Source organism: Lactuca virosa, unplaced genomic scaffold (assembly GCF_052849685.1).
Source record: "Lactuca virosa cultivar CGN04683 unplaced genomic scaffold, Lactuca_virosa_CGN04683_v6 scaffold_103, whole genome shotgun sequence".
NCBI classification, from domain to species: Eukaryota; Viridiplantae; Streptophyta; class Magnoliopsida; order Asterales; family Asteraceae; genus Lactuca; species Lactuca virosa.
In genome coordinates, this window is record NW_027629957.1 from 2,665 (window position 1) to 74,753 (window position 72,089).

General features: G+C 33.3%; 3 protein-coding genes, 2 long non-coding RNA genes and 1 pseudogene across 12 annotated transcripts; 3 read left to right on the plus strand and 3 right to left on the minus strand.

Annotated features, from left to right (window-relative positions):
* The first annotated feature begins 11,818 nt into the window (after window positions 1–11,818).
* LOC145141904 (TMV resistance protein N-like) lies at window positions 11,819–17,411 on the plus strand. The gene is made up of 6 exons (XM_079074751.1): window positions 11,819–12,456; window positions 12,661–13,768; window positions 13,866–14,159; window positions 14,270–15,958; window positions 16,159–16,197; window positions 16,970–17,411. The coding sequence occupies exons 1-4, from the start codon at window positions 11,978–11,980 to the stop codon at window positions 15,953–15,955; spliced, it is 3,567 nt and encodes a 1,188-aa protein (XP_078930877.1). The 5' UTR covers window positions 11,819–11,977; the 3' UTR covers window positions 15,956–15,958; window positions 16,159–16,197; window positions 16,970–17,411.
* A 2,802-nt stretch (window positions 17,412–20,213) lies between these two features.
* Window positions 20,214–20,960, minus strand: LOC145141907 (secreted RxLR effector protein 161 pseudogene; annotated as a pseudogene).
* Window positions 20,961–26,447: 5,487 nt separating this feature from the next.
* Window positions 26,448–30,389, minus strand: LOC145141905 (uncharacterized). 7 transcript variants are annotated; one of them, XR_013723001.1, is made up of 7 exons: window positions 30,013–30,389; window positions 29,260–29,570; window positions 28,731–28,788; window positions 28,525–28,639; window positions 28,224–28,293; window positions 27,432–27,737; window positions 26,448–26,724 (listed from the first exon to the last, which is right to left on the minus strand). It is a non-coding gene; the product is annotated as an uncharacterized LOC145141905 (long non-coding RNA). The 7 variants fall into 7 exon arrangements; XR_013722998.1 differs by having other exon boundaries at window positions 29,260–29,582; XR_013723000.1 differs by having other exon boundaries at window positions 29,998–30,389.
* A 678-nt stretch (window positions 30,390–31,067) lies between these two features.
* Window positions 31,068–32,214, minus strand: LOC145141906 (uncharacterized). Its single transcript, XR_013723002.1, has 2 exons — window positions 32,052–32,214; window positions 31,068–31,344 (listed from the first exon to the last, which is right to left on the minus strand). It is a non-coding gene; the product is annotated as an uncharacterized LOC145141906 (long non-coding RNA).
* Window positions 32,215–38,871: 6,657 nt separating this feature from the next.
* Window positions 38,872–41,174, plus strand: LOC145141909 (protein FAR1-RELATED SEQUENCE 5-like). The gene is made up of 5 exons (XM_079074752.1): window positions 38,872–38,981; window positions 39,685–39,830; window positions 39,920–40,647; window positions 40,739–41,008; window positions 41,091–41,174. Exons 1-5 carry the CDS (start codon window positions 38,872–38,874, stop codon window positions 41,172–41,174), a joined length of 1,338 nt encoding a protein of 445 aa, XP_078930878.1.
* A 23,901-nt stretch (window positions 41,175–65,075) lies between these two features.
* On the plus strand, window positions 65,076–70,670 carry LOC145141903 (disease resistance protein RPV1-like). Of its 2 annotated transcripts, XM_079074749.1 has the most exons (6): window positions 65,080–65,715; window positions 65,920–67,027; window positions 67,125–67,418; window positions 67,529–69,217; window positions 69,418–69,456; window positions 70,229–70,670. In XM_079074749.1, the coding sequence occupies exons 1-4, from the start codon at window positions 65,237–65,239 to the stop codon at window positions 69,212–69,214; spliced, it is 3,567 nt and encodes a 1,188-aa protein (XP_078930875.1). In that variant the 5' UTR covers window positions 65,080–65,236; the 3' UTR covers window positions 69,215–69,217; window positions 69,418–69,456; window positions 70,229–70,670. The 2 variants fall into 2 exon arrangements, with proteins under 2 accessions (XP_078930876.1, XP_078930875.1); XM_079074750.1 differs by lacking the exons at window positions 69,418–69,456; window positions 70,229–70,670 and having other exon boundaries at window positions 65,076–65,715; window positions 67,529–68,924; window positions 69,006–69,217.
* Window positions 70,671–72,089: the final 1,419 nt, after the last annotated feature.

Consider the following 72,089-nt stretch of genomic DNA (forward strand, 5'->3'; position numbering starts at 1 on the left):
TAAATCAAGGATGAGTTTTATGGCCCATTAGGGCTAATTAGATTTGTTATGGCCCAATAAGGCCCATTAAAGATAACCTAGTTCATTTTAGGCTTATAAGGCCCAAAATATTAAGTTTTCATGTATATGGGTCCAATTAGGGCCCAATTTAAGAGTTCTAAGTCCAAAATAGTCAAATTGGAAGCTTATTGGTCCATTAGGCCCAATAAGAAAATCCTAGTCCAAAATGGACTTAAACCGGGATTTCTAGGGTTTCCAATTCTTTGTTGACTATTTGCAGTGCTTGTATAAAGTGTTTGATGGAAGTTTTGTTGTTATTGAATAAGCATCATACATGCTTTCATATTTTTTTGTTCACAAATGTTATCATTGTTGTTGTTACAAGGTGTCAAAATTCCTAGTTGTGACAAAAACCATGCATCCACTATTTATACTAGAGAGGCATTCATTAAAGTACAAAAGGAGATCAAAAAAGCATTCACTTTATGTTTCCAAAAGACATCCTTAATTGTGAATGAAACTCAAGAATGCACAATAGTTTACAAGAACCACAAAACTGGAGAAAGGCCCCATTTCAAGGTTTAAAATTATTTAACATTATATTTATTTTCTATTTCTATTTTTTAAAATTTTTATTATAAATGAAAATTGATAAAATAAGAATAATATTGCAGGTGTTTTTTAATGAAGGAGATATGACCATACAATGTTCATGTAAGCATTTTCAGTTTTATGGAATTCTTTGTTGTCATTGTTTTAGAGTTCTCTTAGACAATGACATTTTCAAAATACCGGAAAAATACATTCTTGATCGATGGAGAAAAAACATTGTGGATGTTTCTTATCAAAAGATATTGCATAGATGGGGAGTGGGCAACACTGAAACTTCAAATCTTTTGCATGAGGCGTCATATTTGTATGAGAAAGGTGTCGATTCGGTGGCTCATGATCTTGGGAAATTACAAGAACTGGTACAAAGTTTGAAGACATTAAGCATTGAGTGTGAAAAGAATGTTGTGACTAAACCAAATACAAATCCAATAAGAGAAATTGTTGAAAATGTTGTTGGACTCCACATTCCAAATGAAATTGACATTGAGGCACCTAACGGGATAAGAACTAGAGGTTCCGGAAAGAGAAAAAGAATGCAAAGCTCTGCAGAAAAAGCAATTGCAAAATCTCTTAAGGTTAAACGAAAATGCACAGGATGTAATGAATTTGTCAATCATGATAAAAGAAACTGCCCCATCAATCCATCCAAATTTCTTATGCCTTTGAAAAAACATCAGTATAAAACTTTATATTATGATTTTCTTATGTAAACTTATGGTAAATCTTTGCAGATATTTGTTTAATCATACAATTTTAGTTTCATATATTTGAATGTGTTACAATGTTTGATTATTATGCTATCAAAATGATGTTTCTGTTACAAAAGGACAATTATGCCCTTCAATGAAAATATATAATGTTTTCTTATCAAAAACAAAATCTGAAAAAAAAAGCTTTGTATAATAAAATAAAAGGTTTAACATGTGTGTTGTGATGTATAACCTATAGATAGATAAAATTTTGGAACTTCATTTTTAAGGATTTAATGTAGGAGCAATATGTCCAAACTTGAAATTTTTATACCTTTATGTTGTAAAAAAAGATCATTATCCAATATAAAAATACAATGCAGTTGCAAAATGGAACAAAATGCCCTTAATACAAGTATTGTACTCATTCACTATCAAACGGACAAAAAAAATATACAAAATAAACAAAAATGAATAAAAAAGTGATGCAGGGGCAAAATGGAGGAAATTACACTTTTTAAAGGTAATCTATTAATTTGATTTCAAAAGGACAAAAAAAAATACAAAATAAACAAAAATGAATAAAAATGGACCAAAATGACCTTAATACAAGTATTGTACTCATTCACTGTCAAACAGACAAAAAAAATATTACAAAATAAACAAAAATGAATAAAAAAGTGATGCAGGGGCAAAATGGAGGAAATTACACTTTTTAAAGGTAATCTATTAATTTGATATCAAAAGGACAAAAAAAATACAAAATAAAAAATGAATAAAAATAAATTGAAAAAAATTAAAAAACCTAAATATTCGAATATCATAAATTTCTGATTAAAAAAAAGGGCAAATTTTCTTAATTTCACTTATTTTATTAATTTTATATTAAATTGATGATTTGGTCCTTTTATAATACTACATTGCTTATTTCACTTTTAAAAGGATTTACGCAAAATATAAAAGATTAGTGCAGGAGAAAAATGGACAAAAAAGCCCTTCTTCCGAATAATAATATATTCATCAATACAAATAATTTTAAAATACTATATTTTAATAAATTAATTAATAAAATTATTAATAAGAAAAATATATATGGTTAGTTATAATATAAACATTGTCATTGTAATTAGAATATAATATAACAATTGAAGGATACCAAAATATATTTATTACTGATTATATTTCCAACATTATACATTGCATTGAATATATAGATAGTATGATGCAAATTGCAAAATATAACCGCCATTATTAGAGATAACATAAAAAGAGTCATTGAAAATAAGATAATATCTTCTATTTGAAAGATTCTAATGATTATCTAATATAAAGTAAAAGTATTATCTAAGCCTCCATAACCGCCAATATCAGAAACAATAAATGTGATTGACAACCCAAAACAATATTTAAAAACTACAATTATTTCTTTTGATTACAATTACTTCTTATATATCCAACAGCCCCACATCTTCTTCCGTTATAAAAAAAAACTAAAGAGTTATAAGATTTGCATTCGATGGATTTTAATGGTGAAAACTAGATTTCCGAGATTCATCAAAGTATATACTTCCAGAAGAGCTGTATGGTATGGTTCTTTTTCTTTATATCATATGATATTTATGTTTATCTAATTTTTATTCTTATTTAATCAGGAACTGAAAACAAATGTTACTTCTCAATGAAAATCTATCATGGAGGACATTTTTCCAACAATCCAAACATGTCTTACGAAGGAGGTATTATTGACTATGTTGACTTTTGCAACATAAACAATTTCTCTATTCAGATCTTCCAGAAAATAATCTCCTCTTTAGGTTACGAATTCCACAACACATTCTGCTACTCGTTGGTTACTTATGCTCCTTTAGATGTTGGGTTAAACAAACTTCAATATGTTCTTGATATTTCTGATTTTGTGGAAAAGGTGAAAAATGATGGGTTGTTTTGTGTTCAAGAAATTTATATTGAACATTTTGTTAAAACTGTTTCGATCTACTTCCCAAATACTTTGAACATGGCAACCAACAGTTATCTGTGTACTCTTCTGTACAAGTTGGTTGTTTAAAATCCAAATCTGAATGTATGGGAAGCTAGAATCAACATGTTTGACAACTTCAAGATATGGATCGATGTGCACAAACTTCATGAAGCTTTAGAGTACACAAAGCACCAAGTGAAGCTTTTCAAGAATTAGAAGGAAACAAGGAAGTCGATGACACAAACAGGGGAAAATGTGGGTTTTGGGTTTTTGAATCTAGATGGTAGTTGTATGCAGAAAAATGATGTGTTATGATTTTAGAATGTAAGAACTTTATGTAATTTGATTATGTTTGCTACTTTCTAAGATGTTTATAAACAAGGCATGTGTCATATGTTTATTTAATATATCTTTTTAGAAAATTAAGTATTACTTTGTTTATATATTAAATGTTTGAATAATCGAAATTTAACCAAATGTAATGCACCTTTTTAATAAAGAATGAAAACAAATTACCTGCATTAGGGTCAACATGGACAAAATTTTCCTTTATGTCAAAATGGACAAAATTGACTTTTATGCAAAATAGACAATGTACTTTTGAACCAGGAAAAAATCATCAATCTTAATTGATATATTAAGTGTTTGATTACTTGTATTTTAACCAAGAATAATACACCATTTCACTCGGTGGAATAAAATTTAAATAAAAACAATTTATATGTATTAGGGTCAAAATGGACCAAATTGCCCTTTATGTTAAAATCGACCAAATTGTCCTTTATGTCAAAATGCAAAAAAAAGAATTGTTATCCAAAGATGTTTTATTTTTAATTCTTTCTAACTTCAAAGTTGTGTAACTTGCATCTAATCATACTTTTTATGTTGATCCATTTTAAATGACCTAAAGGGCAATTTGGTCCATTTTTTCACATAGTTAATTTTCTTTTCCATTTTTTTCTAATACCAAGTGAAATGCACCTTTTTGGTCAAGAATGAAAAAAATTCACCAACATCAGGGTCAAAAGTGGACAAAAATGTCCTTTATGTCAAAATGTACAAAATTGACTCTAATGTGAAAATGCAAAATAGACAATGTACTTTTGAACCAGGAAGAAATCATCAATTTTGATTGATATATTAAGTGTTTGATTAATTGTATTTTAACCAAGGGTAATACACCATTCCAATCGTTGGAATAAGTTCTGAATGAAAACAATTTGGGATAATGTCATAAAAAGCCTTAAGTTTGGCAGAAAATGTCGGTTTTACCCTTCGGCAGATTTTTGGTTCGTTTATACCGCAAACTTGTCATTTTTTTGTCGGTTTTGCCTTTGTCACCTGCAATATCAGGTTTCCAGGTTACCATGAATTATTTTTTGCGAAAAAACCCTTAAGTTTACAAATATTTTGCAAAAAAACCCTTAAGATTATAAGCATATAAAATATAAATATATATTCAAAATTTGATAAAACTACATAGTTTTCTACTGAAACATATTTTTAGCTTTATGTACGGTAAATTTTATATTGGTTCGATATAAAGTTTTTATATTTAAGTTTTAAGAAGGTTACCTAGTTTTATCAAAATTTGAATATATTTCTTAATTAATACATCAACTTTTCAAAACAAAATTAAAAAACATCTGTTAGTTAATAATTAATTATGCTAAAATAGTTAAACATATGAATAATATGGCATCAAGTACATTCAATTAATTTTTTTAAAAGGTAAATAAAAATATTTTATATGTTTAAAAGGTTTGTATTTCATAAATAATAACGTATCATATTTTTTTTATATGTTTAAATACATAATAATATTATCATATTTTTATATTAAAATATCATAAACATTTTAAACATCAAAAATAAATATAAACCTTTTAAACATATAAAATATAAATATATTTGTCTAATTTATTATATAAATATATTTATCTTTATAAAAAAAATATGATAGTTTATTATTTCTGAAATACAAACCTTTTAAACATATAAGATATTTTTATTTTTCGTTTAAAAAAATTAATTGAATGGTACTAATGTCATATTATTCATATGTTTAATTATTTTAGCATAGTTCATTATTAGCTAACAGACGTTTTTTAATGTTGCTTTGAAAAGTTTAAGTATTAATTAATAAATATATTCAAATTTTGATAAAATTAGGTAACTTTTTAAAATTTAAATATAAAGACTTTATATCGAACCAATATAAAATTTACCATAAATAAAGCTAAAAATATGTTTCAGTAGGAAACTATGTAGTTTTATCAAATTTTGAATATATATTTATATTTTATATGTTTATAATCTTAAGGGTTTTTTTGCAAAATATTTGTAAACTTAAGGGTTTTTTCGCAAAAAATAATTCATGGTAACCTGGAAACCTGCTATTGCAGGTGACAAGGGCAAAACTGACAAAAAAAATGACAAGTTTGCGGTATAAACGAACCAAAAATCTGCCGAAGGGTAAAACCGGCATTTTCTACCAAACTTAAGGCTTTTTATGACATTATCCCAAACAATTTCTATGCATCATTGTCAAAATGGACCAAATTGCCCTTCATGTTACAATGGACCACAAAGTCCTTTATGTCAAAATGCCAAAAAAGAAATGTTATTCAAAAACACTTCACTAATTACAAAAACACTTCACTAATTAAAACATAGACTTCTATTCATGTCTTACATTTGATGACTAAAACAACTTACAAATTTAAAGGAAAACTAAATAAAAGTAAACAACAAAACATATTAATACTCTTGAAAACATAATATTGTTTCATGGACCAAAAGCTGCTAGACGAGATCCTATTTTAAATATACCATCTAGATATAATTTACGCCTATCATCATGAGACATCCTTTGATATTGACCAATTAGATTTTCTACTTCAGGCTTCATTATGTTCACCTCACTCAACAAAATTTTCAAACAATACCTCCTCCTCAGCTTCCTAATTTGATGTAATTGATCAGCACCTTCCTTTTTAAATCCACATTCCCATTGTGCTAACGGACCACCTTTATAAGTTTTCATGTGCCTCATAAAAAATATGCCACAATCATTCAAGTTACCCATTGTTTTCCATGTCATGTACCGATGGAAAAAATCAATTTCATATTGAACCGAAAACGCCATATTATGATTAATTTCAAGAAGATACCTCTCAAACATATACTTCTGCAACAATAAAAAAATAATATCAGAAATAAAATATTACTAAGATTATATCAAAGTCAAAATAACATACCAAATTATAAATAAGATGTGGATATGCTTCATCACAACTACTGTACAACAGGTTGTCCAAAATCACAGCTTTTCGGTTCTTAAAATCATAAACAAACACAAAATAGTGATTGTTTGAACATGCAGGAAAAAACACCTATATATAAAAAAAAATTCATTAAGATAATTTAAACTTTTATATAAAATAAACATATCGTATTAAAACCTTACCATATCAAATCCTTTTAAACATCTTCTATCTTCCGATACACCCAAACACTGAAGGACATTCTCTTTGAAATTTTTATACTCTTTCTTCACTTTTAGTTCCTTTGATGTGCATATATCCAGGATTCTACTTATACAAAAAAAATCAAACCCATATTGAAACAAATAATAAAATTAAAAAAACTAAAAATTTACCAAAACACATGTCTTGAAGAAGAAACATGACGGAGTATCTTTATTTCTAGCTCTCTCATCATAGTTTAGAACATCAACAAAACAATCAATTGTTCCATAAAATAGATGTTCATGCGGATATAAGCTCTCAAACATATGACGTTCTCCACGTTGACCAGATATGCTAAGAAATAAGTTATCCCTACAAAATTAAAATGATAATATTAATATATGTTAAATTAATAATTACCTATCTTCACAAAAAAACCCATTACATTGGATCTTCAACTAAACTGAATACCAGTTAGATATTATGTTCTCTTCCTTTGTCAAAGTAGTATCAATAGGAACCGCCCAAATCACATAAGGAGACCTCCTTACTGGAGGTAACATTTGATCTCTTTTTGGCCTTGATTTAGATTGCAATTGATTTTGATTTCTTTTACTCAAACAACTTGTAACATGCAAATTTTTACCCCTTACATTAACCGGAGAATCAACAAACCCTTTAAATATTGATCTCTCTTGCATTTTATGACCTGAACTTAAACAAGGCTTTTTTGGAGTATATAACTCAGACTCTATTCCTAAAACAAAGGATAGTATATCTTCATTCAACAATCTTTTTCCAATTTCATTACCTACAATACAAAAAATAAAAATAGATTTAGAATTTGATGTTCTTTTGCATTATCATAAAATGAAGACAAAACTGCATTTATGGTCCCTGTGGTTATCCAAAAAGTGTGGATAAGGTCCAAAATATTTTCAACTTGCACCATTAGTCCAAAAGCTGAAACTTTTTATGGTTTTAATCCCTGAATATTTTAAAATTAGTTAGAAAGACTATTTTGCCCTTCCATTTTTTATGTATTTCAGTAATTCAGTACTTGAAAAAAAAAGCAAAAAGAAATATTATCAGCACCCCTACCACCCCCACCTCTTACGTCGATAACCCTACCCCTCTCTTACTAATTTAATTCACAATCATACACTGATACACATACATAAACTATGAACACAATGGAGTTCTGGGAAAATATTATGCATATTCAACACATATAAGCACATATAATGAAGTTTTGGAAAAACTGATGCAGATTAAACACATATATGTGCACACACACCTCTCTCTCTCTTGCGTCTCTCGTTCTCTCTTCCTGATTCAACAAACACACACACGCACACATACTGATAAACCAGATTGAGAACATTGATAGGCCAACACCTCCCTCTATTACTCTCTTTCTTGAGTTTCTCATTCCAGCAAAGGATTTTCACAGTCGGAGCTACGTTTTCATTTGGTGAACCTCCAAGAGCGAAGTGACCATCAATGTATGTGTGTAGTTGTTCAGATCCGAGATTTTAGGGTTTTTAGATGTTCGGGTGGTGTCAATTTCCGTGTTAATCAGAGTATGTATGTGCCGAAGGTCTGATTTTCAAACACTTGTTCAACACCATTATTTCCATATCTCAATTTCTTGAAGGCCCAATCGTCAGATTCTGATTCAATTTCTTGAAGGTGCAACATGCTGATTCTGATTCTTTATAGTGACTCAAGTTCACCACCGGAAGGTGTTGTAGATATGGGTTTTAACTCATGGTTGTTCTTGTGTGTGATGAACCCAATAGAGAAAGGGAGGGGTGGGGTTTACGAATTGGGAGGGTGGGTTAGGATGATTTAGAAGATTGACCCCATTTTTCATGAGAATCGCTCTTTAGGGGAATTTCATTTGAGATGAAAAACCGCTCCAGTTCTAGGGAATCATTTCAATGATGGTGGTGGGTTAAGGTTTTTTAAGGTGGATCTAAAATTATGTTACCTGGTGTTTTTGTCATTGAAGGGATGAAGAAGACGATGAGAGAAAGAGGTTTTTGCAAGTGAAGAGAGAGAGAGAGAGAGATAGAGAGAGAGAGAGAGAGAGAGGTTACCGGTGGAGAGGGATGGATGGGGTAGGATTTATTTAATTATTTTTTTTAAACATTTAAATACTAAAATTAATAAAGAAAATAGAAAAAACAAATCAAAAGGGTAAAAGAGTCATTTCAAATTGTTCAGGGACCAAATCCACGAAAAGTTTGTGATTTTGGACCAGTGGTGCAAGTTGGAAACTTTTTGGACTCCATCTACAATTTTTTGCTAACCACAGGGACCAAATTTGCAGTTTAGTCTAAAATGAATAATTCATAAATATAGAAAACAATTACCCTGATGATTGAAAGAGTCATCCTCAAAACTAATTTTCCTTCTTATTGAGCCTGAACTTGAAACATTATCAACATCACTATGATGGAATTTAGAAAAAACTGAAACAATCTCTTGTAATTTCAATTTATACAATTGAAAATTTTTATGACTTCCATGCTTTTGCAATGCCATTTCAACTTTCTTATTCAAATCATAAACAACCCACTGAATATCCGACTCACAATCCTGAAAATTTTTAAAAAATAAATAAAATAAAAATTAATCCGAAATTTAAGAAAATATACAAATAAAAAATGAATCTTACATATATCGATCCACTTTCAAAATCTTCATTACAATTTGCAACAACACCATAACCGAAACCACCATTTTCCAATTCCTTGCTTTCTCTAAACTTAAGTTGATCTGATGTCCAGAAATTAATTACAGGAAATCTTCTGAAAAATGGCATTTGCTGACATTGAATCCTGTCAACATATAGCAACTACAAAAAACATCTTTAGTTAGAAAATATAATGATATGAATATTATTTATTATATAAAGAAATCAAAAAATTTAAAAGAATATACCGTTAGAAATTCACATGGTCCATTAAAAAATGTTTTAATTTCATTTCTGCTCCATACCACTTTCTCTTCCTTCAAACAATTCAAAACATATGCACACCAATCTATTTTATCCAACTTAGATGATTGAGACAAGTAAGGAAGAACTTTGAAATTACAAGCTCCTTGTTTGTTACATGATCCGAAACATGTACACACCAGAATTATGAAATTCACAATGAAAACCATATCTGCTTCACTTCGCTCTATTATCTTCATCAACAAATCAGAAGGAGCTACTAATGACAATGGCTTCTTAAATTGGTCTTTCCAAATTTCAAACTAATCATCATTGCCTCGAACACCTAAACAACTTATTTGCTCATAACCCAATGGCAAACCTAGAACCCTATTCACATCTTCTCTTGTTACCGGAATATTTCCACCTTCACTCTTAATAACCATCTCCTCATGATCAAAAGAATCCACAACAAAATAACATAATTTCGTTGGAATACTTTGAGTCTTCATATCAAGCAATGACCCAAAACCAATTCTTCTTACACAATCTTTTTGAATATCATTCATAGATTTCACAGCCCCATAAATAGAATTAACAGAAACACGAGCATACAAAGCTTTCACATTACCAGCTTTACCATCTTTTTTTTTCTTTTTTATCAGATTTTCCTACAAACTTCTTAAAACTTCTTATACTCGAATCTTCATAATCTGAATCACTAGAAAAAGAATTACAGCCTACAAAACATATCCAAATATTACATTAACAATTAGATTAACAATTAGATTAAAACTGCAAGAAGGTATTCAATCAGTTTGTATTTAATTTGAAATACCTTAGTTTCTTTAAATTTACTTCATAATAAAAATCAAACTTTAATAGGGTGTTTTAATGCAATAAAACAACATCCTTATATTAATTGAATGTGGAATTAAAGAATATATTGATGCATACATACCTTCATTAATTTTTTTGCCCTTGCCTACTTCATCATCAATTCTGCGTTCCTTAAGCTTCAAAGAATTGCTAGAATGAATCTCAATTGCCTTATTCTCATCTGATACAATAAAAACGATTGTATTATCTACTGAATTAACGACAACTCACAAAACAACTACCTTCATTGACTTTTTCCATGTTTCTAAGAACATCAACACTTGAAACACCGCCATTTTCGGGATCTTTCTTAATCTTCAATGATTTACCGGAATGTATCTCAATTGGATTCTTCAAATCTGGAACAAAATAACATGAACTACATGAATCGATAAAACTAATAATTAAAGTTCTGAATGCTTGATGAATATGGATAAACATATGAACCTCCATCAAATTTTTGTTTCTGTATGAAATCTTCAACCGCATAATCTTCATCATCTTCAATTTCAATCGGATTATCAGCACAGTTCAAATTCAAATTCATGTTTCGTTCTAATTCCTTTTGCAATCGGTTCTTTTTTTTTCCTTTTCGAATTAAACCTTTTTTTATTTGAACGAGCATCCAATATGGCTTTAAACGCAAACATCGAATAAAAACCGAAACTGCAATCGGTCAATTCTAATTTGAGTCAACCGAATGTCTATACATTAAAAACTAAATTGGTCCACTACGTACAGTAAGAAGTTACCAACTGAATTAAAATTTCAAATTTGATTATCCACAATAACTAATAAATACATTCAAAAAATATATATTTACAAGTATACCCTTTAAATATTAGAAAATAATATAAATTACAAAATACATGTGTCAAAAATTGAATGGTTCTCGCATTTTCGCATAATATATATATTTTCGCATATATATATATATATATATATATATATATAATTAAATTGTCTTTTTTAATAAGAACCCTAAAAATCAACCTGCGTCTTATTTTTTTAGTCGATATCCCCACTAAAAAAAAAGTAAGACGCCAAGGGGAAATACAGAGACGTGGAAACGGAAATAAGATTCTTGAAACTCATCTTCTTCTGCACTTCCTTTTCTCTTCCTGACAAAAATGGTAAACATGGTAAATATTTTTCACAACCGTCATGCCTTAACTAGAAATGCAGTAAATTTACAGTTCCTTGACTAAACAAGTGGTCTGGCTTTCTCCACAGAAGTCCAAAAGTCTTCCAGCAACACCCATCACCATCGATCACATTATCTTCTATCTTCTTAATCTGCTTATGATGATCATCCAGATTCATCTCATCAAAATTTCTTCGCAATCATTTTAACTTTTCTTAACAAAGATTTGATTTTTATCAGGATCCTTCAATCATACCTTTAATGGCGTCTTCTTCAACTTCATCCATTCACAAGATCTTTAAGTATGATGTATTTTTGAGTTTCAGGGGCGAAGACACTCGTACGAACTTCGTTGACCATCTTTATCATGCTCTTAAGCAAAAAAGCATTCATACTTACAAGGACGACGAAGAAATCAAAAAAGGGGAAAACATTAGTGATGAGCTCATCGGATCCATTGAAAACTCCAAATTCTACATCATTGTTTTCTCCAAAAGATATGCCTCTTCATCTTGGTGCTTGAATGAACTTGTTAAGATAATGGAGTGTCAGAAGTCGAACGAGCATACCGCTTACCCCGTTTTCTATGATGTGGAACCACGGGAAGTCCGCAAACAAGAGGGGGCAGTGGCAGACGCCTTTTACGACCTTCAAAATAAAGAGGCTGCTGGAATATGGAGAGAGGCTCTCAAAGAAGCAGCGGATCTGGCTGGGTGGGAGTTGAAGAACACTGCTGACGGGTAATTCCTTCATTAGATCTCTGCAATATTTTGAATATTTTAGATCTACTGCATAATCTGGAGTCCTGGATATAAATGGCTCGTATATGGCATCTTAGATTGTCAAATTTTAATACGTAATTTTTCATATGTTAATTATAGATCTGAAAGTGACTGGTGATATGGGATTTTGAGTAAGCTAACTGAATCTTCTTTAAAATGCAGGCATGAAGCTAAATTCATCCGAAAAATAGTTGAGGTGCTTTCACTAGAGTTACGTTCCATTAGTTTCAACATTGATGAAAAGCTAGTAGGAATGGAGACCCGGATCGAAAATCTTATACCATCTTTAGGAATTGGCTGTGACGATGTCCGTATGATCGGGATCAAGGGCATGGGAGGTGGTGGAAAGACAACTTTAGCAAGAGCTGCTTTTGATCACATATCCTTTCAGTTTGAAGGTACAAGCTTCGTTGAAAATGTGAGGGAAAAGGCTTCTTTCTCCGGTTTAAATTCTTTGCAAAAGCAAGTCCTTTCAGATGTCTTCAATGAAGACATGAGAGTAAGTAGTGTTTTTGATGGGAAACGCATGATGAAGAGGAGGATTCCTAATAGGAAGGTTCTTGTTGTTCTAGATGATGTTGATGATATAAATCAACTTGAGGCGTTAGCAGGCGAGCCTAACTGGTTTAAGGCGGGAAGTGTAATTATCATCACAACAAGAGATGAGCAAGTGCTGGTAGCGCATCGAGTGAAGTTCATTCATGATGTCAATCTGCTATCATATGAGGAGGCAATTTGCCTGTTCAGTAGGTTTGCATTTGGGATAGATATTCCAATTCAAGGGTATGAAGAGCTATCAAGACAAGTTGTACATTATGCGGCTGATCTTCCCTTGACGATTAAGGTTTTGGGTTCGTTTCTTTGTGGAAAAACTGATCTCGAATGGATAGATGCCCTAGAAAGACTAAAAACGATTCCGGAAACACAAACTTTGAAAAAATTGGAATTAAGCTATATATCTCTAGAGGAGGATTACAAGGAAATGTTTCTAGATGTTGCATGCATCATGAAAGATTGGCTGAAAGATGAGGCTATCAAAGCGCTTGAATATTGTGGGTTTCATGCTAGAAATGGTTTAAAAGTTCTTGAACAAAAATCTCTCATAACTATTTATAAGAACTTTTATTATGATGGTGATTGCCTAGGCATGCATGACCGTATTGTAGAAATGGGCAGGAATATTGTTCGTCGTGGGCACCTGGATGAGCCTCACAATCATAGCCGATTGTGGATTAAAGATGAAATTGAAGAGATATTAGCTAATGATTTGGTAAGGATAATGTTTACTTATATTTGGTAAAAGAAAAAACCAACACATCTATAGTTATTATGACACAAGTTTCATGGTGACTTATTTTGGATTGCAGGGTACTAAAGCAACAAGATGTATACGATTCCACTCAGTGAAATTCAATCCTCATATTTTTATAAAAGGTCTGAGAAAGATGAAGGAACTTAGATTTCTTTCTGTTTTTGGAGTTTCTTCCAGTGATTTGGAGTTTAGTATGGCTGGCTCAGACTTCCCAAATGCTCTACGATATGTGGATTGGACCTATTACCCTTTTAGTTCTTTACCCACAATGTTTCAAGCAAATAATCTTGTTGCACTTAAAATGGTTCGCAGCAGAATTGTACAACTTTGGGAAGGTGGAGAAAGTAAGGTAAAATTATGGTTGATCGATTGATCTGTATAATTCATTATATAATGTTATACATACATTGTTCTGTTATTACACCAATATTCATTTTGTTTCTTTTTTGCTTATTTTAGGTCTTTAACAAGCTCAGATTTCTTGACCTCAGTTTTTCAAGGTTGAGTACCATTGACCTTGGGCTTACTCCAAATCTCGAGACGTTGACTCTTCATTATTGCGATGATTTGCTAGAACTTCATATGACCGCTGGATGTTTAAAGCTCACCTCTGTCGACATTGAAGGTTCAAGGTTGAGGACCCTTGACCTTGGGATGACTCCAAATCTAGGGAAGTTAAATCTTCAAGAATCTTGTTGTTTGGAAGAACTTCACATGGCCAATAAATGTCAAAAGCTCACCAAACTCAAAATTAGTCATTCAAAATTGAGGACCCTTGACCTTGGGATGACTCCAAATCTAGAGAAGTTAAATCTTCAAGAATCTTGTTGTTTGGAAGAACTTCACATGGCCAATGAATGTCAAAAGCTCACCAAACTCAAAATTAGTCATTCAAAATTGAGGACCCTTGACCTTCGGATGACCCCAAATCTCAAGAAGTTATATCTCAAAGAGTGTCATAAATTGGTAGAACTTCACACCCCCATTGGATGTCTAAACAAGCTTGTCCATGTAGACTTAAGTGGTTGTTTGAGGTTTAGCTCTTTTTTGTTTGACAAAGATGATTATACTTCTTGTAGTGTGGATGAATCACTTGAGGTTGGTCCTTCAGCTGAATTACAGCTGATTGCGGAGGCCTTAGAAAGATGCCCGCTTCACCCCGACAATAACTTGCCTAAGTTTCGGTTTAAGTGCTTTTATGAAGAAGATCGAACCTCATTTACTAGAAATCTTGAGATGCTTCTTTCTGTAGGTATGTGTGCTTGCACAAACCTTGAGACGTTTTCACAAAGCATTTGTGGGTTAAGACATTTAAGAAATCTTGAACTCAAAGGCAGTTTTCTAGAGACGTTCAAGGATCTTGACCAGTTAGATTGTCCGGAGGAGCTAATTTTGTCATCTACAACAATTGAACATCTTCCACATAGCATTTGTATGTTGAAACATTTGAAATCTCTTGAACTTATAGATTGTCTGCTACTTGAGAGGTTACCTGAGGATCTTGACCAATTAGAATGTTTAGAGGAGCTAACTTTGTCATCTACAACAATTAAACATCTTCCGGATAGCATTTGTATGTTGAAACATCTGCAATCTCTCAGACTTATATTCTGTTGGCTTCTTGAAAAGTTACCCGAGGGTATTGGCGAATTAGAAAGTCTAAGGATGCTCGCTTTGTCATCCGCGAAGATTAAGCATCTACCAGGTAGCATTTGTATGTTGAAACGTTTAACTTTTCTCCAACTTGATCATTGTTTGTTGCTTGAAAAGTTACCTAAGGGTATTGGGGAATTGGAAAGTTTAAGGAAGCTCACTTTGTCATCTATGAAGATTAAGCATCTACCCGATAGCATTTGTATGTTGAAATTTTTAACTTCTCTCAAACTTGATCATTGTTTATTGCTTGAAAAGTTACCTGAGGAACTTGGATGTTTAGAACATTTAGGAGAGTTGTATGTACAAGGTACAAGCATAATTCATCTTCCACAGAGCATTCTTTTGGTAAAAGGTCTGTTTATCTTCGGGTCGTGGGAACTTCTTGAGTCGTGTGGGTTTACATCGGAGATACAAGGCCCACTATATGACTGCTTCGTACAGCTGCCAACAGCAGAAGTCTCCAGGGATGAACTTTTTGAAGCTTTGTAACAGGTACTTTCTGTGTTCTTCATTGATCTTGTCACACTGATTTAAATAATAAAATTGATACGACGGTAACTAAATTTCAGCCACAAATCAAAATTAATAATTAAAAGAAAATAAAGTACTATACATGCAGACAATGTTCATCTTAATTTGTTCTCTTCTCTTGATTTTTTCTCTTAAAAAGCTAAATTCAATGATTTTTGCAGAAAAGAGATGCTGAAAAAATGGATTAAGCCTACACTCGGGTAAATTGCTATCTGTCTCTCTTATCATAGCATCCTAATTCTAGTTCTTCCTATTACAAAATTATACTACAAAATATCTACCCAGTTTATCAATGACATTAAATTACAAAGCAATTTTACTGCCCTAACTGGGTAGATTTATTGAAGTATATGTTTAAATAAGAAAAAAAAAATGAAACTTGAAAGTACAATGCTATAACTGGCTAGACCATTCAAAGTATAATGTTCTAATAAGTAATAGTTGAAAGTATAATGCTCTTGTTATGTAGAATTTCAAAGTAAAAATTAAAAGTACAATCCCATGGCTGGGTAGATTATCTAAGTATAATGTTGTAATAAGAAAAAAAAAATTGAAAGTACAATGCTATAATTAGGTAGATTTTTCAAAGCATAATGTTTTAATAAGAAAAAAAATGTAAGTACATTGCTATATTTGGGTAGATCATTCAAAGTATAGTGTTCTAATAAGAAAAGGTTTTGAACGTACAATGCTACCTTGAGTAGATTTTTCAAAGTACATTGCTTTAATAAGAAAAACAAAGGAACATGTTGTAATCAAATGAAATGAATGTAGGATGCCATACTACATAAATAAATGAGAGTACGTTGCTATATCTAAGATTATTCTGATATTTATGTATGAATATACATGTGTATAAACGTATGTATGTATGTATCAACATTATTTTCCACATTATATTACAATTTAGAAACGGTTGATCTTTTATCATCCACAATATAATCATGTGTTCACCTTGAAATTTGAGTGCAGATACCGGTAGAAGAAGGGTTGATTCCACATTCAGTATCGTTGACTTTGTGTTGGGGATTCCTGTTGATTGAAGCATTGTTACTAGTTGAAATCAATGTGAGACTTCTTCAAAAGAAGAAACACATAGTGCACAATGAGAATGAGTTGGAAGTGATCTCCATTAGAACCATGGCTCAAGAGATGTTAGGTTGGGACTTTCCAAATGTCATTTGAACTGCAAGATTTTGATAATAAATTCGTTCCATTCTTCATTTAATGGAACAATCAAAAATTGATCGTAGTTCTTGTTTGTAAGTTTGTTTTTAGACTTAAAGCTTAATGCTTTATATTTTGAAATATAAATTTAGCTTACCACTCTGAATTTTCATGGATCAACCCAAACCGTATCCTGATTAACAATAAGATTGTAATTTTGAAAGTTACGAATCGTCTCATATGTGTATTGATTGCGACCTTAATTGTTTGTGAATAGAGTTTTGATAGGTTTCAGGTTAAAAGTTGCCATACAATCTGTAGAAAGTTGTTACAATAGGAAAAACGTTCTGCTATATATGTAGGGTGCACATAATGCACGCACCCACAACAGGATGATTTTGAGAAGCTCTAGAGGCCCATAAAAGTCATTTCTCAAAGAACTATTGTACTTTCTCTGTTTTCTAGTTGATCATCGTTCTCTGAATTGACATGGTGGTCTTTTTGGTCTTGTTGTAGATGATAATGATTATTTTTCAGCTAAAAACCCAAAAATTAAGTTAAGTGGTCAGTCTCTCGACTTTGGAAAAGGTTGATGTGATGGGTCTCTACTAATCCAGTAACTTATAATAGAAAAAAGAAATTTTCCACATGTAACTTTCTTCATGTTATTTTATAGAGGGACAAGTTTATTGTTGTGTGTATGCTGCTAATAGAACTGGACATGAAACATAACACACATTTCTTTATGAACTAATTTTTTTTTGGAACTAATCATGGGTAGTGATGGTATGTTAACTTTGTTTTTTTCCTTGATTTCATAGGGTTTATGTATATATTCCAAAAAGTTATTTCATCATATAATTGATTTCTACCAGGCAGCTGCCAAAGTAGTTTTATTGCACTGATCATGGAGGATGGAACATTAGATAGATTTCGCTCTTCAACAATCTTGGCAACTGAAGTGAATATTGTTAATTGACCTTCATTTGAACCCTAAATAGGCAATCTATTTTTTTTTCTGATCAAAAAATTGCACTGGAGATGGAAGTGTTATGGATTTTAATTGATACTTGTATATCTTAATTGTTTTGTTGGGTCATTACTGAAGTTGCAGTATTTTTCTACATTTTAGTGAGCAATAAATTGAAAAGACTCAGGTAACCTGGTTCATCTTAATTTCATATCTTCTCTTGATCTTTTCCCATGAAAAAGTTAAATTCAATGGTTTTGCAGAAATAAGATGATAAGAAATATGAGATATGTATGTTTGGGGTTAAATGTATGAATTAGAAACATACTTTCACTTGTTTTTTTATCGTACATCCTACTTTCATTTATTCTTGTTAAAACATTGTACTACAAAAATCTAGCCAACTATTGCAATGCAATTAAAAGACAAAGCAATTTCACTTCTCTGACTGGGTATATATCAATCAAAGCATAATGTTCTAATAAGAAAAAAATTGAATCTTGAAAGTACATTGCTACATTTGGTAGATTTTCAAAGTATTATGCTGTAATAAGAAAAAGTTAAAAGTACACTGCTATAACTGGTAGGAGTTTTACTTATTAGAACACTATAGTTTGAAAAGACACTTAAACATGTATTATTTCAATCCTTTTAATATCAAGAGTGGATTAAATTCTAAAATCTAGGCGTAAAAAAGAGCTTTTAAACATGTTTAATAAGAGGTCTAAACAACCATTGATGCTTGTTCCTTTTGATTTTGGTCCTGCATATACAATGTAAATGAAATCACAAAGAGCTGCAACAAGAAGTATAGAAAGTTTCAACTAAGAGCACCACTAAGTAAGTGATCATGAGATGAATCACTACCATTACAGCCGTAACGACTCCTTTTTGAAAATGAACAAGTGGAAATTGTATGTTAATTGACTATATTCTTGCCATGTCACCACCTAACATAATCATACAACTTGATGGTTTCTCATCCTAAAGAGGATAGAAAAAAATAAGCAAAAAAAAAAAAAAAAAAAAAAAAAAAAAAATCTGACAATGAAGTATAACTCAAAGAGTACAAATTCAAGGGTATTTGATTAAAAGTATTGTTCAAGTAAGTGATTAAAAAATCAGGACCCGACTTTCATGAAGTTGAAGTGCAAGCCCAACCTCTCTTCTGTATCTTTTCCGCAATAACTTCATCTAAAAGCAACAAAAAGCAAATTATTAGATGTGAATTTTTATATAATTGAATGGAAAACATATTGCATAGTAACAAAAAAAAATAACTCGACAAATTTGTGGTGTGCTTGATATCATTTTCAAATCATTTCTTATTTTATTTTTTTTGTAATTTATGTAAAGAAAACCTTTGCATCTTTTCTGGAAATATTCCTCATAAAATTATTTCCAGAATTACAACTATTGCTCAAAAGTAATACTCCTATATATCACCATCACTTAATTGCACCTCTCACAAGTCTTCCTTGCAACAAAAAAAACTATGTGTTATGATTATGATTTTTCAATTTTTACCTATGATGTCATAAAAACTGCAGAATGTTCCCAAAATTCATCCCCATGTTTAACAAAAACAGATGGCAATTAGCGAAAAATATTTTTGTAATAAAATATCAAATCTCAAATTTAGAAAAACTCTTTACTTTTTTTCACCTTTTACTGAAAACCCATTATAAAATTTGTTTTTAAAGAAAAATTATTGATTTTTTTTTTTTGTTTATTTACGCCATTAATTATATGTTAAAATAAGTTAATATTGTTAACACTATGTAAAGTGTTTGCAGGGAAATTAGACAACACAGGAACTTTACACAAAAGTTGTGTTACTTCATTATAGAAAAGTGACAAAGCTTGATGCCTAAGAAGGCTTACACGTGAAAGGAAAATGACAGAAACATAAAAAACTGCTCCACTAAGAGCCTAAAGATAATGGACAACCCACTACCTAAAAAGACAAAGTCAAGAATAACTTTTATGGGGAAAATAAATAAAGCAAACTAAACATATATTAAAAGATAGCTAGACATATGCACAACAAGTCATGCACGTGGTCTTAGGTGTTGGATTTTAATACTCCCTCTCAACGCCAACATTCACCATTCCCATTGTCTCACAGAAGTTGGTCAATTTCTTGCTTGAGAGGCCTTTAGTGAATGAGTCTGCAACTTGGTCTGAAGTTTTTATGTATTGAAGGTCTATGTCTCCATTTAAAACTTTCTCACGGATGAAGTGATAATGAACCTCCACGTGTTTGGTTCTTGCATGAAACGTTGGGTTCTTAGCCAACTGTATTGAAGAGAGATTGTCACAATAAAGCTTGATCTTGTGACCTTCCCATTCATGTAGATCTTTTAGAAGTTGAACCAACCAAACACTCTCTTGGGCTGCCATTGCAGCAGCTCTACACTCTGCTTCGGTTGTGGATAGAGACACTGTGGGCTGCCGTTTACTGCACCATGAGATTGCACTAGACCCCAACATGAACACATATCCTGTTGTAGAGCGTCGTGTGTTTAAGTCACCTGCATAGTCAGCATCGCAGAAACCAACTAGCTTGCACATTGACTCCCTCTTAAACATAATTCCTTGATCAAGTGTTGCTTTCACATACCTTAGAACTCGACGTATGGCAGCAAGATGAGATCTCCTAGGGTTTTGCATGAACCGACTCAAAACCCCTACAACAAAAGCTATGTCAGGCCGTGTCAAAGTGAGATAAATGAGGCTTCCCACAATCTTCATGTATATAGTCGTGTCTTCTAACTCTCTGCTGGTATCAACACAAAGTTTTGAGTTTGTGTCAATTGGTGTCATTGCTGGCTTACTGTCAATCAAAAAAAAAAAAAAAAAAATTCTTAGGCATCAAGCTTTGTCACTTTTCTATAATGAAGTAACACAACTTTTGTGTAAAGTTCCTGTGTTGTCTAATTTCCCTGCAAACACTTTACATAGTGTTAACAAATCTGGTATCAGAGCTAGACCCATGGCTGATCTTCAAGTAGTAGGTGGTGTCAAGAAACTCAACAACCAAAACTACAACACATGGTCCACTTGTATCACTTCGTACATGCAGGGGCAGGATTTGTGGGAGGTTGTAGATGGTACTGAGAAAGCGCAACCAGAAGCTGAAGATAACAATGGGGTTCTGCGAAAATGGAAGATCAAGGCGGGAAAGGCGATGTTTATTATGAAGACAACAGTTGAAGAAGACATTCTTTAACACATCCGGGATGTTGTGACTCCAGTCGAAGACTGGAAAACTCTTCAATCACTGTTCTCGAAAAAGAATGACACAAAGTTGCAACTTCTGGAAAATGAGTTGCTCTCTGTGTCTCAACGTGAGATGTCTATTCCTCAGTATTTCCATAAAGTGAAGTCAACTTGCAGGGAGATTTCAGAACTTGATCCACAGTCTTATATTCCTGAGACTCATATGAAGCGGATCATTATTCACGGCTTAAAGCCTGAGTTTAGAAGCTTTGTGGCTGCAATACAAGGTTGGTATGTCCAACCTTCTTTGGTAGAGTTTGAAAACCTCTTGGCAGGAGGCTCTCGCAAAACAGATGGTAAGCATCTCTGTTAAAGCCGAAGATGAAGCCCTTTATGTGGAGAGAAGTAAAGGGAAGTACAAGGCTAACTCAAACCAGGGACAGAAAAAGAATTATGATAAGCACAAACGGAACGAGAGGAGAAATCATGACAATGAGAAGGGAGAACAATCAGTGGAGAAGCAGAAAAGTTCTCGGTCTAACAAAAAGTTTCCTTTTAAATGTTATAATTGTGGTAAAAAAGGACGCATGGCAATAAATTGTCCACAACAACGTATGGAAGAAGGCAATGCAGCAACTGCTCAAGAAGAAGACGCATGGGATGCTGAAGCACATTTTGCACAAGATGAACATGTCATGGCCCTTGCAGCTACAACTGAAAAATCGAAGAACAAGTTAGATGAATGGGTAGTTGATTCCGGCTGCTCAAATCATATGACGGGAGATAAAAAGATTATTCAAAATGCAGTTGAATATGGTGGAATTAGAGTTGTTGTGATTGCTGATAACTCAAAACTTAAAATTGCCCACGTTGGTGATGTCCAGTTTCACCCGGAAGAAAACAAGAAGGAGATGATGTTAAAAAGTGTGTATCATGTTCCTGGAATGAAAAAGAACTTGCTCTCTGTTTCCCAATTAACCTCAGCTGGTCATTATGTGCTTTTTGGTCCCAATGATGTCAAAGTGTATAAGGAGTTTGAAACTCCATCTTACCCAATTGCCAAAGGAAGAAGATCGGAGTCTATCTATGTGATGTCTGCTGAAACTGCATATGTAGATAAATCAAAGAAAAATCAAAATGTGGATCTTTGGCATATGCGCTTGGGTCATGTAGCTTATGACAAACTCGACACTATGATGAAAAAGAAGCTTGTCAGCGGTCTTCCAGAACTAGAAGTGAGTAAAGGCCTAGTGTGTGCAGGTTGTCAATATGGAAAAGCTCACCAATTGCCCTTCAAAAAGTCCGCATATCAAGCAAAGGCACCTTTGGAGTTGATACACTCAGATGTGTTCGGACCTGTGAAACAACCATCAGTGAGAGGAATGAAGTATATGGTGACCTTTATCGATGACTTCTCAAGGTTTGTATGGGTATACTTCATGAAAGAAAAATCAGAAACCTTCAGTAAGTTTAAAGAGTTTAAAGCTGAAGCAAAAAGAGATGGAAAGCATCGTGTATTACGACTCAGATCAGACAATGGTGGAGAGTACTTGGCAAAAGAATTTGCTGATTACTTAAGGGAACACAAAATCGGAAGACAATTAACTTGTCCAAACACGCCACAACAGAACGGAGTTTCAGAGCGTAAAAACAGGCACCTAGCTGAAATATGTGGCAGCATGATCCATGACAAAAATGTCCCAGGTCGTTTCTGGGCAGAAGGTATGAACACTGCAGCTTATGTTATAAATCGAATCCCACAACAGAATTTGGGTTTTGTGTCGCCCTTTGAGAAGCTCTTTGGTATTAAACCAAATGTTAGCCATCTTCGAGTATTTGGCTGTATATGTTATGTGTTTATACCCAGTCACTTACGTCATAAGATGGAGAAGAAAGCTATCCGTTCCATATTTGTTGGGTATGATTCAGAGAGAAAAGGCTGGAGGTGCTGTGATCCTAACAGTGGCAAGTGTTACGTCTCAAGAAACATAGTTTTTGACGAGACATCCTCATGGTGGTCAACAAATCATGAAACACTTCCTGATTCCGACGTACTCAAGGAAGGTGTGGAGTCCTCTACCATCAATCTAAACATTGATGATGTAGATACTATTATAGAAGAAGATATTGTTCCAAGACAAGAACAACATCCATGGCAGACAGGGGTCTTCAATTCCTCTAACTCTGATGATGAGAGAGATGAGTCTTCAAGTCTTAGGCGATCATCAAGATTAAGGAAACCTAATCCAAGATACGCACATGCTGCTGTTATTGAAAACCAGATATGTGAGCCTGAATCTTTTAAACAGGCTTGTACAAAAAGAGAATGGATGGTTGCTATGGAGGAAGAGATGGAAGCCCTAGTTCAAAACCAAACGTGGGAGCTGGTACCTAAGCCAAAAGAAGTAAAGCCCATATCATGTAAATGGGTATACAAGATAAAACGGAAGGCAGATGGCTCTGTAGAGAGGTATAAAGCCCGGCTAGTGGCTCGCGGATTCTCTCAGCAATATGGGCTTGATTATGAGGATACTTTCAGCCCAGTGGAAAAGCTTACAACTATACGTGTCCTCCTAGCCCTAGCTGCCAGCAAAGGGTGGAAACTCAGACAGATGGATGTGTGCAACGCGTTCCTATACGGTGATCTGGATCATGTCATTCACATGGAGCAACCAACAGGGTTTGAGAGCAAAGATCATCCAAACTATGTATGTAAACTCAAGAAGGCATTGTATGGATTAAAACAATCCCCAAGAGCATGGTTTGGTAAAATTGCTGAGTTTTTAGATCACAATGGTTTTATGATGACAGCTGCTGATGCAAGTTTGTTTGTAAGAGCTGAAGAAGGTAAGGTTGCAATCGTGCTGGTTTATGTAGATGATCTGATAATCACAGGTGATTTGTATGAAGTGGTTGATCAAGTGAGAAAGAATCTATGTACTCGGTTTCACATGAAAGACCTTGGTGATTTGAAACACTTTCTAGGCCTAGAATTGAAGTATGAAGAGAATGGAGACATTGTTCTACACCAACATAAGTATTCTGTGGATCTCTTGAGTAGATTTGGAATGATTGACAGTAAGCCAGCAATGACACCAATTGACACAAACTCAAAACTTTGTGTTGATACCAGCAGAGAGTTAGAAGACACGACTATATACATGAAGATTGTGGGAAGCCTCATTTATCTCACTTTGACACGGCCTGACATAGCTTTTGTTGTAGGGGTTTTGAGTCGGTTCATGCAAAACCCTAGGAGATCTCATCTTGCTGCCATACGTCGAGTTCTAAGGTATGTGAAAGCAACACTTGATCAAGGAATTGTGTTTAAGAGGGAGTCAATGTGCAAGCTAGTTGGTTTCTGCGATGCTGACTATGCAGGTGACTTAAACACACGACGCTCTACAACAGGATATGTGTTCATGTTGGGGTCTAGTGCAATCTCATGGTGCAGTAAACGGCAGCCCACAGTGTCTCTATCCACAACCGAAGCAGAGTGTAGAGCTGCTGCAATGGCAGCCCAAGAGAGTGTTTGGTTGGTTCAACTTCTAAAAGATCTACATGAATGGGAAGGTCACAAGATCAAGCTTTATTGTGACAATCTCTCTTCAATACAGTTGGCTAAGAACCCAACGTTTCATGCAAGAACCAAACACGTGGAGGTTCATTATCACTTCATCCGTGAGAAAGTTTTAAATGGAGACATAGACCTTCAATACATAAAAACTTCAGACCAAGTTGCAGACTCATTCACTAAAGGCCTCTCAAGCAAGAAATTGACCAACTTCTGTGAGACAATGGGAATGGTGAATGTTGGTGTTGAGAGGGAGTATTAAAATCCAACACCTAAGACCACGTGCATGACTTGTTGTGCATATGTCTAGCTATCTTTTAATATATGTTTAGTTTGCTTTATTTATTTTCCCCATAAAAGTTATTCTTGACTTTGTCTTTTTAGGTAGTGGGTTGTCCATTATCTTTAGGCTCTTATGTTAGTGGAGCAGTTTTTTATGTTTCTGTCATTTTCCTTTCACGTGTAAGCCTTCTTAGGCATCAAGCTTTGTCACTTGATTTGTTAACACTATGTAAAGTGTGTGCAGGGAAATTAGACAACACAGGAACGTTACACAAAAGTTGTGTTACTTCATTATAGAAAAGTGACAAAGCTTGATGCCTAAGAAGGCTTACACGTAAAAGGAAAATGACAGAAACATAAAAAACTGCTCCACTAACATAAGAGCCTAAAGATAATGGACAACCTACTACCTAAAAAGACAAAGTCAAGAATAACTTTTCTGGAGAACATAAATAAAACAAACTAAACATATATTAAAAGATAGCTAGACACATGCACAACAAGTCATGCACGTGGTCTTAGGTGTTGGATTTTAATAAATATGTTACATATGTTTATTAGTAAACAAATTAGATGTGTTGAAAATAGTCTCTCAACAAAACATTCCAACCCAAAACATCCTAACACAGGCCAAAACAATTCGGTAGTAGTCATGATATATTACAACCATTCACCAAATATGATTATTTCAGCTACTATACTTAACATGAAAGTTCAAAATATTGACGTCCCTCACTCAAAATTTATAAACCACTAAAAATTTCAATGTAATAATTATGAGTACCTATATTTCAACAATAATGTCACAAAGATAAAGTAGAAAATGTTGAAAATATATAATGTCAAAGATGTTTGTTCTATTCCAACTCAGACAAATAAGTTTGATGGTAAAGACTTCATATGCCTACAAAAGTTATACCTTATTTTTTTTATCAATTATAAGTGAAAATGAACAGGTAAATGATACAACCCTACTGAAATTGAATTGCCATAATGTAGAGCAATGTTCCAATTTCTTTCAGAGTAATGATTTAACTTGTTTACAAATTAGCACTGCATAAATATGCAAAACCAACAAAAATCAATTCTATATATTGTTATATAGCAATATTAGATGATGGAAACTTAATTTTGACATGATATCATAACTATAATTTTTTGTTAAAAAATGCATAACTAAAATAATAGGTGTACAGTATGCTCTCAGAAACTCATAATCAACAAATTTAAGGCCATTAGAAAGGTAAACCTCAATGTTTATTGTGCCCACACGCATCCTTGATCCTTTGGTGTATGTATAGTTTTTACATGACCTTTATTTACACAAAATTATTTATACACAAAAAAATTATGTAATTAAATATGGATCATTATCGCCGTGATTTTTATAATAAGATACTAACTTTCAGAACTTGGTACTCCTTACCCCTAAGATCGAGCCAAATTATGCCTATATACCTGAATAGAACAAAACTGCTTTCACTTCCCCTCTCAGACGTCACGGTTTGATCTCTGTAGAAAATTAATTAAAACATATGTTAATGGTTATAGATAAGAAATTCCCAACATTTGACTTCTACACCAAAAGTTTCCATTTAACAAAATTTGCCATTTATTTTTAAATAGTTAGAAAGAAGAAAAAACCAACCAACTTTGACTAAATAAGTCCTCCACAGTCCACCCTAGCCTTTAAATCTATTCATGAATCAAGAAAATCACCGGTGGTCGAGTAATGATAAATCAAATGAAAGGAAGAAAATGTAATACTAACCATATCAAAGTTATGAATAAAACAAACATCTTTTTTCCAATAGAATGAACCATTCAACTCTTTCCCAAATTCATCATACAAAGCACTACATTAAAGTTCAATCATACATTTTATCTTAGTTTGAACAAAAGAATATCGTTGTGATGATCAATAAAAGTATCAAATCCTTATGATTACACATCAATTTACTCACAAAAGTAAACTGTACAGAAACTGTAACAGTAATTAATTCTAGGCTTATACTGAACAGACAGTGATGTATTACTTTCTACCTCTCCGATCTCTGATTTTTAAAAACTAAAATATTCATCACCAATCTCTATGTTTCTTTATCATCTAACCCTGCTCACTACCAAAAGTTTCACCTTGTTCACATAATGAAATAGTCGTGCTCAACAGCTAAATGCCAAAGAAATAGGCTAATTTTCCATATGAGAACTGAAATTACCTTTCTTTGATGTCATTGATCAGTGATGAGGTGGAGAATCTGATACCCTCTTGTTGTAGAAATTAAAGAAGCCTCAGAACAGTAAAACCCCTCGACAAAAACATGTTAAACCCTTATATTTGAATACCACACATATACCAGTAGTCAACAACATAAACTACAAACTTTCACATATCCAAAAGTATAGCTTCTTCTATGAGTCTTTATGCTTTTTAATTGTTCCACTTTTCCTGTCATCTTGTTTGCAACTGCATTTCTTTCATATCAGACCTCTTCAACTTCATGATATCTGCGAGCAACAATTAGCTGCAAGACAATAAACCAATCTTTTTGAGAAGTGAAAAATAAATATATGTAATAAGCATAACTTGACAATTTGTGATGTTTTCAAAGAAAATAATATTCAAATTTTAACTTTCATTGCTGAACTGATAGGCCCCCAACATTTTAAAGTTGCATTAACTTCTCGTAAAACTCAAAATTCCAACAAAGATTACTTAAATAAAGTAGTAATCCCACTTTTTTTTCTTTCATTCAAGATAACAATTTGAAAAATAATGAAATAATAATCCCATTTTTTCTTTTAATTTCAAAGGACGTGGTATAAGCTTAAACAACACTGTATAAAAGAATAATTAGGATATTGAAGTAATTTTTAAGGTTTTTAAGGATATGAACGAAATTTTCCCGAAATATTAACCTTTTTTTTTTGTGCATTTACCACTAAAACTTAATTAAATTAGGACTATTGCTTTCTCTTGAAGGAGTCAAAAATAAAATGAAGTGACATACCTCATAATCCACAAAGGCAACATGCATTCCACCTCTATTACATAGCTTGAGTGTGTTAAATCCAGGGTACCTATAATTAAAATGCATAATACAGGTCTTCACTATAAACTGCAAATGTACAAAAGTAAAAATCCCAATATTTGGGAAAGAATAGAACAGGTTTTAGATCACCCTCCATGAACTGTATTTATTACCTCTGTAACTCGCAATCAATCAATACATCAATCTAGTTGAAAATTTAAACAACACTAAAAGCTTAAATTTTATGCACCTACATTATTCATTGAAATTAACCACTAACCATTGGTTCACATGAAAGTCCTTTGCCTTTGACCATCGTATGAAGCCAATAATGCATGTACACTCTATGACTTTGCTGACATGGTTGGCCAATAATTCAAACCCAAATCAATCACCTATACAAATGTAAACCATGTATGCGACTAAATGGTTTTTCAAAATCATGAATAGGAAACTAATAAAAATAGGTACAGTGCTATATTTCACCATAAATTTCAAAGTATAATGAAGACAATGGTGTAACTACTCCACGAATGTTGATTTGCTGCATATTTTAAAGGGAAATTGTCAGAAAAGTCCTAATATTTTGGGAAAAGTTACGATTAAGTCCTTTTTTTTTTAACAGAAAACTCCGGATTTTTTAATTTTACACGATAATAATTTTTAATTAAATTAGATTAGAAGTTTAAGAGAATTATGAAAATATTAAAAATTTTACATTATATATTCAAATTCTTATGAGAATGAAGAATTGAAGCTCGAATTTGGAAAGGCTTCATCAAAATTTGTATTCACTATTAAAAAAGCATTTAAATTCAATGGGATTATGTCTAATTAATAAACCAAAAAAATAATAATAATAAAAGTGAAAAAGGATGCAAGGATCAACAAATACCCAAAAGAAAAATTAATCGAGCAAACTTCAAACCTCACGATGAAGTTCCCAAAAGAAAAATTAACTAAAAAAATACCCAAAAATGAATGATTAAATGGTTAATGAAATGGATATACTCACCAAACCACCTACCATCCACCGCTTTCAACATATTTACTTGATTCAGACATTTTCAACATACACATATCGCAATCATCTGCTGCTCTTATTTACTAAATCAAAAATGAGATGACAAAGAAAATTTATATTCTTAAAACGAAAATGGTAAAGAATTGCTATCTGATACACTAATAACCTTATTCAAAGAGATTATCAGAAAAGAGAGCACATCAGGTAAATGGTTTCCACTATACTTGACTCAGCCTTACAGTCTTCGATCTCACCATACTTGCCAAACTCATTGGTTAGAATCTCAGCATGCGTATCTGAACCTAGACCAAAAACTTATATAAAAGTGTGTTAAGAAGCTTGTATAGTCAATGATGGAGTAGCTCTAATACCAGTTCTTTGAAGCATTTCATCAAGCAGTTGATGTGCCAATTATGAGCAAAAAACCAATCTAATAAGCCCCAAATTATTTCTTTTTTGACAGAGAAGTTTTGTCCAATATTATATATGAATTCATTATGTCAAAACAGAATGACTAACTTTAAGATGGAGTAGCTGAAGATGGACTTCCAAATCAGACCCAAACAGAAATTAATACAGTTAGAGTAGGAGAAGATGGAAATCAAAATGAAAAAAATACTATCCAAATCATACCCAAAACAAAGTTTAGCTACTTCCTTCAACACAGAGGACGAAATCAAACAACGCCATCAACAGAGAAGAAGTAGAAGAGGGTAAAAAGAGACAAACCTTAAATTGACATACCTGAACTCTGTTACTAAGGATAGGAAGCGTAACCAGGCATGAGATAAGCAGATAAGGGAAGCAGATAAGCAAAAAGAGAAGGTGGCGACCTCCAATCGTGGAAGGCTAGATCGATTTATAAAACGGAAAAGGTTCAAGATTTTCTCTGCTTTAATCTCAGCCTAACCATTTTTTTTACCATTTATCTTCTATAAACTAAAATCGTTCAACCCTAAAAGCACAATCCACTGGCGACTGAAGCGAAGTTTGATAGAAGGTAGAGACATGCGTAGCTGGGAAGTAAGCGGTGGAGGGAAACGGAGAAGGTGAGCAGTGGGGAAGGCGGTAACTGAGGCGGTGGAAGTGAACGATTAAAAAGAATAGATAAGTATTTGTGGCGGTGGGTCGGTGTAAGATTAATTAAGGTGCAGTTAAATAACCCTATGAACGGTTAGGTAATGTCATAAGGGAACAATTTATATATATATATATATATATATATATATATATATATATATATATATATATATATATATATATATATAACATGAAAGTTCAAAATATTTACGTCCCTCACTCAAAATTTATAAACCACTAAAAATTTCAATGTAATAATTATGAGTACCTATATTTCAACAATAATGTCACAAAAATAAAGTAGAAAATGTTGAAAATATATAATGTCAAAGATGTTTGTTCTATTCCAACTCAGACAAATAAGTTTGATGGTAAAGACTTCATATGCCTACAAAAGTTATACCTTATTTTTTTTATCAATTATAAGTGAAAATGAACAGGTAAATGATACAACCCTACTGAAATTGAATTGCCATAATGTAGAGCAATGTTCCAATTTCTTTCAGAGTAATGATTTAACTTGTTTACAAATTAGCACTGCATAAATATGCAAAACCAACAAAAATCAATTCTATATATTGTTATATAGCAATATTAGATGATGGAAACTTAATTTTGACATGATATCATAACTATAATTTTTTGTTAAAAAATGCATAACTAAAATAATAGGTGTACAGTATGCTCTCAGAAACTCATAATCAACAAATTTAAGGCCATTAGAAAGGTAAACCTCAATGTTTATTGTGCCCACACGCATCCTTGATCCTTTGGTGTATGTATAGTTTTTACATGACCTTTATTTACACAAAATTATTTATACACAAAAAAATTATGTAATTAAATATAGATCATTATCGCCGTGATTTTTATAATAAGATACTAACTTTCAGAACTTGGTACTCCTTACCCCTAAGATCGAGCCAAATTATGCCTATATACCTGAATAGAACAAAACTGCTTTCACTTCCCCTCTCAGACGTCACGGTTTGATCTCTGTAGAAAATTAATTAAAACATATGTTAATGGTTATAGATAAGAAATTCCCAACATTTGACTTCTACACCAAAAGTTTCCATTTAACAAAATTTGCCATTTATTTTTAAATAGTTAGAAAGAAGAAAAAACCAACCAACTTTGACTAAATAAGTCCTCCACAGTCCACCCTAGCCTTTAAATCTATTCATGAATCAAGAAAATCACCGGTGGTCGAGTAATGATAAATCAAATGAAAGGAAGAAAATGTAATACTAACCATATCAAAGTTATGAATAAAACAAACATCTTTTTTCCAATAGAATGAACCATTCAACTCTTTCCCAAATTCATCATACAAAGCACTACATTAAAGTTCAATCATACATTTTATCTTAGTTTGAACAAAAGAATATCGTTGTGATGATCAATAAAAGTATCAAATCCTTATGATTACACATCAATTTACTCACAAAAGTAAACTGTACAGAAACTGTAACAGTAATTAATTCTAGGCTTATACTGAACAGACAGTGATGTATTACTTTCTACCTCTCCGATCTCTGATTTTTAAAAACTAAAATATTCATCACCAATCTCTATGTTTCTTTATCATCTAACCCTGCTCACTACCAAAAGTTTCACCTTGTTCACATAATGAAATAGTCGTGCTCAACAGCTAAATGCCAAAGAAATAGGCTAATTTTCCATATGAGAACTGAAATTACCTTTCTTTGATGTCATTGATCAGTGATGAGGTGGAGAATCTGATACCCTCTTGTTGTAGAAATTAAAGAAGCCTCAGAACAGTAAAACCCCTCGACAAAAACATGTTAAACCCTTATATTTGAATACCACACATATACCAGTAGTCAACAACATAAACTACAAACTTTCAATGTAATAATTATGAGTACCAAAGAGATCATTTGCTTAACAAAATAATAATAATAATAATTACAAAATGCTTTCGATAGAAGAATGCAGACCTTCGACCAGAGCAGAACCAGGTGGGATGCAATTTTGAGAAGAAGAGAGGAGCGACGTTTTAGAGTGAGCGAATGAGTGGACTTGTTCAATATATGAAACGGGTTTTAAATTTTATTATAAAACCGGTGAATAAAACAAAGGTAAAAAGAAGTCGACGTCAAAAAGTCAAAAAAAAAAAAAAAAAAAAAAAAAGTCGAAGGCATACGCTTCTGAAAAACGCACCGCCTCAACCGATTCCTCTACGCTTCACTAGTACGAGGCATACGTATCAAATCCTACCACAGAGGCGACGCCTCTAGTTTGATCATCATCCGCTTCACCTCAAGGCGTGCATTTCTCATGATTTTTAAAATGATGGTCATATTTGCCAACTTTTACCTTGCCAAAATGTCTTCTTATTTATAAAATGGCTTTTTTACCTTGCTATAAGTAGCATTCCTTTTTTACCTTGCTATAAGTGGCCTGGAACAAAATGTTTTGTGATCATCAATTAAAACTATACTTTTAAGTTACAAAGGAATGTAATTTTAATAAATAAACATGAAAGAGTTAGAATAGAAGTTGCTTCTCACCTAGTTGATACAAAAATCCATGTTGGTCCTAAATGACCCTTTGCATTATTGATTATCTTTGGTGTCCTTGTTTGTCTGAATTTATATACAAAGTTAGAAAAAGGATATATATATATATATATATATATATATATATATATATACATAAAATATTGTAATCAGGTGAGCTTGAGCTTTTGACTCAAGAATTAAATGACAAATTTAAGCCAAAACTCAAGAGACACTTACCGAAACCCAGAAAAATCCTTATACAGCTTCACAAATAACTTCATATAGCCATTATTATCCTTTCTACAAATAACAGAAACAAAATAAAATAAGTCGATAAGGCAATACATGTAACACATGAAGAGATACCATCAACCAATGACCTTATTATGCAAAAATAAAACAAAAAATAATAAGGTCTACTTAATGGAATAACCAAAGCATATAGTGTGATTTGTTCTTCAAAATTTCATCAGCAAAAAAAATTCCAAGAGTACGGAGATTACTTTCCATACATATAAACACTTGTTTCTTATGATACAATCAACACAATTGGCACATAAGAAGGGCACATAAAAATGACAGAAATTAAGATTGGAGGATTAACCATTGATATGTTGATTCTTCATTTCTGGAAGGGTTTTAAGTCAATATATATTCAAGAAAGGCAAACCCTTGGGCCAAAATTTGATTTCTCCACTTAAAATTTCACATTTTTTGAGGGCATTGAAAAAGATTTTTCAGTCAAAGGTACACATAACACTTTGATGATTCCTCCATTAATTAATTACATCTGAAAAGACTTTGAAGGAGGAAGCAAAACACATACGTATTAACTGAAAATTTTAAAAAATTAAGTAAACACATATGTATTAACCCAAAAAAATCAAATAAGAAAAAATTAAAAACAAAAAATAGTAACCTGAGTTCATCCTAACAGTTTTCTGATGTACAATATGATACATTCCAACAACTCCATTAAGTGAAAGTGGTCCTACCTGAAAATCACGAATCGACGGTGGTATTGAAGTGTGAGATTGGGAATAACACCAAGAAACATATTAGGAGCAAATAGAGAAGGTGGAGCGTATGTATACACCAAGATCCAAGAACGAAAATTTAAGTACACAAAATTCCTAAATTGAAATAAATGAATTGAGTTGCAATAAAATGAGACATTCACGATGTCACACCCCCGGCCGAGGCGGCGGAACACGTTGGGTTGTGCGACTAAGTTCATGGATCACAAGTAAATTGAATATACAACACAAGTACAACAATAAACAAAATAGCATTCATGTTCCATCTTGATATTTGAATACAAGCTTTTTACAAATAATAATAATACATGAATTGTCTTAACAGATAGGCATTTAATACAACAGTAAGTAAACTAGGTCACCTGTAATCCAATCTGTCTTGAATGCTTGTTTAGTGTTTTCCTGAGAATACATGTAGTTTTGAAAGTCAACACAAGGTTGGTGGGTGTCATAGGTTTTCTGCTAATGCAGTAATACTTTTAATAAGTCTAAAAAGTATTATCTTTGTATATATAACGGTAGTTAAAAACAGTGTTTGCAATGAGTCTTTAAGAGCCCAAAATGTATTCATGTATAAGTAAATCCATATTATAACTGTGCTTGTAATAAATCCTTGAAAGCCACAATGTATCTTTTGTATAAGTAAATCCATACTGTAACTTTGATTGTAATAAACCTTGAAAGCCAAAATGTATCCTTTGTATAAGTAAATCCATATTTAAAATAGTTTTGAAGGCAACTGAAACCATGATTAAGTGAGGAAAAGAGAGGTATTCTAGTTAATGTTTATAGTGAGTCCTATAACCGAGCTACCTGACTGAAAGTAAACCCCCCCTACAACGCTTCATTGGACGTTGTAGTAACGATTGTAGACACTTATCACCTGCTTCGTTTGATCAATCAAGGGTTGTAGCTAGCAACCACAGGTGGGGATGTCAACCCCGTATAGATCTATACATATGTATCTCGCTCCGAAGATTAACAGTTATAGTAGTGTGGGGGTGCTAAGTGATTAAACTCAGCTATTGAATAATATCTCACTAAAAAGCCTTTAACTAAAAAGTTTGTAAGTTCGTGAATAACTCTCATCCCTAACTTAATTGTGATTAAGTTACTAGGCATAATGAATATCATTGTATAGGGTTTATAAAAGCCGAACATGTTTGACATATATGTAAAAATGTAATGTGCTCGCTTTTATATAAATGAATGTTTAAAATTAATGAACATATATACATGTATAAACGTTGTGTACTTAAACATATAAATGAACATGTATAGTAATAGCTCGAATCCTTGAAATAGTACAAAATTTTATAACATACTTGTTATAATATACAACGTCACATAAAAATCATAAAACTTTGTATAATATAATATTTGTTGTGTGAACCGGATATTTCACGATAAAATAATCATAACACGTATACAAAACGTTTTCACTAGTTTATCCATTTATAAAACGATAGTTAAAAACAGTGTTTGCAATGAGTTTTTAAGAGCCCAAAATGTATTTCTGTATAAATAAATCCATATTATAACTGTGCTTGTAATAAATCCTTGAAATCCAAAATGTATCTTTTGTATAAAGTAAATCCATACTATAACTGTGATTGTAATAAACCTTGAAAGCAAAAATGTATCCTTTGTATAAGTAGATTCATACTTAAAATAGTTTCTTTAGTTTGATCGGGTTAAAGGATATGAATGCTCCCAATAGGAAGTCACGAACGAACAGATGAACAAGGCAGTCGAATCGATGAACCAACACAGCGGGGATAGAGGAATCACTTTGCAGCAACCCTTCGTTCATCTCCCGTCGTCGGCAGCAAAGGAGACCAAGGGGAAGATTCTCCGGTGCTCGTCTTCGTCTGATTAAGGGGGAGAAGCACGGAGGTTCGTCGCCCGACTCGCAAACCGAGATGGTCTCCGGGGTTTTGACTAGACCAAAGAAGGAGGAGGTGTTCGGTGTTGTTAGGAGATTGCGATCGGAAAGAGGCCAGAAGCGAGGGTTCGGTGGTGCTGGTGGATCGCTAGCACATGCGATGGAGGGGAGGCCGGCAGCCCAGGGCTGTTCCGGCGGCTCCATTCTTCTTCTGGTCCGATCTTCTTGAAACACAAGGGTGGTTCGATGGTGGTTGCAAGTTGGGAGTTGTAAGGCGACAGTAAGTCGTATGGGGTGGTGGCAATCGGCAGGTGGGTGGAATCGGTGATGGAGGAAGCTGGGCAGCAACGATTCAATCAACACGTAAAGGCTCCTTCTTTTCTTTTTGTTCTTGTTTGATTTGGCAAAACTACATATGTGTTCGTTTGATTAAGAATCAATGGATGTTTGTCTTTTGATTTTCTATATAATGAGGGATATTTGATTTTGGTTCTTGACAGGAAATCGATGAAGGGAAGGGGTAAAGGAACAGAAATGGGAGAGAGTATTTGGCTTGCTATGCTCGATGTCCAACAGGGGTGAAAACGAGAGAGACATGAGGGACCTTTTGCTCCGATAATTCCTTCCTTCATATTCTTTCTGTTTTTTGATTTAGTAGGAACAAACTATAAAGAAAATAGTGATCCATTGAGTTGTTTGGTTTTGATGTTTGATAGGGAAAGGAAAAGAAACAAAACGTTTTGTAGTTCTTCTTATCCGCAGGTAGAAACGAGTTTAAGAACAAGAGTTTGATTCTTGGCTGATTGCGAATCAAAGTTTGAGTGTGGGATTCAGTTTTGTTTGTGTGTTGTGTTGGTTGAAAGTTTCATTACAAGGCTAAAGAAAGAGTGCAGGGGAGCTTCAAACCAAAATGAAGGTTTTTAGAGTACATTTGCAGTTAATGTCTCATTCGTGTGAACTATGAAATGTTTAAGTGTAGTACTGTCAATTGTATGTAAAAATAGATATGTTGATATCGGGAAGCAACTCATGCTTTTTGGCTGTGATTTTTATATAATTTGTTTGTTTTTATATATTTTGTGTTTTCTTTCGGTGTAAATGTATTTCTAATAGCTTTAATGTATTATTGATTGTTTTTTCTATTGTATATACATATATGTATGTGTATTTGTGTGAAATATGGAAATAATACATTTCTAAATGTATTTTGTGTATTGTATAAATTTAAACTCATATATATATATATATATATATATATATATATATATATATATATATATATATATATATTAGGAAATGTGAACTTTATTAATTTATTAGACCTTGGTTTCTTAAATTTAAAATACACACATATATAATGTATATTTATGGAAATTTAACCAACAACATATAATTGATTATGACACAAGTCCATACCTGAATATACATACATGTAGTTCACGAAATTATTGAGTGTTGGACTATCTATCGTCGTTAAAATCCACGTCAACCGGATTTGGATATATACTATTATTTCCAAAATGTATTGCTAATAATTAAAATTAGGTTGAAATCAATAGTTTAGGGTTTCGCGATTTATAAACTTGAAAACGTATCTTTCATTTTTTTTATTTTTTATTTTAAATATTTTTATTAAAAATATTTCAAATATGAAAATAAATATTAGGCTATAGCCTGAGTCCAAAAATGCTTTTGGAATTTCCATTTGAGGTGTGCAAGTCCCTCAACAGAGTTGACAGTTTTTTTTTAAGAAAACAGTATTATATTGATTTTGAGAATCTAAACACGATCGTATCTTTTGCATAAGAACTCCGTTTTGGACGTTTTTTATATTCTCAAAATCAGGGAAGCAAGTGCTACGAAACTAGAGTGTTTGTATTGCTTAAAACTGATTAATACAAAATTTCAGTTTTTTAGGCGCGTTAACTAAAGTTGCACTTTGAGCTGTTTGATTTGTTTTTTAGTTTACATATTTGGAATTAAGATAGCATCTGATATCTTATAATAGTTGAAATAACTCATTTATTTTACATTAGAATCACTAAAACTCAATGAGTCAAATTATCGATAGACTTACTATGAACTTGACCGTTCACAGTCCTTGACCAAAATTTCGGGATGTCACACACGAACCTCATCCCACATAAAGTGTAAGGTAATCCGATTAAGGGACACCAACATCGATGTCCTGTCATCATCCATGATGAAGATGATGTTTAGGATTGCTTTAAAAACAACTTTTGGACTTTTCACTTTTCCAAAAAGTTGAAAAGATGTTTGTAAAATTAAAAAGATCTTTTTAAAACAACTTTTGGGCAAGGGAAAAGAGGTTGATTCTAAAAGTCATAAAATCATGACTTTTGTGACTTTTAAAAATCAACTTTTGTTTTTTTCCATCCAAACACATTTTAAACATCTACTTTTGAGAAAAAAAAAACTTTTTACAAATTTTTTTTTATAAAAAGGACTTTAAGGCTAAAAAAGATATCCCAAACACCCCTGAAAATTAGAATAGAGTACGTGTGTGTTATAAAAATCAGACAATTGATCGACACTCGAATTAAAGCTAACCCTAATCCAAACCTATTAAAATTAACAGCAACATCCTCAAATTTTAAAATCAAATAAGAAACAAACGTTAGAAGAGCAACGAAAGGAGATTTGGTTGTAAGAAGCGGTGAGGATGTGAACGAAATACATCAGCGGTGAATAGAAGACAGTGGTGGTGATGGCTATCTTACAATCGTCAGTCAGATTTAAACTGGTGAAGCTTTTCAATGACATCAAGTTGGAACGTGGTGAGAGACGAAAAGATAAAACAAACTTGGTCAATTTCTTCTGTGAAGTAAGGTTTAGGGTTCCTTTGTGGGGAAAAGTGGTGGTCTCGTTGTCGGTCCGGGTATGGAACGAAGACAACGATGACTATTGTGATGGTGGTGAGTTGCTTCGATGGTGCTCAGTAGTAGTATAAAAACCCTAGAAAATAAGAAAAAACTTTGTGGAGCACATCTAAATATCGAGGAAGCATCAACGAACGACGAGGATTCATGTTTTGAGAGGTGTTTAAAGAGCGATGGTGAAGGTTCATTCGATTAAAGCGGTGGAGATGAGGATTAAAGATATTCAGTACGTAGTTGAGGTGGTGACCCCAGTTGAATTACATAACCTGATGAACAGTACGGGGTAAGGTACTGTTCATAAGGATTGTGAGTTAATTGTATATGTAATATAATATAATATAATAATTTTATATATATATATATATATATATATATATATATATATATATAGGGGAAGGTTATTGCAAAAATACAAAAAAGATGCAAAAATACAAGAACCAATCAGAAAATGACACATCATTAACCTTTATTATTATTATTAAATCATTAAATTAAATTATAAAGGGTATAAATGTCACTTACAAAATATTGTAATGCATGTTTTCTATGAATTCGTACTAATAACTACTTCATCATAAACTGCAAACATAATAACCGTTAATAAGGCTATTAACCAACATCTCCATGATTCGCGAATTCAATTTAACCAAATCTTAATGAATCGAAAAACTCTAAAAAAAATCTTAGTGAAAGAAAAAAGATGAATTTTCAAGAAGATATTCTTACATCGACAACAACTGATTATCAAAACTTAGCAATTGAAAACTCAGGAAGTGTATTCAATGATCAGAATGCAGGCAAGTTTTCAATCTGTTTTAACTTCAATTGATCTTCCGTGAATTAATATCAAACATTAATAAAGAGTTTTATTACAAAAAACTGCATACTTATTTTAATTCAATGTTCAATTAAAGAAGATATTGATGATTACATACAAACATATACGATATTTATGTTCAATAACATTGCATAATTTTTTTTCACAGACTTTTTTATGGAGATGGAGTCGATATTTATGTTCCAACTGCTGGAAAAGAAATACAATCATCAATTGATTTCAGCATTGATGAATCAGAATCATACAATATTTGTTCAGGTGATCAATCAGAAACATTAATCACATATTATTCAGGCAAGCATTCAACCTTAATATTAAATTAATATATTTTTATTAGAATAACTGCAAATTTCATATATAAACAGAACCAATTTATCCTTAAGGAGACGATTTATATCATCCAAATGTTGAAAAAGAATTGATTCCTAAGGAAAAAGATTCTTTTCCATCATTGAATGAAGCAATTGAAATGTACCGTAAGTATGGGAAAGCTGCTGGCTTTGGAATTAGAATGGGAACTTCAACTTATTATGGAGATTATACTCTGCGAAAAAAACATATAAGGTGCAACAAGTATGGTCAACCAAGGAAAAAAAGTATTGACACATTGACATCAAGAGGTCTGAAAAAGAAAGAAAGAAAAAGTTATCATAAGGTAACAGGATGCATGGCAATGATAGGTTTTCACAGAGATCATAAAAGTGATACTTTTACAGTATACAAATTTCAAGCAGTACATAATCATCCACTTAATGATTTTGATCAACAAAGCATTTGTAGTAAAAGCCATAAGCTGACAATTTGTGATCAAGAACTTATTGTGAAAGCTTCTACTTTAAACATTGGAGCTACAAAAGCACACAAGTTACAAGCAAGTCTAAATGGAGGCTACGATAATGTAACTGCATCCAAGATTGATTACAAAAATTTCTGGAGAGATTATATGAATATAGTTGGACCTAATGATGCTCAATGTGTTGTGGACCAGTTGCAAATTCGAAGAGATAATTATCCAAATTTCCACTTTGAATATAAGCTAGATGATAAAGTACTAAATGCTATGTTTTGGGCAGATGAAACTGCTAAAGAAAATTACTCTAAGTTTTCTAATGTGATTTCAATGGATGCAACTTACAGAACCAACAGGTACATTTCAATATAATATTTATATTTATATTAAAAATTAAGTTATATGATATAAGATACTTTACAAGTATAATATGATTTTTGATCCTTTCACTGCCATTAACAACCATGACAAGACAATCAATGTTGGAGTTGGACTCTTATCGGATGAAACAATAGAGTCATATACATGGTTGTTAAGAGCTTTTCTTAAAGCACATGGAAAAATTCCTTCCATGATTTTGTCTGATATGGATCCGGCTTTATGTACGTCCATTTCAAAAGAGTTTCAGGGATGTAGACACATGTTATGTATGTGGCACATCATGAGCAAAATACCTGCCAAAGTAATTTACTTATTAACTATGTAGTTAATAGAATTTTCAAATTTAACATTATATACTAACAACTTAATAATTGGAATTGCAGATTTGTTCAGATATAGTTGAAAATACAGATTTCAAGAAACAATTACATAAAATTGTTTGGAATATACATCTTGAACCAACATAATTTGAGAGTAAGTGGAACTTAATGTTGGACAAATTCAAATTGAGAGAAAATAAATGGTTGGATGACATGTATAATAAGAGAGACAAATGGATTCCTTCTTACTTTAGAGATATTCCTATGTGTGGTCTTATGAAGACAACATCACGATCTGAAAGTTCAAATTCTTTCTTCAATGTTTTCTCTAGCCCATCCAATTTACTTGTGAATTTTATGTTTAACTTTGACACTGCTATTGCAAAGCAACGTCATGAACAAAAAAGATTGGATATAGCTTCAAGAGATGGTACTCCTCATATGATTTCTGCAAATTATCCATTGAAGATTGAAAACTGTCACACCCCCGAAACCAGACGGCGGAAACGTCTGAGGGCTTGCGTGACTTAAATTGATTATCATCACAATGAATATACATGAATCGTAACATAAACATCACCATGCATCAATACATTACAACTGATACTGTTCACATCCAGTACATTGTTTTAAATATTACACATCCATAACATAAATCGTTTAAGAGTTTTCAAAACATAACATCCTAACATACTTGATATTACCCTTCAGCCCCCTGAGAATACAAGTTATTTTGAAAAACGTCAACATATGAAATGTTGGTGAGTTCATAAGCAGGGTTGTGATAAAATGATTTGTGTAGTTTGTAAAAACCCAGAAAATCCGATATTTTCTGTAAAGACAATTGTTTACCAAAGTGTGAAGATCCATAAGTTGATGCATGAATGATTTCAAAACGTGTATAAAAGGGAGTTTTGTATTAAAGTTATAGAAAATACAAGCGAGTGGTGTTGATTTCCTCAAAAAACCCGATGTTTTCCGAATACATAAATATAATTGTTTTTCAAATTGCTATACTGCCACAGTGAATGATTTTGATTACTCTTCCTTGATTACTCGGATGGTATTGGATTAATTAATTTATGCGAGTCGTTATAACCATGCATAATAATGACTAGTTTGTCTGTCTTGGCATCCTAATGTACGCTGGGATTGATCTTAAGATTTTGTCACCCTAGACTGGCCGAGTCTAACTGTAGCGAACAGCTGAGGTGTGGGGGAGTCACCCCCGTATAGATCTATACACAAATTCTCGCTCTCCTTCCAAGAGACTTTGATTATAACTACAGACTACGAACGACCCTTAGAGGTGTTGCCCGTTATTACTCACCTAATCCAAACAACATTGATTACTATTGATTAACGACCTGAATTTGTTTACTTTGATTACACATAAGCCTAACAAACGAGGAGAGGAGGAATACAAGTCTTGCTACTTTCGTGATTTATTTTAGGTTGTTGGGTATACGAAGGACACGTTGGCCCATTTCGCATTTGATTCACTTGGACCTTACTAGCAATGCTAATGGGCCACTAAGGTCCAATAGCACTTAAAAGCCATTGAGGGTCCATTTAATATGAAATTGGGTCATAGAAGGCCCAATAACATTTATTATTATTAACCCTTGGGCCCAAAAATCATGTTAATGGATCACAAAGGCCCAACAAGCATGATTGGAACTTTCAAGCCCGAAGTTTTGAATGTTTACTTGTTTTAGGTATTGTATAATTGTTGGAAGGTTGGATTGAACGATTGTTGTTTTTGTATCGACTCGAGACCGATCGATTTGTTTGTAACGACATTTGGATTTCTACGTATATTCCTCTTTCAATTTTTGTAAGTCGTAGTTTAGTGTTTTTGACTCAATATTCTAAAAATAAAATAATTGACTTAAGAATATTGGTTTGACCTTTTCAGCCTTTCTTTAATAAAAATGACAATTTTAGTCCCTTATATAAAAAAAAGACATTTTTGCCCTTAAACCATTTTCTTGACACATTTGACCCATAGACTTGTTCAAGTGACATTTTTAGCTCAAAACTTATTCTTTGGCAGTTTCAGCCCTTCCAGAAAAGTGTTTGTCGGTTAAAGCCCAAACTTTTTGCAATATTTACAATTTTGGCCCAAAATCCAAAAACTTTACATTTTTGATCCTTTTTGGAAAAGAAAAGCATTTTAACCCCTGAATTGGTTTTGTTCACACTTTTTACCTCCAGTCTTGTGAAATTTACCATTCAGTCCCTTGAAACTGTAGTTTTTCGCAAATTTTGACCCACTGGGCCGAAAAGCCCAAGATTTGGCCCATTAAGCCATAAATTTCATTTCTAACCTTTAAAAGAGTATGATATTCATAAAAACACTTATTTTTACTGTTTAAACTCTTTTAATCCTTGAGAAAACCGTGAGTGACAAGTTTTAACCCAACTTTTGTTTATTTGACAAAATAAGCCCAAAAATGGGTTTTATGTTGAAATGTGTTTATCAAAATCTTAGAGGGTAATGTTCTTGACTTGTTTTAGTGTAATATAACTTAGATCATGTTTGTTTTCCTTCTTAAGGCATAGATCTCGATATTTCTTCCCTTTTTGGTTACATATTTACCACAAAACACATAAAATCACACATACATGCATAAAATCATACATAGCATACACATACACATAGATCTACACATTTTACTTGTATTCTCCCCCATAAAACTTGTGAAAACCGAAAAGAGAGGGGTATGAACTCACCTTGAGTTTGTGGGTTCGGTTTTGAAGAAGAATGGAAGAAGTTTGATGCTATTCTCAGCCTAGGAAGCTTTCTTGGAGGATCTTTGGCTTAGATGTGTTCTTAGATGATGACTCTTAGGGAGAATCCTACTTGAAAGCTCTTAAATCTCGAAGTTTTTGGAAGAATAAGTGAGAGTGTTCTTTGAGAGTGTTTGAGTGAATTGTGTGTGTGTGTCTTTCCTTTTGTGTTCTCGACCGAAGAAGAAAAAAGAGAGGAGAAGAGAGATTGTGAAGTGATAGGTGCTTGGAAGTATGAGATAGTTGCATGGATATCCCATGTATAATTGTGAGGTGGCATGTAGAAAAGTCAACTCTTCTTTCCCATGTGTTGTGGTTAGGCCGAGAGATGGAGAAGAAAGAAAAGAAATTGGGCCTTTTTGTGCTTAAGCCCATATTATGGCCCAATTAGATGACTTTTGGTCCAATTGGTCTTTGGAGAGGGTTCTCGGCTCAAGATAAATCAAGGATGAGTTTTATGGCCCATTAGGGCTAATTAGATTTGTTATGGCCCAATAAGGCCCATTAAAGATAACCTAGTTCATTTTAGGCTTATAAGGCCCAAAATATTAAGTTTTCATTTATATGGGTCCAATTAGGGCCCATTTAAGAGTTCTAAGTCCAAAATAGTCAAATTGGAAGCTTATTGGTCCATTAGGCCCAATAAGAAAATCCTAGTCCAAAATGGACTTAAACCGGGATTTCTAGGGTTTCCAATTCTTTGACTATTTGCAGTGCTTGTATAAAGTGTTTGATGGAAGTTTTGTTGTTATTGGATAAGCATCATACATGCTTTCATATTTTTTTGTTCACAAATGTTATCATTGTTGTTGTTACAAGGTGTCAAAATTCCTAGTTGTGACATCATCCCCCCGTTAGAGGGAATTTCGTCCCGAAATTTTTTTGAAAGCTAGATTTGAGAATGCGAGAATAGCTGAGGGTACTTCTACTTCATTTGGTCTTCACGTTCCCATGTGAACTCTGGTCCGCGTCTTGCGTTCCATCGAACTTTCACAATCGGAATGCGACTTTGTTTAGTATGCTTCACCTCCCTATCCATGATTTCGACTGGTTCCTCGATGAACAGGAGATTATCGTTGATTTCAACTTCTTCAAGTGGAATGACGAGGGTTTCGTCGGATAAACACTTTTTCAAATTGGAAACATGGAACACGGGGTGTACACTGCTGAGCTCAGGGGGTAGCTGCAGTCTATAAGCCACTGGACCGATTCGGGCAAGAATCTCGAAGGGTCCAATGTATCGAGGGTTTAGTTTTCCCCGTTTCCCAAAACGAATCACCCCTTTCTAGGGAGAGACTTTTAATAACACCCTATCCCCGACTCTAAATTCCAAGGGCTTTCGCCGCTTATCGGCGTAGCTCTTTTGTCTGTCTCGTGATGATTGCAGTCGGGCCCTGATCTGAATTATCTTCTCGGTCATCTCGCGTATGATTTCTGGTCCCGTTAATGCATTATCTGGCCTTTGCCCTCTTTCTAGCTGGGTGTCTCCTACCTCAGCCCAACACAACGGTGATCTACATTTACGCCCGTACAATGCCTCGAAAGGAGCGACTTTGATGCTTGAATGATAACTATTATTGTACGAGAATTCGATCAAAGGCAAGTGGATATCCCACGACTTTCCAAAGTCTATCACACATGCGAGAAGCATATCTTCTAGCGTTTGAATGGTTCGCTCGCTTTGACCATCCGTTTGTGGGTGGTAGGCAGTGCTCATGTCAAGTTGTGTTCCCATAGCTTTTTGAAGCGATTGCCAAAAGCGTGAAGTAAACCTACTATCTCTATCTGAGATGATAGATATGGGCACTCCGTGGAGTCTCACGATTTCCTTGATATAAATCCTTGTCAGGCGCTCCATTTTGTATGATTCTTTTATTGGCAGGAAATGAGCGGATTTTGTTAATCTGTCAACTATTACCCATATGGTATCCAAACCATCAGTCGACTTGGGTAGTTTGGTCACAAAATCCAAGGTAATCCTTTCCCATTTCCACTCGGGAATTACTGGTTGCTGTAGTAATCCCGAGGGCTTTTGATATTCCACCTTTACTTTAGCACATGTGAGGCACTTGCTAACGTAAGTGGCAATCCCTGCCTTCATGTTAGGCCACCAATAATGTTGCTTAACATCCAAGTACATTTTATCTGAACCCGGATGGATGGAGTATCGCGTCTTGTGGGCTTCATTCACGACTACTTCTCTGAATCCCCCAAGTTTAGGGACCCAAATGTGGTTCATGAAATAATATGCTCCGTCTTCCTTCACTTCGAAATTCTTCTCCATTCCGCGTAACGCTTCGCTTGTTTTGTTTTCTGCCTTCATGGCATCCGACTGGGTTGCTCTGATTTGAGAGGTCAGGTGGGATTGGATGGTTATGGAGAGAGTCTTCAAACGACGATTCGAGTAATCCTTCCGACTCAAGGCATCAGCTACTACGTTAGCTTTACCTGGGTGGTACTTGATTTCGCACTCATAATCGTTCAGCAATTAACCCATCTTCGTTGCCTCATGTTCAACTCCTTTTGATTTAAAATGTGCTGGAGACTCTTGTGATCGGTGAAGATGGTGCACTTGGTACCATAAAGGTAGTGCCTCCAAATCTTCAGGGCGAAGACCACAGCTCCTAATTCCAGATCATGGGTGGTATAATTCACCTCATGTGTCTTTAGTTGTCGGGACGCATAAGCTATCACCTTTCCACGATGCATGAGCACACAGCCTAAACCCTGATTCGACGCATCACAGTAAACTACAAAGTCTTCTGTTCCTTCCGGTAGTGATAGTACCGGCGCACTGCAGAGTGCTTGCTTCAGAGTTCGGAATGCAGCTTCTTGCTTGTCTGTCCATTCGAATGGTACGCCCTTTTGTGTAATCAAGGTAAGTGGCTTGGCTATTTTAGAGAAGTTCTGAATGAATCTCCTGTAGTAGCCTGCGAGACCTAAGAGTTGACGAATTTCGGTGGGTGTTGTTGGGATCGCCCATCCTTCGATGGCTTTGACTTTGGAAGAATCCACATGTATCCCTTCCTGACTAACAACATGACCCAAAAAGTTCACACTACGGAGCCAAAACTCGCACTTAGAGAGTTTTGCGTATAACTTTTCGGTTCGCAGGGTTTCTAGGATTTGTCGGAGATGTCGGCCGTGTTCTTCTTCGCTTCGTGAATAGACGAGGATATCGTCGATGAAAACGATGACAAAGTTATCGAGGAATGGTCGGCAAATTCGATTCATTAGGTCCATGAATGCGGCAGGGGAATTCGTTAGACCGAAGGGCATTACGACAAATTCATAATGTCCATAACGAGTTCGGAAGGCGGTTTTGGGGATATCCTCCTCCCGGACTTTGAGTTGGTGGTATCCGGATCGCAGATCTATCTTAGAGAAGTAACTTGCTCCTTGGAGCTGGTCAAATAGATCATCGATTCGCGGAAGCGGATATCTGTTTTTGATAGTAAGCTTATTAAGTTCCCTATAGTCAATACACATCCTGAAGGTACCGTCTTTCTTCTTAACAAAGAGAATTGGAGCTCCCCAAGGTGAGAAACTGGGTCGGATGAATCCTTTGTCTAAAAGTTCGCTGAGTTGACTGGACAACTCTTGCATCTCCGCAGGAGCCAATCTGTAGGTTGATTTGGCGATGGGAGTAGCTCCTGGAACTAGATCAATTCGGAACTCGACTTGTCTTTCTAGGGGTATCCCCGGAAGATCCTCTGGAAAGACATCCGGTAAATCGCAAGCCACAGGGATGTTTCGAATATTGATCTCTTCTTTGGACTTATCTACTATATGAGCTAGAAACGTCAAGTCCTTCTTTCGTAGATACTTCTGTGCCTTAATGCACGAGATAAGACGAAGGTTCGTGCTGGGTTTGTCTCCGTATATAACTAGGGTTTCGTGATTTGGGAGATGAAGGCGAACGGCCTTCTCGTGACACATAATTTCAGCATGGTGGGGGCTTAACCAGTCCATGCCAATAATCACATCAAAACTCCTAATGGAAACAGGCATTAAGTTTATTTGAAAGACGTGATGATTTAAGGCCAGGGTACATTCGATGTAGATTTCCCCAGTGGATTCTGTTTTCCCATTAGCCATTTCCACCGTAAAGGTTTCATTAAGCTTCTGGGGTTGTTGTTTTAACAAACGCTTGAATTTATTACTCACAAAACTTCGTTCTGCTCCGGTATCAAATAGGATGCATGCATAAGTGTGGTTTAGGAGAAACGTACCGGTAACAACAGCGGGATCCTGAACCGCTTCTCCCTGACCCATAGCTAGCACCCTTCCTGTTCCTCCATTCCCAGGGTTGTTGATGTTGGGGCGGTTTCGATGGATATGCCCAGTCTTTCCACATTCATAGCAGGTGGGGCTTGATCCTGCATTATTGTCGTTGTTGTGGGTGTTGTTGTTGTTGTTGTTTCCTTGTTGTTGGTTATGGGGAGGATATGTCCTACAATACCTTGCCGTGTGACCCTTCCGATTGCAACTGGTGCAATGCATCTCCCTGCATTCACCATTATGATGGAGACTGCACTTGTTGCACTTTGGGAGATTCCCAGAATACTGCCTAGGGGCACTTGGGTTAGCTGAGACTGGAGCATGTGGTGTGGAGGGTACTTGGGTGGTTGCAGCGTTGACTGTCACTGTTTGTTGCTTCTTTGACGACTCTGAGCCTTGTCGCCCTTTTCTCTTGTTGTTCTTTCCCTTCTTGTTGTCACTCTCCTTCTTTCCTTCAGTTTCCGCTGGCTTCTCGCCCTTCTTGTTGTTGCGGTCGTATAGTTTCTTGGCCAAACTCTTGGCAGTGTCAAGGTTTCAGGATTTGCAGCAATTACATTTCCTTGAATTGGGGAGGTTAATCCCCAGATGAATCGTTCGATTTTCTTTCCCTCTAACGTAATCATGCCAGGGCACAACAATGATAGCTCGCTAAACCTTGATATGTATGCATATATATCAGCATTTCGGATGGTGAGATTCCACAGCTCTTGCTCCATTTTCTGAATTTCGCCTCGTGGGCAATACTCAGCCATCAGCATTTCTTTCAACTCCGTCCACGACATAGCGTTGGCTACGGGGAGAGTCATGGCCTCTACATGTCCATTCCACCAGGTGAGAGCCTGGTCAACAAATGTGCATGCGGCAAACTTCACTTTCACCTCATCGGGGCATTCACATATCTCAAATACTGATTCCACCTTTTCCATCCATCTCTTTAGGGTTATCATTCCACCCGTGCCATTAAAGGTTCGTGGCTTGGCGTTGGTGAAGTCCTTGTAGGAGCATGTCTTGGTAGGTCCTTGATTTATTCCGTTGTTCGAGCTTCCAGCCCCTTGTCCATTGACTCCACCATTGTTCCCTTGGTGGATTTGCGCCATGGCCACAGTAACCGCAGCAGACATAGCTGCTTGGAATGCAGATGAGTTGACTTCGGGTGTGGTTGATCCAGGGTTTCCACGGGTTGGTCGTTGGGGCATCTTTCTGTCATTGAACGGAAAGATATTGAGTGCCTATGATTCTTGTGAGTTTGTGGTCCTATAAACTAGGTGTATTGCATGTACTTAAGTGGTTTCACTAATCAGCATACAATCATGGATACATAACACATAGCAGATCAGAACATCATAATAAAACACAATAAAATCTTTCATTAATAATATTCGTACTTTGATATATGAAAATTTGCTCGTAAGAGCATACATAAGTGGTGCAAGTTCGGCAGCGTAACGGCTCTATGAGTAGTGTAATCACTTAAACATAGAGTCGATGGTACATAGCATAGATCATGTAAGCATAATACTAAAGATAGGTATGACTAGTCCTAACATTCTAAGGAGCGCTCGCCAGCGGTAGTAAGGTCATATACCGAAGTGTTGTGCCAACAACTGGGCCATCTCAGTCATTTCTCCAATGACTTCATCTCTTTCCTGCCCAGCTTGCACCGCTCATGCTTCCATGTCGAATAGCTGTTGCCGCAGAGCAGCAATCTCAACTTTCGGAGTGCGATTTTCTCTCGCGGGATTCCTTGGTGGGGCGGGGTGGTCCTGCTGCATCTCGATGATGGGTGGTGTGGCAGAATCCTTGCCTGAGTCTTGTTCTTCATCCATGTCGTCGTCGGTACCATCAAACTCGTAATTTGTGTCCGTGTACTCGTCGGGTCCTACACCGTGTGCTCCTCCCTGATCTCCCTCAGGCTCATCCTCGATCATTCCGTGGGCTACTAGGACCTGATGAAACTGAATACCCTGGTGCTCTCCTTCCATGGTGACTGAGAGGAGGTATATGAATAAACTATTATTACTCCTAATATGTTTTAGTTATTAGGTAATTTGAGTTGATGTTCTTTTCTTGGTAACAAAGGGGTACGTTTTTAGGTTTACTGACCATCGAGGTTTTCCCGGAGCATGTGATAGTTGTACCTTGGAGAAAATGTAGTTGATCATGCTACATTCACCCCTTACTACAACCATGAACAGTCCCGACTTAACCGAGATGTCGGTGTTATCTTATTTGATTTGGTATTATGTTCTTTTTCCTATATCACACAAGTAAAGATATTTTATCGTTGTGTTTTATTTGTTTTGTTCAGAGTTGTTTTAGTCCCTTTTTGGTTTATAGTTGCATATCAATGTGTGGTTAGATATGCCAGTTCACTATAAACAGAGCTCTGATACCAACCTCTCACACCCCCGAAACCAAACGGCGGAAACGTCCGAGGGCTCGCGTGACTTAAATTGATTATCATCACAATGAATATACATGAATCGTAACATAAACATCACCATGCATCAATATATTACAACTGGTATTGTTCACATCCAGTACATTGTTTTAAATATTACACATCCATAACATAAATCGTTTAAGAGTTTTCAAAACATAACATCCTAACATACTTGATATTACCCTTCAGCTTACCTGTTACCTGAGAATACAAGTTATTTTGAAAAACGTCAACATATGAAATGTTGGTGAGTTCATAAGCAGGGTTGTGATAAAATGATTTGTGTAGTTTGTAAAACCCAGAAAATCCGATATTTTCTGTAAAGACAATTGTTTACCAAAGTGTGAAGATCCATAAGTTGATGCATGAATGATTTCAAAACGTGTATAAAAGGGAGTTTTGTATTATAGTTATAGAAAATACAAGCGAGTGGTGTTGATTTCCTCGAAAAACCCGATGTTTTCCGAATACATAAATATAATTGTTTTTCAAATTGCTATACCGCCACAGCACATGATTTTGATTACTCTTCCTTGATTACTCGGATGGTATTGGATTAATTAATTTATGTGAGTCGTTATAACCATGCATAATAATGACTAGTTCGTCTGTCTTGGCATCCTAATGTACGCTGGGATTGATCTTAAGATTTTGTCACCCTAGACTGGCCGAGTCTAACTGTAGCGAACAGCTGAGGTGTGGGGGAGTCACCCCCGTATAGATCTATACACAAATTCCCGCTCTCCTTCCAGGAGACTTTGATTATAACTACAGACTACGAACGACCCTTAGAGGTGTTGCCTGTTATTACTCACCTAATCCAAACAACATTGATTACTATTGATTAACGACCTGAATTGTTTACTTTGATTACACATAAGCCTAACAAACGAGGAGAAGAGGAATACAAGTCCTGCTACTTTCGTGAGTTATTTTAGGCTGTTGGGTATACGAAGGACACGTTGGCCCATTTCGCATTTGATTCACTTGGACCTTACTAGCAATGCTAATGGGCCACTAAGGCCCAATAGCACTTAAAAGCCATTGAGAGTCCATTTAATATGAAATTGGGTCATAGAAGGCCCAATAACATTTATTATTATTAACCCTTGGGCCTAAAAATCATGTTAATGGATCACAAAGGCCCAACATGCATGATTGGAACTTTCAAGCCCAAAGTTTTGAATGTTTACTTGTTTTAGGTATTGTATAATTGTTGGAAGGTTCGAATTAACGATTGTTGTTTTTGTATCGACTCGAGACCGGTCGATTTGTTTGTAACGACATTTGGATTTATACGTATATTCCTCTTTCAATTTTTGTAAGTCGTAGTTTAGTGTTTTTGACTCAATATTCTAAAAATAAAATAATTGACTTAAGAATATTGGTTTGACCTTTTCAGCCTTTCTTTAATAAAAATGACAATTTTAGTCCCTTATATAAAAAAAAAGACATTTTTGCCCTTAAACCATTTTCTTGACACATTTGACCCATAGACTTGTTCAAGTGATATTTTTAGCCCAAAACTTATTCTTTGGCAGTTTCAGCCCTTCCAGAAAAGTGTTTGTCGGTTAAAGCCCAAACTTTTTGCAATTTTTACAATTTTGGCCCAAAATCCAAAAACTTTACATTTTTGATCCTTTTTGGAAAAGAAAAGCATTTTAACCCCTGAATTGGTTTTGTTTACACTTTTTACCTCCATTCTTGTGAAATTTACCATTCAGTCCCTTGAAAATGTGGTTTTTCGCAAATTTTGACCCATTGGGCCGAAAAGCCTAAGATTTGTCACATTAAGCCATAAATTTCATTTCTAACCTTTAAAAGAGTATGATATTCATAAAAACACTTATTTTTACTGTTTAGACTCTTTTAATCCTTGAGAAAACCGTGAGTGACAAGTTTAACCCAACTTTTGTTTATTTGACAAAATAAGTCCAAAAATGGGTTTTATGTTGAAATGTGTTTATCAAAATCTTAGAGGGTAATGTTCTTGACTTTTTTTAGTGTAATATAACTTAGATCATGTTTATTTTCCTTCTTAAGGCATAGATCTCGAGATTTCTTCCCTTTTTGGTTACATATTTACCACAAAACACATAAAATCACACATACATGCATAAAATCATACATAACATACACATACACTTAGATCTACACATTTTACTTGTATTCTCCCCCATAAAACTTGTGAAAACCGAAAAGAGAGGGGTATGAACTCACCTTGAGTTTGTGGGTTCGGTTTTGAAGAAGAATGGAAGAAGTTTGATGCTATTCTCGGCCTAGGAAGCTTTCTTGGATGATCTTTGGCTTAGATGTGTTCTTAGATGATGACTCTTAGGGAGAATCCTACTTGAAAGCTCTTAAATCTCGAAATTTTTGGAAGAAGAATTGAGAGTGTTTGAGTGAATTGTGTGTGTGTGTGTCTTTCCCTTTGTGTTCTCGGTCGAAGAAGAAAAGAGAGAGAGGAGAAGAGAGAGTGTGAAGTAATAGGTGCTTGGAAGTATAGGATAGTTGCATGGATATCCCATGTATAATTGTGAGGTGGTATGTAGAAAAGTCAACTCTTTTTTCCCATGTGTTGTGGTTGGGCCGAGAGATGGAGAAGAAAGAAAAGAAATTGGGCTTTTTTGTGCTTAAGCCCATATTATGGCCCAATTAGATGACTTTTGGTCCAATTGGTCTTTGGAGAGGGTTCTCGGCTCAAGATAAATCAAGGATGAGTTTTATGGCCCATTAGGGCTAATTAGATTTGTTATGGCCCAATAAGGCCCATTAAAGATAACCTAGTTCATTTTAGGCTTATAAGGCCCAAAATATTAAGTTTTCATGTATATGGGTCCAATTAGGGCCCAATTTAAGAGTTCTAAGTCCAAAATAGTCAAATTGGAAGCTTATTGGTCCATTAGGCCCAATAAGAAAATCCTAGTCCAAAATGGACTTAAACCGGGATTTCTAGGGTTTCCAATTCTTTGTTGACTATTTGCAGTGCTTGTATAAAGTGTTTGATGGAAGTTTTGTTGTTATTGAATAAGCATCATACATGCTTTCATATTTTTTTGTTCACAAATGTTATCATTGTTGTTACAAGGTGTCAAAATTCCTAGTTGTGACAAAAACCATGCATCCACTATTTATACTAGAGAGGCATTCATTAAAGTACAAAAGGAGATCAAAAAAGCATTCACTTTATGTTTCCAAAAGACATCCTTAATTGTGAATGAAACTCAAGAATGCACAATAGTTTACAAGAACCACAAAACTGGAGAAAGGCCCCATTTCAAGGTTTAAAATTATTTAACATTATATTTATTTTCTATTTCTATTTTTTAAAATTTTTATTATAAATGAAAATTGATAAAATAAGAATAATATTGCAGGTGTTTTTTAATGAAGGAGATATGACCATACAATGTTCATGTAAGCATTTTCAGTTTTATGGAATTCTTTGTTGTCATTGTTTTAGAGTTCTCTTAGACAATGACATTTTCAAAATACCGGAAAAATACATTCTTGATCGATGGAGAAAAAACATTGTGGATGTTTCTTATCAAAAGATATTGCATAGATGGGGAGTGGGCAACACTGAAACTTCAAATCTTTTGCATGAGGCGTCATATTTGTATGAGAAAGGTGTCGATTCGGTGGCTCATGATCTTGGGAAATTACAAGAACTGGTACAAAGTTTGAAGACATTAAGCATTGAGTGTGAAAAGAATGTTGTGACTAAACCAAATACAAATCCAATAAGAGAAATTGTTGAAAATGTTGTTGGACTCCACATTCCAAATGAAATTGACATTGAGGCACCTAACGGGATAAGAACTAGAGGTTCCGGAAAGAGAAAAAGAATGCAAAGCTCTGCAGAAAAAGCAATTGCAAAATCTCTTAAGGTTAAACGAAAATGCACAGGATGTAATGAATTTGTCAATCATGATAAAAGAAACTGCCCCATCAATCCATCCAAATTTCTTATGCCTTTGAAAAAACATCAGTATAAAACTTTATATTATGATTTTCTTATGTAAACTTATGGTAAATCTTTGCAGATATTTGTTTAATCATACAATTTTAGTTTCATATATTTGAATGTGTTACAATGTTTGATTATTATGCTATCAAAATGATGTTTCTGTTACAAAAGGACAATTATGCCCTTCAATGAAAATATATAATGTTTTCTTATCAAAAACAAAATCTGAAAAAAAAAAGCTTTGTATAATAAAATAAAAGGTTTAACATGTGTGTTGTGATGTATAACCTATAGATAGATAAAATTTTGGAACTTCATTTTTAAGGATTTAATGTAGGAGCAATATGTCCAAACTTGAAATTTTTATACCTTTATGTTGTAAAAAAAGATCATTATCCAATATAAAAATACAATGCAGTTGCAAAATGGAACAAAATGCCCTTAATACAAGTATTGTACTCATTCACTATCAAACGGACAAAAAAAATATACAAAATAAACAAAAATGAATAAAAAAGTGATGCAGGGGCAAAATGGAGGAAATTACACTTTTTAAAGGTAATCTATTAATTTGATTTCAAAAGGACAAAAAAAAATACAAAATAAACAAAAATGAATAAAAATGGACCAAAATGACCTTAATACAAGTATTGTACTCATTCACTGTCAAACAGACAAAAAAAATATTACAAAATAAACAAAAATGAATAAAAAAGTGATGCAGGGGCAAAATGGAGGAAATTACACTTTTTAAAGGTAATCTATTAATTTGATATCAAAAGGACAAAAAAAATACAAAATAAAAAATGAATAAAAATAAATTGAAAAAAATTAAAAAACCTAAATATTCGAATATCATAAATTTCTGATTAAAAAAAAGGGCAAATTTTCTTAATTTCACTTATTTTATTAATTTTATATTAAATTGATGATTTGGTCCTTTTATAATACTACATTGCTTATTTCACTTTTAAAAGGATTTACGCAAAATATAAAAGATTAGTGCAGGAGAAAAATGGACAAAAAAGCCCTTCTTCCGAATAATAATATATTCATCAATACAAATAATTTTAAAATACTATATTTTAATAAATTAATTAATAAAATTATTAATAAGAAAAATATATATGGTTAGTTATAATATAAACATTGTCATTGTAATTAGAATATAATATAACAATTGAAGGATACCAAAATATATTTATTACTGATTATATTTCCAACATTATACATTGCATTGAATATATAGATAGTATGATGCAAATTGCAAAATATAACCGCCATTATTAGAGATAACATAAAAAGAGTCATTGAAAATAAGATAATATCTTCTATTTGAAAGATTCTAATGATTATCTAATATAAAGTAAAAGTATTATCTAAGCCTCCATAACCGCCAATATCAGAAACAATAAATGTGATTGACAACCCAAAACAATATTTAAAAACTACAATTATTTCTTTTGATTACAATTACTTCTTATATATCCAACAGCCCCACATCTTCTTCCGTTATAAAAAAAAACTAAAGAGTTATAAGATTTGCATTCGATGGATTTTAATGGTGAAAACTAGATTTCCGAGATTCATCAAAGTATATACTTCCAGAAGAGCTGTATGGTATGGTTCTTTTTCTTTATATCATATGATATTTATGTTTATCTAATTTTTATTCTTATTTAATCAGGAACTGAAAACAAATGTTACTTCTCAATGAAAATCTATCATGGAGGACATTTTTCCAACAATCCAAACATGTCTTACGAAGGAGGTATTATTGACTATGTTGACTTTTGCAACATAAACAATTTCTCTATTCAGATCTTCCAGAAAATAATCTCCTCTTTAGGTTACGAATTCCACAACACATTCTGCTACTCGTTGGTTACTTATGCTCCTTTAGATGTTGGGTTAAACAAACTTCAATATGTTCTTGATATTTCTGATTTTGTGGAAAAGGTGAAAAATGATGGGTTGTTTTGTGTTCAAGAAATTTATATTGAACATTTTGTTAAAACTGTTTCGATCTACTTCCCAAATACTTTGAACATGGCAACCAACAGTTATCTGTGTACTCTTCTGTACAAGTTGGTTGTTTAAAATCCAAATCTGAATGTATGGGAAGCTAGAATCAACATGTTTGACAACTTCAAGATATGGATCGATGTGCACAAACTTCATGAAGCTTTAGAGTACACAAAGCACCAAGTGAAGCTTTTCAAGAATTAGAAGGAAACAAGGAAGTCGATGACACAAACAGGGGAAAATGTGGGTTTTGGGTTTTTGAATCTAGATGGTAGTTGTATGCAGAAAAATGATGTGTTATGATTTTAGAATGTAAGAACTTTATGTAATTTGATTATGTTTGCTACTTTCTAAGATGTTTATAAACAAGGCATGTGTCATATGTTTATTTAATATATCTTTTTAGAAAATTAAGTATTACTTTGTTTATATATTAAATGTTTGAATAATCGAAATTTAACCAAATGTAATGCACCTTTTTAATAAAGAATGAAAACAAATTACCTGCATTAGGGTCAACATGGACAAAATTTTCCTTTATGTCAAAATGGACAAAATTGACTTTTATGCAAAATAGACAATGTACTTTTGAACCAGGAAAAAATCATCAATCTTAATTGATATATTAAGTGTTTGATTACTTGTATTTTAACCAAGAATAATACACCATTTCACTCGGTGGAATAAAATTTAAATAAAAACAATTTATATGTATTAGGGTCAAAATGGACCAAATTGCCCTTTATGTTAAAATCGACCAAATTGTCCTTTATGTCAAAATGCAAAAAAAAGAATTGTTATCCAAAGATGTTTTATTTTTAATTCTTTCTAACTTCAAAGTTGTGTAACTTGCATCTAATCATACTTTTTATGTTGATCCATTTTAAATGACCTAAAGGGCAATTTGGTCCATTTTTTCACATAGTTAATTTTCTTTTCCATTTTTTTCTAATACCAAGTGAAATGCACCTTTTTGGTCAAGAATGAAAAAAATTCACCAACATCAGGGTCAAAAGTGGACAAAAATGTCCTTTATGTCAAAATGTACAAAATTGACTCTAATGTGAAAATGCAAAATAGACAATGTACTTTTGAACCAGGAAGAAATCATCAATTTTGATTGATATATTAAGTGTTTGATTAATTGTATTTTAACCAAGGGTAATACACCATTCCAATCGTTGGAATAAGTTCTGAATGAAAACAATTTGGGATAATGTCATAAAAAGCCTTAAGTTTGGCAGAAAATGTCGGTTTTACCCTTCGGCAGATTTTTGGTTCGTTTATACCGCAAACTTGTCATTTTTTTGTCGGTTTTGCCTTTGTCACCTGCAATATCAGGTTTCCAGGTTACCATGAATTATTTTTTGCGAAAAAACCCTTAAGTTTACAAATATTTTGCAAAAAAACCCTTAAGATTATAAGCATATAAAATATAAATATATATTCAAAATTTGATAAAACTACATAGTTTTCTACTGAAACATATTTTTAGCTTTATGTACGGTAAATTTTATATTGGTTCGATATAAAGTTTTTATATTTAAGTTTTAAGAAGGTTACCTAGTTTTATCAAAATTTGAATATATTTCTTAATTAATACATCAACTTTTCAAAACAAAATTAAAAAACATCTGTTAGTTAATAATTAATTATGCTAAAATAGTTAAACATATGAATAATATGGCATCAAGTACATTCAATTAATTTTTTTAAAAGGTAAATAAAAATATTTTATATGTTTAAAAGGTTTGTATTTCATAAATAATAACGTATCATATTTTTTTTATATGTTTAAATACATAATAATATTATCATATTTTTATATTAAAATATCATAAACATTTTAAACATCAAAAATAAATATAAACCTTTTAAACATATAAAATATAAATATATTTGTCTAATTTATTATATAAATATATTTATCTTTATAAAAAAAATATGATAGTTTATTATTTCTGAAATACAAACCTTTTAAACATATAAGATATTTTTATTTTTCGTTTAAAAAAATTAATTGAATGGTACTAATGTCATATTATTCATATGTTTAATTATTTTAGCATAGTTCATTATTAGCTAACAGACGTTTTTTAATGTTGCTTTGAAAAGTTTAAGTATTAATTAATAAATATATTCAAATTTTGATAAAATTAGGTAACTTTTTAAAATTTAAATATAAAGACTTTATATCGAACCAATATAAAATTTACCATAAATAAAGCTAAAAATATGTTTCAGTAAGAAACTATGTAGTTTTATCAAATTTTGAATATATATTTATATTTTATATGTTTATAATCTTAAGGGTTTTTTTGCAAAATATTTGTAAACTTAAGGGTTTTTTCGCAAAAAATAATTCATGGTAACCTGGAAACCTGCTATTGCAGGTGACAAGGGCAAAACTGACAAAAAAAATGACAAGTTTGCGGTATAAACGAACCAAAAATCTGCCGAAGGGTAAAACCGGCATTTTCTACCAAACTTAAGGCTTTTTATGACATTATCCCAAACAATTTCTATGCATCATTGTCAAAATGGACCAAATTGCCCTTCATGTTACAATGGACCACAAAGTCCTTTATGTCAAAATGCCAAAAAAGAAATGTTATTCAAAAACACTTCACTAATTACAAAAACACTTCACTAATTAAAACATAGACTTCTATTCATGTCTTACATTTGATGACTAAAACAACTTACAAATTTAAAGGAAAACTAAATAAAAGTAAACAACAAAACATATTAATACTCTTGAAAACATAATATTGTTTCATGGACCAAAAGCTGCTAGACGAGATCCTATTTTAAATATACCATCTAGATATAATTTACGCCTATCATCATGAGACATCCTTTGATATTGACCAATTAGATTTTCTACTTCAGGCTTCATTATGTTCACCTCACTCAACAAAATTTTCAAACAATACCTCCTCCTCAGCTTCCTAATTTGATGTAATTGATCAGCACCTTCCTTTTTAAATCCACATTCCCATTGTGCTAACGGACCACCTTTATAAGTTTTCATGTGCCTCATAAAAAATATGCCACAATCATTCAAGTTACCCATTGTTTTCCATGTCATGTACCGATGGAAAAAATCAATTTCATATTGAACCGAAAACGCCATATTATGATTAATTTCAAGAAGATACCTCTCAAACATATACTTCTGCAACAATAAAAAAATAATATCAGAAATAAAATATTACTAAGATTATATCAAAGTCAAAATAACATACCAAATTATAAATAAGATGTGGATATGCTTCATCACAACTACTGTACAACAGGTTGTCCAAAATCACAGCTTTTCGGTTCTTAAAATCATAAACAAACACAAAATAGTGATTGTTTGAACATGCAGGAAAAAACACCTATATATAAAAAAAAATTCATTAAGATAATTTAAACTTTTATATAAAATAAACATATCGTATTAAAACCTTACCATATCAAATCCTTTTAAACATCTTCTATCTTCCGATACACCCAAACACTGAAGGACATTCTCTTTGAAATTTTTATACTCTTTCTTCACTTTTAGTTCCTTTGATGTGCATATATCCAGGATTCTACTTATACAAAAAAAATCAAACCCATATTGAAACAAATAATAAAATTAAAAAAACTAAAAATTTACCAAAACACATGTCTTGAAGAAGAAACATGACGGAGTATCTTTATTTCTAGCTCTCTCATCATAGTTTAGAACATCAACAAAACAATCAATTGTTCCATAAAATAGATGTTCATGCGGATATAAGCTCTCAAACATATGACGTTCTCCACGTTGACCAGATATGCTAAGAAATAAGTTATCCCTACAAAATTAAAATGATAATATTAATATATGTTAAATTAATAATTACCTATCTTCACAAAAAAACCCATTACATTGGATCTTCAACTAAACTGAATACCAGTTAGATATTATGTTCTCTTCCTTTGTCAAAGTAGTATCAATAGGAACCGCCCAAATCACATAAGGAGACCTCCTTACTGGAGGTAACATTTGATCTCTTTTTGGCCTTGATTTAGATTGCAATTGATTTTGATTTCTTTTACTCAAACAACTTGTAACATGCAAATTTTTACCCCTTACATTAACCGGAGAATCAACAAACCCTTTAAATATTGATCTCTCTTGCATTTTATGACCTGAACTTAAACAAGGCTTTTTTGGAGTATATAACTCAGACTCTATTCCTAAAACAAAGGATAGTATATCTTCATTCAACAATCTTTTTCCAATTTCATTACCTACAATACAAAAAATAAAAATAGATTTAGAATTTGATGTTCTTTTGCATTATCATAAAATGAAGACAAAACTGCATTTATGGTCCCTGTGGTTATCCAAAAAGTGTGGATAAGGTCCAAAATATTTTCAACTTGCACCATTAGTCCAAAAGCTGAAACTTTTTATGGTTTTAATCCCTGAATATTTTAAAATTAGTTAGAAAGACTATTTTGCCCTTCCATTTTTTATGTATTTCAGTAATTCAGTACTTGAAAAAAAAAGCAAAAAGAAATATTATCAGCACCCCTACCACCCCCACCTCTTACGTCGATAACCCTACCCCTCTCTTACTAATTTAATTCACAATCATACACTGATACACATACATAAACTATGAACACAATGGAGTTCTGGGAAAATATTATGCATATTCAACACATATAAGCACATATAATGAAGTTTTGGAAAAACTGATGCAGATTAAACACATATATGTGCACACACACCTCTCTCTCTCTTGCGTCTCTCGTTCTCTCTTCCTGATTCAACAAACACACACACGCACACATACTGATAAACCAGATTGAGAACATTGATAGGCCAACACCTCCCTCTATTACTCTCTTTCTTGAGTTTCTCATTCCAGCAAAGGATTTTCACAGTCGGAGCTACGTTTTCATTTGGTGAACCTCCAAGAGCGAAGTGACCATCAATGTATGTGTGTAGTTGTTCAGATCCGAGATTTTAGGGTTTTTAGATGTTCGGGTGGTGTCAATTTCCGTGTTAATCAGAGTATGTATGTGCCGAAGGTCTGATTTTCAAACACTTGTTCAACACCATTATTTCCATATCTCAATTTCTTGAAGGCCCAATCGTCAGATTCTGATTCAATTTCTTGAAGGTGCAACATGCTGATTCTGATTCTTTATAGTGACTCAAGTTCACCACCGGAAGGTGTTGTAGATATGGGTTTTAACTCATGGTTGTTCTTGTGTGTGATGAACCCAATAGAGAAAGGGAGGGGTGGGGTTTACGAATTGGGAGGGTGGGTTAGGATGATTTAGAAGATTGACCCCATTTTTCATGAGAATCGCTCTTTAGGGGAATTTCATTTGAGATGAAAAACCGCTCCAGTTCTAGGGAATCATTTCAATGATGGTGGTGGGTTAAGGTTTTTTAAGGTGGATCTAAAATTATGTTACCTGGTGTTTTTGTCATTGAAGGGATGAAGAAGACGATGAGAGAAAGAGGTTTTTGCAAGTGAAGAGAGAGAGAGAGAGATAGAGAGAGAGAGAGAGAGGTTACCGGTGGAGAGGGATGGATGGGGTAGGATTTATTTAATTATTTTTTTTAAACATTTAAATACTAAAATTAATAAAGAAAATAGAAAAAACAAATCAAAAGGGTAAAAGAGTCATTTCAAATTGTTCAGGGACCAAATCCACGAAAAGTTTGTGATTTTGGACCAGTGGTGCAAGTTGGAAACTTTTTGGACTCCATCTACAATTTTTTGCTAACCACAGGGACCAAATTTGCAGTTTAGTCTAAAATGAATAATTCATAAATATAGAAAACAATTACCCTGATGATTGAAAGAGTCATCCTCAAAACTAATTTTCCTTCTTATTGAGCCTGAACTTGAAACATTATCAACATCACTATGATGGAATTTAGAAAAAACTGAAACAATCTCTTGTAATTTCAATTTATACAATTGAAAATTTTTATGACTTCCATGCTTTTGCAATGCCATTTCAACTTTCTTATTCAAATCATAAACAACCCACTGAATATCCGACTCACAATCCTGAAAATTTTTAAAAAATAAATAAAATAAAAATTAATCCGAAATTTAAGAAAATATACAAATAAAAAATGAATCTTACATATATCGATCCACTTTCAAAATCTTCATTACAATTTGCAACAACACCATAACCGAAACCACCATTTTCCAATTCCTTGCTTTCTCTAAACTTAAGTTGATCTGATGTCCAGAAATTAATTACAGGAAATCTTCTGAAAAATGGCATTTGCTGACATTGAATCCTGTCAACATATAGCAACTACAAAAAACATCTTTAGTTAGAAAATATAATGATATGAATATTATTTATTATATAAAGAAATCAAAAAATTTAAAAGAATATACCGTTAGAAATTCACATGGTCCATTAAAAAATGTTTTAATTTCATTTCTGCTCCATACCACTTTCTCTTCCTTCAAACAATTCAAAACATATGCACACCAATCTATTTTATCCAACTTAGATGATTGAGACAAGTAAGGAAGAACTTTGAAATTACAAGCTCCTTGTTTGTTACATGATCCGAAACATGTACACACCAGAATTATGAAATTCACAATGAAAACCATATCTGCTTCACTTCGCTCTATTATCTTCATCAACAAATCAGAAGGAGCTACTAATGACAATGGCTTCTTAAATTGGTCTTTCCAAATTTCAAACTAATCATCATTGCCTCGAACACCTAAACAACTTATTTGCTCATAACCCAATGGCAAACCTAGAACCCTATTCACATCTTCTCTTGTTACCGGAATATTTCCACCTTCACTCTTAATAACCATCTCCTCATGATCAAAAGAATCCACAACAAAATAACATAATTTCGTTGGAATACTTTGAGTCTTCATATCAAGCAATGACCCAAAACCAATTCTTCTTACACAATCTTTTTGAATATCATTCATAGATTTCACAGCCCCATAAATAGAATTAACAGAAACACGAGCATACAAAGCTTTCACATTACCAGCTTTACCATCTTTTTTTTTCTTTTTTATCAGATTTTCCTACAAACTTCTTAAAACTTCTTATACTCGAATCTTCATAATCTGAATCACTAGAAAAAGAATTACAGCCTACAAAACATATCCAAATATTACATTAACAATTAGATTAACAATTAGATTAAAACTGCAAGAAGGTATTCAATCAGTTTGTATTTAATTTGAAATACCTTAGTTTCTTTAAATTTACTTCATAATAAAAATCAAACTTTAATAGGGTGTTTTAATGCAATAAAACAACATCCTTATATTAATTGAATGTGGAATTAAAGAATATGTACATACCTTCATTAATTTTTTTGCCCTTGCCTACTTCATCATCAATTCTGCGTTTCTTAAGCTTCAAAGAATTGCTAGAATGAATCTCAATTGCCTTATTCTCATCTGATACAATAAAAACGATTGTATTATCTACTGAATTAACGACAACTCACAAAACAACTACCTTCATTGACTTTTTCCATGTTTCTAAGAACATCAACACTTGAAACACCGCCATTTTCGGGATCTTTCTTAATCTTCAATGATTTACCGGAATGTATCTCAATTGGATTCTTCAAATCTGGAACAAAATAACATGAACTACATGAATCGATAAAACTAATAATTAAAGTTCTGAATGCTTGATGAATATGGATAAACATATGAACCTCCATCAAATTTTTGTTTCTGTATGAAATCTTCAACCGCATAATCTTCATCATCTTCAATTTCAATCGGATTATCAGCACAGTTCAAATTCAAATTCATGTTTCGTTCTAATTCCTTTTGCAATCGGTTCTTTTTTTTTCCTTTTCGAATTAAACCTTTTTTTATTTGAACGAGCATCCAATATGGCTTTAAACGCAAACATCGAATAAAAACCGAAACTGCAATCGGTCAATTCTAATTTGAGTCAACCGAATGTCTATACATTAAAAACTAAATTGGTCCACTACGTACAGTAAGAAGTTACCAACTGAATTAAAATTTCAAATTTGATTATCCACAATAACTAATAAATACATTCAAAAAATATATATTTACAAGTATACCCTTTAAATATTAGAAAATAATATAAATTACAAAATACATGTGTCAAAAATTGAATGGTTCTCGCATTTTCGCATAATATATATATTTTCGCATATATATATATATATATATATATATATATATATATATATATATATATATATATATATTAAATTGTCTTTTTTAATAAGAACCCTAAAAATCAACCTGCGTCTTATTTTTTTAGTCGATATCCCCACTAAAAAAAAAGTAAGACGCCAAGGGGAAATACAGAGACGTGGAAACGGAAATAAGATTCTTGAAACTCATCTTCTTCTGCACTTCCTTTTCTCTTCCTGACAAAAATGGTAAACATGGTAAATATTTTTCACAACCGTCATGCCTTAACTAGAAATGCAGTAAATTTACAGTTCCTTGACTAAACAAGTGGTCTGGCTTTCTCCACAGAAGTCCAAAAGTCTTCCAGCAACACCCATCACCATCGATCACATTATCTTCTATCTTCTTAATCTGCTTATGATGATCATCCAGATTCATCTCATCAAAATTTCTTCGCAATCATTTTAACTTTTCTTAACAAAGATTTGATTTTTATCAGGATCCTTCAATCATACCTTTAATGGCGTCTTCTTCAACTTCATCCATTCACAAGATCTTTAAGTATGATGTATTTTTGAGTTTCAGGGGCGAAGACACTCGTACGAACTTCGTTGACCATCTTTATCATGCTCTTAAGCAAAAAAGCATTCATACTTACAAGGACGACGAAGAAATCAAAAAAGGGGAAAACATTAGTGATGAGCTCATCGGATCCATTGAAAACTCCAAATTCTACATCATTGTTTTCTCCAAAAGATATGCCTCTTCATCTTGGTGCTTGAATGAACTTGTTAAGATAATGGAGTGTCAGAAGTCGAACGAGCATACCGCTTACCCCGTTTTCTATGATGTGGAACCACGGGAAGTCCGCAAACAAGAGGGGGCAGTGGCAGACGCCTTTTACGACCTTCAAAATAAAGAGGCTGCTGGAATATGGAGAGAGGCTCTCAAAGAAGCAGCGGATCTGGCTGGGTGGGAGTTGAAGAACACTGCTGACGGGTAATTCCTTCATTAGATCTCTGCAATATTTTGAATATTTTAGATCTACTGCATAATCTGGAGTCCTGGATATAAATGGCTCGTATATGGCATCTTAGATTGTCAAATTTTAATACGTAATTTTTCATATGTTAATTATAGATCTGAAAGTGACTGGTGATATGGGATTTTGAGTAAGCTAACTGAATCTTCTTTAAAATGCAGGCATGAAGCTAAATTCATCCGAAAAATAGTTGAGGTGCTTTCACTAGAGTTACGTTCCATTAGTTTCAACATTGATGAAAAGCTAGTAGGAATGGAGACCCGGATCGAAAATCTTATACCATCTTTAGGAATTGGCTGTGACGATGTCCGTATGATCGGGATCAAGGGCATGGGAGGTGGTGGAAAGACAACTTTAGCAAGAGCTGCTTTTGATCACATATCCTTTCAGTTTGAAGGTACAAGCTTCGTTGAAAATGTGAGGGAAAAGGCTTCTTTCTCCGGTTTAAATTCTTTGCAAAAGCAAGTCCTTTCAGATGTCTTCAATGAAGACATGAGAGTAAGTAGTGTTTTTGATGGGAAACGCATGATGAAGAGGAGGATTCCTAATAGGAAGGTTCTTGTTGTTCTAGATGATGTTGATGATATAAATCAACTTGAGGCGTTAGCAGGCGAGCCTAACTGGTTTAAGGCGGGAAGTGTAATTATCATCACAACAAGAGATGAGCAAGTGCTGGTAGCGCATCGAGTGAAGTTCATTCATGATGTCAATCTGCTATCATATGAGGAGGCAATTTGCCTGTTCAGTAGGTTTGCATTTGGGATAGATATTCCAATTCAAGGGTATGAAGAGCTATCAAGACAAGTTGTACATTATGCGGCTGATCTTCCCTTGACGATTAAGGTTTTGGGTTCGTTTCTTTGTGGAAAAACTGATCTCGAATGGATAGATGCCCTAGAAAGACTAAAAACGATTCCGGAAACACAAACTTTGAAAAAATTGGAATTAAGCTATATATCTCTAGAGGAGGATTACAAGGAAATGTTTCTAGATGTTGCATGCATCATGAAAGATTGGCTGAAAGATGAGGCTATCAAAGCGCTTGAATATTGTGGGTTTCATGCTAGAAATGGTTTAAAAGTTCTTGAACAAAAATCTCTCATAACTATTTATAAGAACTTTTATTATGATGGTGATTGCCTAGGCATGCATGACCGTATTGTAGAAATGGGCAGGAATATTGTTCGTCGTGGGCACCTGGATGAGCCTCACAATCATAGCCGATTGTGGATTAAAGATGAAATTGAAGAGATATTAGCTAATGATTTGGTAAGGATAATGTTTACTTATATTTGGTAAAAGAAAAAACCAACACATCTATAGTTATTATGACACAAGTTTCATGGTGACTTATTTTGGATTGCAGGGTACTAAAGCAACAAGATGTATACGATTCCACTCAGTGAAATTCAATCCTCATATTTTTATAAAAGGTCTGAGAAAGATGAAGGAACTTAGATTTCTTTCTGTTTTTGGAGTTTCTTCCAGTGATTTGGAGTTTAGTATGGCTGGCTCAGACTTCCCAAATGCTCTACGATATGTGGATTGGACCTATTACCCTTTTAGTTCTTTACCCACAATGTTTCAAGCAAATAATCTTGTTGCACTTAAAATGGTTCGCAGCAGAATTGTACAACTTTGGGAAGGTGGAGAAAGTAAGGTAAAATTATGGTTGATCGATTGATCTGTATAATTCATTATATAATGTTATACATACATTGTTCTGTTATTACACCAATATTCATTTTGTTTCTTTTTTGCTTATTTTAGGTCTTTAACAAGCTCAGATTTCTTGACCTCAGTTTTTCAAGGTTGAGTACCATTGACCTTGGGCTTACTCCAAATCTCGAGACGTTGACTCTTCATTATTGCGATGATTTGCTAGAACTTCATATGACCGCTGGATGTTTAAAGCTCACCTCTGTCGACATTGAAGGTTCAAGGTTGAGGACCCTTGACCTTGGGATGACTCCAAATCTAGGGAAGTTAAATCTTCAAGAATCTTGTTGTTTGGAAGAACTTCACATGGCCAATAAATGTCAAAAGCTCACCAAACTCAAAATTAGTCATTCAAAATTGAGGACCCTTGACCTTGGGATGACTCCAAATCTAGAGAAGTTAAATCTTCAAGAATCTTGTTGTTTGGAAGAACTTCACATGGCCAATGAATGTCAAAAGCTCACCAAACTCAAAATTAGTCATTCAAAATTGAGGACCCTTGACCTTCGGATGACCCCAAATCTCAAGAAGTTATATCTCAAAGAGTGTCATAAATTGGTAGAACTTCACACCCCCATTGGATGTCTAAACAAGCTTGTCCATGTAGACTTAAGTGGTTGTTTGAGGTTTAGCTCTTTTTTGTTTGACAAAGATGATTATACTTCTTGTAGTGTGGATGAATCACTTGAGGTTGGTCCTTCAGCTGAATTACAGCTGATTGCGGAGGCCTTAGAAAGATGCCCGCTTCACCCCGACAATAACTTGCCTAAGTTTCGGTTTAAGTGCTTTTATGAAGAAGATCGAACCTCATTTACTAGAAATCTTGAGATGCTTCTTTCTGTAGGTATGTGTGCTTGCACAAACCTTGAGACGTTTTCACAAAGCATTTGTGGGTTAAGACATTTAAGAAATCTTGAACTCAAAGGCAGTTTTCTAGAGACGTTCAAGGATCTTGACCAGTTAGATTGTCCGGAGGAGCTAATTTTGTCATCTACAACAATTGAACATCTTCCACATAGCATTTGTATGTTGAAACATTTGAAATCTCTTGAACTTATAGATTGTCTGCTACTTGAGAGGTTACCTGAGGATCTTGACCAATTAGAATGTTTAGAGGAGCTAACTTTGTCATCTACAACAATTAAACATCTTCCGGATAGCATTTGTATGTTGAAACATCTGCAATCTCTCAGACTTATATTCTGTTGGCTTCTTGAAAAGTTACCCGAGGGTATTGGCGAATTAGAAAGTCTAAGGATGCTCGCTTTGTCATCCGCGAAGATTAAGCATCTACCAGGTAGCATTTGTATGTTGAAACGTTTAACTTTTCTCCAACTTGATCATTGTTTGTTGCTTGAAAAGTTACCTGAGGGTATTGGGGAATTGGAAAGTTTAAGGAAGCTCACTTTGTCATCTATGAAGATTAAGCATCTACCCGATAGCATTTGTATGTTGAAATTTTTAACTTCTCTCAAACTTGATCATTGTTTATTGCTTGAAAAGTTACCTGAGGAACTTGGATGTTTAGAACATTTAGGAGAGTTGTATGTACAAGGTACAAGCATAATTCATCTTCCACAGAGCATTCTTTTGGTAAAAGGTCTGTTTATCTTCGGGTCGTGGGAACTTCTTGAGTCGTGTGGGTTTACATCGGAGATACAAGGCCCACTATATGACTGCTTCGTACAGCTGCCAACAGCAGAAGTCTCCAGGGATGAACTTTTTGAAGCTTTGTAACAGGTACTTTCTGTGTTCTTCATTGATCTTGTCACACTGATTTAAATAATAAAATTGATACGACGGTAACTAAATTTCAGCCACAAATCAAAATTAATAATTAAAAGAAAATAAAGTACTATACATGCAGACAATGTTCATCTTAATTTGTTCTCTTCTCTTGATTTTTTCTCTTAAAAAGCTAAATTCAATGATTTTTGCAGAAAAGAGATGCTGAAAAAATGGATTAAGCCTACACTCGGGTAAATTGCTATCTGTCTCTCTTATCATAGCATCCTAATTCTAGTTCTTCCTATTACAAAATTATACTACAAAATATCTACCCAGTTTATCAATGACATTAAATTACAAAGCAATTTTACTGCCCTAACTGGGTAGATTTATTGAAGTATATGTTTAAATAAGAAAAAAAAAATGAAACTTGAAAGTACAATGCTATAACTGGCTAGACCATTCAAAGTATAATGTTCTAATAAGTAATAGTTGAAAGTATAATGCTCTTGTTATGTAGAATTTCAAAGTAAAAATTAAAAGTACAATCCCATGGCTGGGTAGATTATCTAAGTATAATGTTGTAATAAGAAAAAAAAAATTGAAAGTACAATGCTATAATTAGGTAGATTTTTCAAAGCATAATGTTTTAATAAGAAAAAAAATGTAAGTACATTGCTATATTTGGGTAGATCATTCAAAGTATAGTGTTCTAATAAGAAAAGGTTTTGAACGTACAATGCTACCTTGAGTAGATTTTTCAAAGTACATTGCTTTAATAAGAAAAACAAAGGAACATGTTGTAATCAAATGAAATGAATGTAGGATGCCATACTACATAAATAAATGAGAGTACGTTGCTATATCTAAGATTATTCTGATATTTATGTATGAATATACATGTGTATAAACGTATGTATGTATGTATCAACATTATTTTCCACATTATATTACAATTTAGAAACGGTTGATCTTTTATCATCCACAATATAATCATGTGTTCACCTTGAAATTTGAGTGCAGATACCGGTAGAAGAAGGGTTGATTCCACATTCAGTATCGTTGACTTTGTGTTGGGGATTCCTGTTGATTGAAGCATTGTTACTAGTTGAAATCAATGTGAGACTTCTTCAAAAGAAGAAACACATAGTGCACAATGAGAATGAGTTGGAAGTGATCTCCATTAGAACCATGGCTCAAGAGATGTTAGGTTGGGACTTTCCAAATGTCATTTGAACTGCAAGATTTTGATAATAAATTCGTTCCATTCTTCATTTAATGGAACAATCAAAAATTGATCGTAGTTCTTGTTTGTAAGTTTGTTTTTAGACTTAAAGCTTAATGCTTTATATTTTGAAATATAAATTTAGCTTACCACTCTGAATTTTCATGGATCAACCCAAACCGTATCCTGATTAACAATAAGATTGTAATTTTGAAAGTTACGAATCGTCTCATATGTGTATTGATTGCGACCTTAATTGTTTGTGAATAGAGTTTTGATAGGTTTCAGGTTAAAAGTTGCCATACAATCTGTAGAAAGTTGTTACAATAGGAAAAACGTTCTGCTATATATGTAGGGTGCACATAATGCACGCACCCACAACAGGATGATTTTGAGAAGCTCTAGAGGCCCATAAAAGTCATTTCTCAAAGAACTATTGTACTTTCTCTGTTTTCTAGTTGATCATCGTTCTCTGAATTGACATGGTGGTCTTTTTGGTCTTGTTGTAGATGATAATGATTATTTTTCAGCTAAAAACCCAAAAATTAAGTTAAGTGGTCAGTCTCTCGACTTTGGAAAAGGTTGATGTGATGGGTCTCTACTAATCCAGTAACTTATAATAGAAAAAAGAAATTTTCCACATGTAACTTTCTTCATGTTATTTTATAGAGGGACAAGTTTATTGTTGTGTGTATGCTGCTAATAGAACTGGACATGAAACATAACACACATTTCTTTATGAACTAATTTTTTTTTGGAACTAATCATGGGTAGTGATGGTATGTTAACTTTGTTTTTTTCCTTGATTTCATAGGGTTTATGTATATATTCCAAAAAGTTATTTCATCATATAATTGATTTCTACCAGGCAGCTGCCAAAGTAGTTTTATTGCACTGATCATGGAGGATGGAACATTAGATAGATTTCGCTCTTCAACAATCTTGGCAACTGAAGTGAATATTGTTAATTGACCTTCATTTGAACCCTAAATAGGCAATCTATTTTTTTTTCTGATCAAAAAATTGCACTGGAGATGGAAGTGTTATGGATTTTAATTGATACTTGTATATCTTAATTGTTTTGTTGGGTCATTACTGAAGTTGCAGTATTTTTCTACATTTTAGTGAGCAATAAATTGAAAAGACTCAGGTAACCTGGTTCATCTTAATTTCATATCTTCTCTTGATCTTTTCCCATGAAAAAGTTAAATTCAATGGTTTTGCAGAAATAAGATGATAAGAAATATGAGATATGTATGTTTGGGGTTAAATGTATGAATTAGAAACATACTTTCACTTGTTTTTTTATCGTACATCCTACTTTCATTTATTCTTGTTAAAACATTGTACTACAAAAATCTAGCCAACTATTGCAATGCAATTAAAAGACAAAGCAATTTCACTTCTCTGACTGGGTATATATCAATCAAAGCATAATGTTCTAATAAGAAAAAAATTGAATCTTGAAAGTACATTGCTACATTTGGTAGATTTTCAAAGTATTATGCTGTAATAAGAAAAAGTTAAAAGTACACTGCTATAACTGGTAGGAGTTTTACTTATTAGAACACTATAGTTTGAAAAGACACTTAAACATGTATTATTTCAATCCTTTTAATATCAAGAGTGGATTAAATTCTAAAATCTAGGCGTAAAAAA

Bases quoted from the DNA above. Each gene is read 5' to 3' on its own strand.
- LOC145141904 (XM_079074751.1), top strand. From the start codon at position 11,978: ATGGCGTCTTCTTCAACTTCATCCATTCACAAGATCTTTAAGTATGAT. The intron at 12,457-12,660 runs GTAATTCCTTCA...TTTAAAATGCAG, and splicing joins TTGAAGAACACTGCTGACGG to GCATGAAGCTAAATTCATCC. The intron at 14,160-14,269 runs GTAAAATTATGG...TGCTTATTTTAG, and splicing joins GGGAAGGTGGAGAAAGTAAG to GTCTTTAACAAGCTCAGATT.
- LOC145141909 (XM_079074752.1), top strand. From the start codon at position 38,872: ATGGTGAAGGTTCATTCGATTAAAGCGGTGGAGATGAGGATTAAAGAT. The intron at 38,982-39,684 runs GTAAGGTACTGT...TTTTTTTCACAG, and splicing joins AACCTGATGAACAGTACGGG to ACTTTTTTATGGAGATGGAG. The intron at 39,831-39,919 runs GCAAGCATTCAA...TTTATCCTTAAG, and splicing joins ATTAATCACATATTATTCAG to GAGACGATTTATATCATCCA.
- LOC145141903 (XM_079074749.1), top strand. From the start codon at position 65,237: ATGGCGTCTTCTTCAACTTCATCCATTCACAAGATCTTTAAGTATGAT. The intron at 65,716-65,919 runs GTAATTCCTTCA...TTTAAAATGCAG, and splicing joins TTGAAGAACACTGCTGACGG to GCATGAAGCTAAATTCATCC. The intron at 67,419-67,528 runs GTAAAATTATGG...TGCTTATTTTAG, and splicing joins GGGAAGGTGGAGAAAGTAAG to GTCTTTAACAAGCTCAGATT.